A 72,089-nucleotide genomic window follows, 5' to 3' on the forward strand; every position below is an offset into this window, starting at 1 on the left:
CAGACTCCTTGCTCTAATATGTCTACTAGATCTGGAGCACATCCCAATTTCAAGTTATTGCTATTAGCAGTTGATCATATAGTTACACTTTTACATTTACTGCATTCTATCATATGAAGGACTTCTCTACACACAAAATAAAAGCATAATGCATTTCTGAAAAGCATAATAATAGGAAGAAAAACTTGGGGAAATGCCAAAAAGCATAATAGGCAAATTTTGTAGCATAATAGACTCAAGCCTAGTACTTGGACACCTTCATTGTGTAAGACAAAGTTGGCATGGCCTTATCAGGAGTAGTTATTAGAGGTGTGCACTCCCATATTCTAGCAATAATAGACTACAAAATTCCACTAATATAAAGTGTATTCATTATTTATGTATGTGGCCATATATGGAAATCTTTTGTATACCATAAGCTGTAGTGATTCAGCGACAAGCTGTATGTATTTATAACCATGATTATAATATACTGTAATTAAACTATTATGTTTAATTATTTAATTTCTACACTGATCCAAGCCCAGTTTATAATAATTATGTATAACAGTTTTACACCATTCTTCACAAGATGAGTATAGTAACTGGTATGTTAGCTGCTAAATGTAAGTTATTTTTCCTGAGTTGGATTATACTGTAGATCTTGTCATAATATTTTTATGTATGCAGTTAGGAATTTTAACAAACTGCTTATTCTAATTATCTTGTGCACAAAGGTATACTCCTACTTCTACGTAGATACTCCAACTGGAAGTGTGAAATATTAGACAGAGCATGTTTTCCATTGGGATAGTGCGCAGACTGCCAATATCAATTTAGGCAAATTGACAGATATCATACTGATTATACAGTAACATCCACTTGATGCATAAATATTGCAGTAGGATGGCTGATGTGAAGTTTACAACTGTGTTTTGGTAAAGTCAGAGTGCTTGTTCCTGAACTTAAAATTTTGTAACAAACCATATTTTACTCAGTGCTCTGGCAAGCTTTAAGTTGATATCCATAATGGGCCTTTGATTTTTGTGACAGGCCAATCACATTATGTCCATTATCTATTATTTGTTACATCCATACTCTATACATCGTCAGTCTCATATACATTACTATTATTAGACTGTTGAAAAATGTTTATAATTTTATGGATTAAAAATTTAATGCTAAAATTACCAGTACTTGATGTGTTAATCTTCTAGGAAAACAAAGTGGCCCAGAAGTACAGAGAAAACCTCTCAATATCCAATGTCTCACCATGCATGCAGTCAGAATTATTGCCTTGTGCAAAGTAGCTAGCTATCTAGTTTCTTGTTGACACTAAAGATAGACAGATATGTATACAGCTTACTTAACAGAATATCTTATACAAATCACTATCAACTATTAGTGAGTTCACACAACATAATCTAGTCATGTTTTGTAATAGTGCACTTATTGCAATTGTTTAATCCAGAAGTGTATTGATTGGCATTCAAATTTCAGGGTTTTTTGATTTGTGTCAACATCAATAGTGAAGGGGTGGTAGGCATGATTAGACATGTCATCCCAAACTTGTTTGCCATTGATTCCAACACCCAATTTGTTAGTACCTGATGCAGGATTAGAAAAAGCAATTGTGACTTGCACTAACCAGAGCATCCAGAAAGTGACTAATCTTCTTCATAACTCAAAATTTTTTCAGTGTAATCATTGCCACCAATTGTACTTGGCCAACTGAATTCATTTGCAACACGACCACTATCATACCAGACTGTTTTATATTTCATTTCAATCCCAGATGAGTTTTGAATCTCCATCAGAACATTGTGGGACTTCACCATCTTTGTTTGCTAGCCTCAGATAAAAACACCAACTGAGAGAGAAGGACAATAACATTAATTTTGATAAGTACATGTGGCTAGGTTTCAGCTTTTATCTCCAAAATGCAGGATATGACATCACCACTGATGTTCTTATTCAGATGGTTTAATATGTTTATAGCTACATTGTTAGTTTTTGGCATTACAAAATGAACACAAGCCATCTATGTAGTTACAGTGTGTATGAACTGGATTGTTTTCTGTGCTGTGTTCATCACTATGGCATCTAGTACCTATAGAGATGGACTATGCGAACATCCATGAGGGAGGGCCATTCATTTTTTGTATTGATGGTGTAATTTATTCACACATGCACATTCACGCACATTTGTATAGTACTATAACTATTTTATGTGTCCCGGCTCTGCATGTAGCTTGCAATATGGAGTATTGAGTGTACGTGCATGTACATAATTGGTTAGTTTCTGATATAGCTCATGCTGCCATGAATTAATGACAACACAATTGTATGTGTGTGTTTTACAGCATGTATTATTGGTACCCTCACAGTTGTAACTGAAGTTTTAGTTTTATAAATAGTATTATGCTAGTTCATAAAACAAACTCTTTCTTTGGTATGAGCTATTGGTGTACAGTGTCAGTCACAACTACGTAAACCATAGCATATAGTGACTCAATTTCCCTTAGGCATATTAAACAAAAACAGGAATTATGAAATATGATGATACTTTGTGTAGTGTGTATACCAGAATAATCCCTTTATGCATAGTAGATTATGTACAATTTTTTTTAAAAACATCTTGACAATATGCATATACAGTATCAGTATCATCAGTATGGTACCACAACAATTGACAAGAAATTACAATGAAGGAAACACTTGCACCTAGTGGTAATCCATGTTACATATTATTACCTGTCACATCATTTTATTATCATTTTGTAAAGAAGTGCTTCAAGAAATCTGCTGCATACTGTATCTTATATACATGTTGTTTGCATAACAAATTGCAGTGATAAGAAACAGTGAAACAAGAAGTATGGATGCTGGTAGCTATTACAACAGAGCTATGTAGGAAAATCCATACGTTGTCAAGTTTTTTTTATTAAATGCTATCCCACTAGGGACCTTTAAGAATGTCATCACCATCTGTTCAAAGCCAAAGTAGAAAATTTTCCATATAGCTATGTTGTGATAGCTACTTGTTTTATGACTTTTTATCACTGGAACTTTACTTCATCATTGTTAAATAATACTCTTAAAATTTGTTATTTTTTTAACCTACTGTAGTTGGCTGTGTCTGCTTTATTTGCTCATCTCAAGTAAGCTACGCAAGTGGTGTGGTTGCCATATCTTGTTTTCCGCACCAATTTTTCAACTATATCATTAAAGGATGTAGTTTCCCTTATCTGATCATTTAAGGAAATGGTGATGTGTTCCAACCATTTGGTTGTTTTGTAAGCATTTTATAAGTGTGGCCACAGGTATCTACAGTCGCAGTAGTGTTAGTGCTTCAAATAGATTTGTAACATGATGCTCTCCTCCACAGAATGCCTCAGTATGCGGTATATGGTTTACATGCATGAAGAGTAAATTAATAAGATGATCATGATCAGCATATATAATAAAAGAAAAGACAAAGCACAGAGGGCACTCATTGGGACCCAACAGCACATGCCAGTCATGAGTTCAATAGACTCTACTACAGCATTAAAATGGTGGCTGTATAATGCATCATTTTAATAGTCTTGCAAATGTGGTCAGTGAGTAAACAGGTAGGTTGGCTGGTGAGCAGGGAGGCAGGGAGACCAAAAATTGGGTTTTTAAAATTTAAATAATTTCTGCAGTTTCTGTAAGTTTTCCTTGTTTTGGACACTGGATTTGATACTAGGTACACTGAGACTATAATGTGACTGGGCCTGCAAAAATAGGGCATGTGGGCACAAACTACATCCTGTCACACAACAGGACATATCTCAGTACTGAAATAAAATATTTCCATTCTGCAACTTTTATTATAAAGCCAATTGAGTGCTGAATATCTGCTTTAACGTTCAAAGTCATAGCATAATGGCACAAAAAGTTATGGACAATAAATGTTTGAAAAAGTAGGCAATTTTTATGTGCCCACATGCCCTATTTTTGCAGGCCCAGTCACATATTATTAACACATGTACATTTTTAATATTTCTATAATGAAATTCAATGGCAGCATTTTGGCAGGAGCCATTCATTTTAGGGTGGAACCCTACTAAATACTAATAGTGTACTGTTAGTACAGTGCAAATAAGTGAAATCATCATATGTGACCGGGCATGTGAAAATAGGGCATGTGGGCACAAACTACACCTTGCTACATACCATCTTATATCTCAGTACTGGGATAGAATATGTTCATTCTGTAACTTGTATTTTGATGCCAACTAAATGTTCAGTAAGTGCTGAAAGTATCATCGCAAAGATATAATTGAATACAAGGTTACGACACATCAAAGTTTGGAAAAGTAGGCAATTTTTATGTGCCCACATGCCCTATTTTTGCAGGCACATATGTACAGTGTGTAAATAGTTTGGAAAATCAGTCTTAATGTCACATTTGTTGACTCAATATTTATACCCAAGGCATTTTAAGCTTCCGTGCAGTAATTATAGAATTAGAATTAGTACCTTAATTGAATTACCATAAATTCTGTCAAATATTCCAACAGGTGCATATTGATAAGCAGCATCATTTCCTTAAGGGTAGCACAATGAATTGTGAAATTATATTTCCTACCTGACATTAAGGCCTGATTTTCCAAAACCATGTCTATACATTGCATATGCTATCCTATATTGTCACCAAGAGGAGGCTTCAATCATACTTAAACAAAATCAACCAATAATAATAGGCTATAATATACGGTATTTATAGCCATACAAGTAGTGTAGATATAAAGATGCGCAGTATATGGTTAGCTGAGTTGGTGAAAAATCTGTACACCACTTCAGCTAGTGTAGCTACTGGATTACCAAAAACCTAAATTCTTATAAACTAAATTGAGAGTACCTCAAGTTCACAGTACATGTGGCAAACTTAAACATTTAAATTTAATGCATCTTTCAAATTTTAGCAAAACTGTTTGTATAAAGATGATAATGGCTAGCTGAAGTACAAACTGAAATACCATCATTGATGACATACAGTGCAATTTCATAGGCAGTGGAAATGGTGGGGGTCATGGCCTTTCTTTTTATTGGTCAATTCTATTGTAACAAACATTAATATATTTTAATAGAGCAGTCAACCGCCCTAGTAGAACGGTCACATTTGTTTTTTAACACTTAGTCTATTAGCTATAAGCACACAACAAAAAGATCTAAAATGCTACCCCAGAGCATGACTCCCAGCTGAATGGCATCCATGTCTGTTGCATAGTTCAAACTCTGCTTTTTAACATTTTAATTATTTACAATGTTGTCCCTACCCCACTCCTTGGCCACCTGAAATATCTCATGCAATCATGTAACAACAGTCAAGCTGTATAAAAAGGGTGCATGCAGCCTTCAAAAATCCTGGGTGAAAAGTTGTGAAATCAAAGGTGATGATGTTTATTTTTTATGAATTTTACTGTATAGGTGTTGATATTAATACTGTTGCATGTGCTTAATACAATGTATTATTCAACTGTCTTTATTCAGAAAGATGACAAAAGCAGTCAGCAATTGCAACAATGTCAAAACTACATAACATATTTTATAGTATGTGTAAAACCAGAGAAGCTTTGGTTTGGTTTGTATTTGGTGGAGCTGTCAAATAACAAATAATTGGTGTTTGCTGCTGTGAAGCATTTTCCACATATAGAATTGAAATTTCAGCCAGTAAACTTGTAGTACAGTTGTCATGTTTGCAGAACATATAGTGTCGTACAGATGATACAGTAAGATACAGTGTAGCTGGCACTACTTTATCCATTGGATCAATGCCATTTTTCTTTCATCGCTATCTTGCAATATTTGATAGTCCGGAAGATGTGAAATAGAATTGTATGGTTACATTATTGTACATGTACTTTCATCGCTATCTTGCAATATTTGATCATCCGGAAGATGTGAAATAGAATTGTATGGTTACATTATTGTACATGTATTTTCCTACAGAAATTCCCTGCAAGTAAAAGGTTGTACCATAGTTATTAATTTTATACACAGCTTGTCATGATGCACAGCCAGAATAGTCTTCCATCATCTTCAGCAATTGACAGTTATGCAGCTTCTGTGTCAGTAGAAGAAATCAGAATGACAATAATGCTCTTTCCTCTTCAGCTGTATGCCATCATTATTTATTGCTTGTTATACAATCACCACCACCGTCAATTTTTAGGGAGCTGCACTAAATTTTAATTGTTTGATTATAGGTCATGTGAATGCACTATTTCATGATCAAGTGTTAAGGTAAATGCATTAGCCATGCATAGAAACATAGCAAAAAGGTAACTATTAGGGGTTAGAGTTCCTTAGCAGCTAGAGCATACAAGAGTGTATTTGTGACTGGGCCTGAGAATACAGGGCATGTGGGCACAAACTACATCCCATCACTTTACAGGTCATATCTCAGTACTGGAATGGAATATTTGCATTCTGTAACTTGCATCCTAATGCCAACTAAATGCTTACTAAGAGCTGAACATCGCATTGCCATAGCAATATGGTACAAAAAGTTATGAGTGATGAAAGTTTGAAAAAGTAGGCAAAAATCATGTGCCCACATGCCCGATTTTTGCAGGCCCAGTCACATTTATAGGGGGTATCCTGGGGTTCCGGAAACCCCCACTGAAAATTTAACTTGTAGGCTTGCATCAGAAACACCAAACTGTTTGTATGGCAACACAATATACAGAATAAATGGGAACACAGAGTATTAGCTATACAGTATAATGGGAACTTTTGATTCCTCAAAAGTGGATTAACAGAGAACAAAGGCGTATGTACGGAATTCCTAAAAATTGACATACTCTATAGAGCAGCCAGATTTATTCTACAATAGAGTAGTCAAAACTACTCTAACAGAACATTCACAGGTATTAAAGAAATTGTGTAACTAAGGAAAACTTGAAGATTTAGTACATAGCTAAATCTCAAATTTATTGGATAATTGGATCACTATACAATACCTGACCAGCCTGGTGAGCCATAAACCATAATGACATTTAGGACTTACAGTAAAGCATGCATGTATAAGGTTATCAATGAAATCATGAATCTAGTATAGGCTATAGCTTTGAAGTATTAAGCAGCTTTTAAGACTTCATAAGCATCTATACTAAGGCCAAAATTACCGGCAAAAATCAACAGCAAGACACTACATGAGATAATCAGTATGTGTTGCTTCCCACCAACAAAGAGGATCTGTTCTCACTCCCCAATAGCCGGAATGTTTATGCCCCTCCAGCTACTTACCAGCTCCTGGATCCGCCTCTGTCTACCACCTACCATTTACCTTCTGAGACTCAGGAATCATGCACATGCATGCATCATGGCAATGAGCTTTATCACTAAAGTCCCCCTTCCCATCATTTGCCATGCACTGTTCTCGCTAGACTGCACAGCCCCAGTATTAGCTAGTCAACAATGATGATATCAGTAGCTCTGCTAAAACTGTTGCACAATTGAAACAACTGCACATGCGCTCCGGCACAGTAGTCAATACACACATGCAAATGAGAGAGAAATCCCGTTTACCAGGCTACCTACCGGTTGAAGGGAATTATTACGTTCTGTCGTCAGCTGACTCACACTACGGCTATCATACGTATGAGTATCTATACATAGCTCCCTCCTGTCCCTAGTTAGCGATTCCGGAATTCCGTAAATTTTGCATAAAATTTTCTCCGTGAATCTTCCATTGGAGAGTTGGCACAATCAATTCGCTGCCGTACGAGTGATTGATCAAACAATTGGATCATTTTTAGGGTTTCTGGGGGCAAGGAATACGATGGTGCAGTTAGTTTTCTGCTACAAATATGTCTGTGTGTAGTTTTATGCCAATTATAAGATTATTTTGCAATATAGCCACCATAATGTAATGTTCTCTTTGCAAGAAACGACCTAGCACATGTTAGTTACACCAAAGTGAGCATTTTTGTACATGTAGTTTTCAATATTACTATGCTAAAAGTTAGCAAATTTGCACCACAAATAGCTCATCTCTTTGATGCACCATTTTGGTAGCTGTCAAGGAGCTGTACATTAAGAGAAAAAATAATCATATAAGCAGCTATAAATCAACAGTACACCTCCTTGCTTTGCATGCACATTGTATTTTTGAGTGGAGGTGACTGCTACAGAGTGGTTGAACTTCACCATGTGTATGCTGCTTTGCCTTCCGCAAGATCCTAAATGCATACAACTATTTAGTGGCTTTCTATGGAGGTGACCTTTATTCAGAGGGTCTTACAAGTAAGGTTACACTGTGGTCCATGTATTAAGGTATTGATAACAGAAAACAGAAGTTCAAAATGTTATTGCAAAGCTCAGTTATAAGCATTCATTCAATTGTGCCATTTTTGGGACTATTTTCGATGGAAAGATACGGAGAAAATTTTGCCTATTTTCCAGGACAAAACTGCTTATAACTCCACCATCCTATGATGGATTTTTAAAAACTAAGTGTTTATGAGATCCTTAGGGAGTACTGCACAAGGTTATGCTAAATAAAAACTATTTCCATTAATTTTAAAATTCTTCCGGAATCGCTACCCTAGTTTTATCGTAGTCATTCTGCATAAACCGTAGAGCTCCAATGTCACTAGACTAGTATGCGATTTTCATGATTAAGAATACGGAAACATAACGATAAACCGTTTTGATTGGCTAGAATCCAAGACAGCACGTTGCCAAGTAACAAGCGAAACCTAGAGAAGAGCCTTGCTTTGTTTCGAGCGAAAAGTCAGTGGAAAGTTGTTTCTGTGGTAGTGTACGAATTGGAATACTCTTCCTACTACCTGGAATGCCTGCTCTCAAAGCGTTTGGCATAAAATGGAAAGTTGGAAGCGACGACTTCGTGTTTCCGTACATAGGCTCGGTTATCCTGAGACTGTTTTGGTAAGTATTGTGTTCGCTGCAACTTATGTAATGGTGTTTGTTTTACTCTGTACATTAAGTATGCTTTTGTGTCAAAGAACCAGTGGCTTCGTGAGAGCATTCACTTTTTGTTGAAGACAGCTGGTTGTTGGTGTCACACAGGAGCAAATATTATAAATTAAAGTCCAAAATGTTTTAGGTAATGGTAGAAGTATTTAGATAAGGCCACTCCAATTGGTAATTATGTTTCTGGTCCACCGCCCACATCCTTTTTAGAGAATGTAAAATTTCAGAAAAACATGGGGAAAATGCCCACATCAGCTTTTTGATAAACCTGAATTTCAGAAACAAATATTGGGCTGCAACAAGTATGCTAAATCTAAATATCTAAGTGACATAATTCATATTTTATCAGTGAAAACCTGCAAGAAATGGACATTGTGCATAGAACCATAGAACCATAGATACTGTAATATACGTAAACATGGATTGGAAACACGCATTAAAATATTTCGTCTATCCTTGTTACGGTGTGCTAGTTGTCAAAATGTTGGTAGGCTGTTCACAGGCAGTTATTTAGTAGTGTAGACATTTCTTTTACTTTGTCAGTGTGTTGCGTTATGTACTGAACAAGAATACAGGTGTGCGGGCAGGTGTGTGGTGATGTTGGAGGGAATACCATTGGTGACAGGTGGATAGTGGCAGGTGAGCATTAGTAAATATTTCAGCAGCGTAGCTTTTAGCCAACTTTTTATGGCTTCATTTGCACTACCCATGAAATGCTTGGCACGTTACCACAAAGCTTTAACTACAGTTATACTTTGCGTGGGCAAAATAATTACTAAACTTAGAGCCTATTTTGGCTTAGTTTTATCGAAGTAGTGGAACTATACAGTAAAGTAACAATACCTAAGTAACCTAATAACATTCTACCTGTTACTAGTGGTGCAGGCAACAGATTAGAAACGATGCTGAGGTTACAGTTTCTTCAGCGAAATTACAAAACTGTTCCGAAGCATCATATTCCTCTTAAACAATGAGAATTTTGTATCCCTACTGTTTGCTAGGAGTCAGTGTGTCTAACCAGTCCAACCTCCAGTTAGTATAGGTGGTAATTAATCCAGCTGTAAACAACAGACATTGTGTGGTAGCATACAAGAATGCGAAACGCTCCAGCTGTACTAACCATAATTTTCGCACACCGTAATGGGGATAGGGCACAGTTATTGTATTTATTTCTATGCGCGTTTCCAGTCCACGTTTATGTATATTATCTATGATAGAACAGATCAATATACTCTAATAGAACAGTCAATAGATCATAAAAGTACTCTAATTGAGCAGTCGCTTCATTGTTGCTTTGTTGCTGAATTCCACCCACCCACCCGCTCTTTAACTGATTTTCAAAGTACCAGAAACATAATTACCAATTGGAGTGGCTTAAGTGAATTATTTGGATATCCGAAATACATGCATTCATGCCTACATTGGTCCACAATGTTATAATAAAATAGTATATAAAAGCAAATGATGGCTACCATGTGACATACACCTGTACTCAAAATACTCTAATATTCCAATTTTGATGGATAGAAAATTGGAGATCTACTGTATCTGTTATTAGATGTGTGTAATGACGCTGCCTGTTCACGTCTCGAAACAAACCCAAAGAGTCACTCGCAAGCACTTGTTGCTAACTACCCATGTGATACTATATATTGCATACATACAGTATACTATAGGATACTAAATTATGTACTGGTTAAATGTCTGTTGTTACATGTGCTTAATTAAAACATGTGACAAGAATCCATTCCACAATGCTTGTTTTTGTTTTCATCCAAAATTTCATTGTTAAAGTACCATATGAATTGTTTAAACACCACACCTTACATAGCAGCCACACTGGTTAGCATCAAAATGATTGATTTTAAAACTAAGAGCTTGACATTGTTTTTGAGTGTCGAGTAGTAGCCAATGAATAGTCACCACATTGAACTTTTGAACCGGTTACCCAAGTAATTACAGTATCCTGATGTTATCAAGCCCCATTCCTCCTCCCCCTTGTAATACCTGTGTATTTATTGACATTGCTATATGCCAAGCTAGAAGAGAGTACTGGTATTATACACTTAAAAAACAAATGCTTGAGTACTTAATAGATAACACCACTCTATTGTATCAGCAAGGATGCTGCAAAGTCCAGTACAGTGATCTTGGTGCCTCTGGGCACAGCTGTAGTTTGCTCCCTGCCAGCTAGCAATGTAGAGCACTCAAGGAGTTTCCAAACTTCCAGCAGTAATTTCACATTCACCAATAGCTCCTGCTGAAAAACTCAAAGACTTATTTTAAAGGAGTGCATTTTAAAGGACCCAAGAGTACATACATGTAAGCAGTTGCATGTAAGTGTATTTTGAATTATAAAGATACTTCCAGCTTACTATCAGTACAGAGGACAGTGTGTAAACAGCCCATTATTCCTCAACGAAGGGTAACTACTGTGTACCACATGACATGATATTTTCAAGCGACAAATTTTTATAATGAAGGTATTTTATGTACACATGAAAGGCTCACAGTATATTGGAAGATAAAATTGTTGGAATTTAGTAAAAGCAATGAAGATTTTGTCACTCAGAAAAAAATCTAGCTGTAAGGTTTACAATTTTTATGTCTCTTAAATTTCAGGATGTCTGTGATTTCAATCGCATTGGGAGTGTATGAGAGCAGGAGCATTTGTGATGTGGAACATCTTCTACAAGCTTATCTAATTGTACTGATTGCAGTACACAGTGTGATGATTGCATTGGAACTAGTCATTGCTTTTGTGAGCTCAAGGGGAACAATGTCAAATTCTTCACCACGCAAGTACCTCCATTATCTACTGTATGCTGAGATGCTGTTCTTTGCTTTTGAAGCAGCTTGGGACATGGTTGGAATATTTTGGGCTTTTGATCCTTCGCTGAGCTGTGAATCCACCAACTCTCTTTTGGCCTTAACACGGTTTCTGCTGATCTGGAATTGCATCTTTGCTTTTCTCATCTCGACATACATGATTGTTCAGATTGTTAGTGGAAAATGTTGCAAGCCACCAAAGAGGATGAAAAACGAGGAGGTTAAGCCATCAACTAGTTTTGGTGGAAGAAGGCTTTCCCGTCTTAGTAGCGGATCCCTTACCAGGCATGCGCAAAGAAGAATGTGGCAGTGGCGACTACAATTGGTGTTTTGTTGTATGAAGTTACAAAAGTACCAGAACAGTATATTTACAGAAGTGTCCGTGGCATTGGCTGATGCATGCTCCAACCTCAGAGGCTATGTTCCCACTGATGTGGCTGCAGGTCTTGCTATTATCAGTTTAGAACACAATAGTGGTTTTGATAGGATAGAAGAAGTGAGTATATAGTATACTATATAGTGTAATGTGAATAGTAACATTATATCTGTATACACAGATTGACTCTTGGAATGAATTAAACCAGGCTGAAGCAAGAAAGAAAGTGACCTTTGGATCAGCTGTAAGTTGTATGCTGCCACTACATGATCTCTAATGATTAATACGGTTTTCTGGATCTTTTATTAGAGTATTTTGTTGTTTGTTTGACTGTTCTATTAGAGTAGTTAAATAGAAAATGCATTATACAATCTTTTTATGCTACAGTATGTACCATTCTATCCATCAAATGTAACCTTTTCAGGCTACTAACAATCATATTAAAAAGGTAGTCCACTTCTTCCGCTATGCATTGGCAGCTTATGGCTGGAAGAGCTACTGTTCAGCAGCTGGTTGCTGGAAGGCCTGCTTTGTGTTCGGCAAGAGATGCAAATAGTAATGACTTGTGTAGCTAACTAGACAGTATGTGAACTCTATTATGTTTGTAGTTGCTGCAAAACACCTGATGAGGAAGAGTATCAAGGAGAGGGAGACTATCGTTGTGGATGGAATATGGTTTCTCTGAAAAAGCTGGCAAATCTCTCCAATTCTGACTTTGTGTTTGCCTCATTTAAGCCAGAGGTTTGTTGTATATTATATAATACAGTGCTTCCTTGATTATCCAAACACTTGGTTATCTGAATAGTAGAAATAACCACTCTATTAGAGTTTGTCTAAAATGTATGTTCTATTAGAGTATTTGAACAGGGCCCTGCATACAAAAACTTTACTTATCCGAACTTTTTGATTATCTGAACATGTTTTGGTTCAATGGGGTCGGATAATCTAGGATACTGTACATCAATTATGGCTATACATGTAAATATGGTGGCAAATGCAAAAGATCACTCTAGCACATGTAGTTGTGCTGACCATGATGGCAAAGATAACAAGTATATTCTTAAAATATTAGAATACATGTGGAATTACATCACACTATATTGCTATTTAATTATAAGTACAACATTACATTACACTGCATCTCCTCTACTAAGTACATTACATAGGTTACAGCAATACATTCTACTTACAAAATCTACTGTACAGTTAGTTAATGTCAGGAGAGTAGCATTGAAGAGGCCTCAAAGCCCGCCCACTATGTATGTACACATTCCATCACGTATGGGTGGCACAGATGGATCTGGAGTATGGCGATAGTTATCATAACATAAAGTGTCCTCAGAAAGATCCAGTAAAGAATCTAAATCCATATTTTCATCATTTGGTGAAATAATCAAATGTCGGCAATTACGTCCAAGTGTTCAATACCTGGTAAGATCGGGGTCCTCCTTGGGATACAACCTTGCCTGAGTAGTTGTGATCAGGAATCCAGACCATCATTCCCTCCGTTTAATGGGGTTAAACTGTGAGCTGCATAACGCCTATCAAGTTCTGTTTCTGCATGTGTCTCAGTTGTTCTTCAGATAACTGCAGCTTATGATAGTCTGGAATTTTTGGCTTGAGATCCTGCGGTAAAATTGATAAGGTGGTTCTAATCTTTCTGTTCATGAGTAATTCTGCAGGACTATAGCCAGTGTTGGTAAGTAATTATTGTCCTTGTATTCACCACTGAGTATGTTCTATTAGAGAATTTGTCCATTTTCCTCACTCAACAATTTTTACTTTGAAAGTCACATTTTGTTCTTTATAATAAGTAACCTACTGCCCTGTAGCTACTAGCAGTATCATGACATGATGTGGGTGTTCTATTAGAATGAAGTTCAATTGGAGTACATACAGTGTTTCATAATGTCCAGATATTCTACTGATTAGAAGTGCTTGCCAAAAACTGCAATAATAATTCCAACCTGCCATGTACACCAAGTGTGTATAGTGTACGTACAACACAGTACATGTGAGGAACTTTAAGGGGACATTACGCATGTATCTTTACTCAAATTGTACCGATTCCAACCATGGCCATTACAGATCTGGTATTTACATACTGGTTACTGATGTATTGATGCTCAGCTACATACCTTCACTGATAAACTTAGTCAAAATTCTGTATTCAAAAGGTTCAGGTACCAAAGAGAAAGGTTTCTTCAAAATTCAGTATATTATATAGTTATACAACGGCCACGAGTGCTCTGCCTGATATAAACGCACTAGCATGAGGGCCGTTGGGCCCGAAGGCAAGTGCGTTTATACAGGCAGAGCACGAGTGCACGTTGTATAACTGTTATGTACCACTCACCTAATAGGTGGGGAGAGTCTCACAAGACAGCTGTAACACTTATAAAGGCCAGGTTTCTAACATCGATTGTGGGTAACCAAGCCTGACGTTGCGATGACGTTCCCCCTGCAGTACTGCAGCCACCTGAGATATTGAAAGCTAGTACGCTATGGGTTATATCACAAACCTGCATTCGTTGTTCGACTCTCATCATGTAGTGCTCAGCATGCCAGCGTGATCACTCAATCGCCATATAGACTAAGCGCCAGACTAATCGCCATAGTGATTCTCTCGAGCAAAAAAAAGTAGCTAAATAGACGTTTTAAGTAAACAAAACCTAACTACTAAACGATGCTAGTCTATTTCTTACTATTCACACTGGCTAAACTCGAATCAGGTGGCATGACAAAACTGGTTACCACAATCGAACGTAAAAGTTAGTATTATTTAGAATATATTTGTTTTATTGAGTCATTGTCGAAGTGGACTACAGTTTAATCTGGGCTAAGATGGCACCAGACTAGTAAGGTGTATAAGTACGTTTATATATATGTAGACTAGAGTTGTGGCCACCCGTGTTGGCTTTTTCGATCGCCATTGGCTGCTTGTAAACATTATACGTATTGGTGACGTTATGGCCCACAATCAACCTTTACATGTCAGGCTATAAAAGAATTCGAGTGATCTGTGAAGTGTCTTTCCACCTATTAGGTGAGGTGTCATAGTGGTCTTGGCCACCGGCACTTGTGCTATGCTGCACAAAACCGCAGCCAGTGCAATATCTGTATATTGCACTGCGGTCGGTGCATTATAACTTATAATGCACTCGTTGTGGTCTATAAAACCGCAACCAGTGCGTTATAAGTTACAATGCACTCGCTGCGGTCTGCAGCAGTGCAATATACAAATTATGGCACTGGCGGTGCCTTTGAACTGCCCACGCAGAGTGGTACATATATTTATATATATCAAAAAAAACAAATCGTTCAATAATGGTATTTGAACTTAAGTGTTAGTTCAATTAGAGTAGTTGAGTGGAATTCTAAATGAATATATTGTCTCCTATTACTTGAAGATTTAAGCAGTTCACGCACACTTAAAATCACTACCTCATTGTTTTAGGGTGCGGTGACACAGAGATTATACTGTGTTGTATGGCAGGAGCTCATGACATGTAGACTATTATCTGTACATTCTACAGGTGTACCTTCCAGCCTTTTTTGTGGCATTTGATCACAAAACAAAAGCAGTTGTGATAGCAATCAAAGGATCATCATCATTCTCTGTAAGAAATTTACTGTAAGTATAAAAGATACACATAATGATGCTGTTTCAGGACCTGCTTACTGGATTAGGTGGAGAGCCAGGTATAATCACGTCACATGGAGCAGCCAATATGGAACACATACAGATGTTTGCCCATAAGGTGATATGCATGCGTACATTGTGTAGAACATTATGTGATACTTACTGTGTGTGCTTTCTATACTACAGGGCTTGTCTTTGGCTGCTCGTGCGATACTACTGAAGCTGGGAACTGAAGCAATTCTCTCTAAAGCATTTGCACTGTGTCCAGTAAGCTGTGCAGCAGTGCTCATTTTGCTTATCAGCCCTAGCCTATTTTATTACATAATCACGTGATGCTACCACCTCAGCATTGTAGTGATGCACTTATATACCTTTTTCCTTTTTCACTGTTAATCCAGTACCAATACATTTTAAGGTGAATGGCCTATACCAATCCAATACTGTACACGGGTATTATTCACAACAATCAGTAGGGCTGCGCCATATAATAAAAGTTACAGTACGTCTTTATAAGCCCAATGATCAATGGTATCTCGATAATGGAGTAATGTCATAGCATTATTTTATATGCAGTTTTACATACATCATTAAGTCAGTTGTTTTTATCACTTTGCCAACTAATTTGACACTTTGCCACCATAACAGGGCTGATACCAATACTAATATCAATATGAATGCATACTAGCAGCTTTGTGCATGTAAAGCATCTAAAATACTTATGCAAGCTTCTGTAGTTGCTTTTTATTCCTGCAAAGGTCTGAAGTGTATAACAAAAGTGAAACATTGCTGAGAAGTCATATAGACTAGATTCCTCTGAGTATATAGCCATTTTCAAAGCACAGTATGGGTTCATCACTGTAGGTCTTAAGAATTATGATCAAAAGTTTTCTCATTATTCTATCCGAATTTCTGCAAAACGTTGACATTATTCCCATGATATGTGAAAATGCAGTAGAAATGACTGCTCTTTTAGAGTATTTTGTCTAATTAGAGTATTTGAACAGCGCTTTGTAAATAAATGAGATTATCTGAACATGTTTTGGTCCCAAGGGGGTCAGGTAATCAAGGGAGCAGAGTAAAGAATTATTTTCTAACTATATCAGTGAATGAAATAGTATAGTATGGTGCAGGATAAATAGTATGGGTAGGAGTAATTCAAAGTATATAACATCAAAAATCCATTCTTTTACATACAGTTCTCTGTTCAATTAATAGAACTATGTACTGACAAAATACTCTAATAGAACAGTCAATTTGGCATTCAGTTAATGATGCAATTCTCCACTGTACATTGATCTCAATTCACAAAATGTGACTGTCTCTGGAAAAACTGGTCTTATTGCCCATTTAAAATTATGGAGAAACGTCGGTTTTAAATATTCAGAGTGTTGTAGCTGGTCAATGGTGGTAGCTACGCATGCCAAATTTTCATACGTTTTACAACAATTTCTTACCTTCCAGATAATCCACTGAAGAAGTAGTCAACGGCTACGTTTCTTGCCATTTTAGATAGTTTTTAAACTGAGGTCAACTGTATCAAGCGAGCTCCCAAAAGGGTGGGAGGCAGGGGCCCTGGAAGGTGGGAAAGACGGTGTTCAAAAATTGAAAAGGAACATGTTGGGATGAATTAGGTCAAGTTGTAGGCCATTCAGGGCTCAGAACTGGCTAAAATGAAAGGAAATTCACCACACAGGTCATTGTCCAACACCACGGATCTGTACAGCCACACACAGCCATCTCCTGGTTGGCCAGGGCTCCATCAAGACCCCAGACCACTCGTATGGCTTGCCACTGTGCCTTAAAAAAGCAGCCAGCAAAGCAGACCACTTTACTCTGGTTGACTGTGACAGTGAAATTTGATAGTGCATTCATTAAGCTTTGTATTTGTGTGAAAAAATCAAACTTCCTGTCTTGGGCGATAAGACCGGTTCTCGCAGATCCAGTATTGTTTTACCACATCATTATTACAGTTTACTCAAATTCAGACTGCTATAATACCTCTGTGTATGTGTTTATGTTTGTGTGAATAACTACAGTATGCACATACTATAGTGCTCCAAAGTACTTCTAACTCTATTATCTTGTACCCCACTGCTGTATGTAACTACTTTTATGTGCAGTCATATAAGTTAGTAATCACTGGACATTCATCTGGAGCTGGAGTAGCAGTGATTTTGTCTGTACTAATGAAGAATGCCTACCCCAACATGTACTGCTATGCTTATTCACCACCTGGAGGTCTACTGAAGTGAGTGATCACTGTATGTAGTTTTTGTTCCGTAAATAGGCTTGAGTACATTACACTTTTACTTTTAAATTACCTATTGTTCTTTCTGGAAATTCTTTTTTATTTGCCCCAAAAATATTTCCTGGAACACTTCCTGAAATAGTAGAAGTCACATGGTATTTTTTGTGCAGTTAAAAATAAAAATCACTTGCATGCATAAAAACAATGAATGCATAAAAGATCAATATACCATGATAGAGCAGTCACATAAAAACCTGGGTGACTGCTTTATTAGGGTAAGCAACCGCTCTATTAGAGTATCTCGATCTTTTTTCACGATTTTCAGCAAGCAATATTTGAGGATGTGCCTTTACGAAATACTCTGCAATACTACAAGAAAATACATGAATTATAATTAATCATTCCTGGAGATCATCCTATTACTCCGGAATTATTCCTGATTCTTTTTGCCACATATTATTCCCAAAATTATTCTGGCATAATGTATGCATGCCTAACTGTAAATCTGAAAATGCTCAGAAACTTTCAAAGTTTTTATGTGCTAACCAATCGCATAAGCTTTGTTCTGATAGATCTATTTAAAGCATGTACAGTGGAACCTGTCTATGTTGGTCTCTTGGGACCAAAGTTTCTTTGCCTTAATATTGAGGTGGTTGCTTATACATCTGGGTCTAACCAGGGGATAAAGTTGGTCCTTTTAGAGTGGTGGCCTTTCTATACAGGTGGGTGCTAAGAAAGCACTGCTGGTGATTACAGTAACTTCTACTGGCTGATTCAAATCATGCTTTTCCAGATTTACAGTTAATTATTGATTGGTTTATTTATGCTTTGATGGTCATTTAGTGCTGATGCAGTTGAATTTTCAAGGCCATTTGTCACCTCTGTAGTACTTGGAAATGATATTGTACCAAGGTACGTACACCATTTGCTAGGGTATTACAGTAGCACATGCAATCCTTCCTTTGAACATTTTACAGAATTAGTTTGCAGAACATCGAGGCTGTTAGCCACAAAATCGTCCATCGCATTCGGACTACTGAAAAAGCAAAGGTATGTATGTACATTTATATATCATGTATGTGGTGGGGTATAATATTATATTTTTGATGAAATGATTACAATATAAACCCTATCCACTCTATCATACAGTGGAGGATCTTCTATGATTTTTTCCTCAACTATACTGGCCTAAGGAAAGTACAGTACACAGTCAGTGCAACAAGTGCTAACATGACTACCACTGATTTCTTGTTGGACAATACTGATGACAGTTTCGAGTCATTCGGTGATGAGGATGAAGAAGAGTTGTATGATTCAGTGGAGCAGAGCACACAGAGGGGTTTTGATGCTGTGACCAAGAAGAAGGCAGTTCCACAAGTACTGAGGGAGAATCTCTATCTTCCTGGGAAGATACTGCACATCCAGTACAAGAAAAACATGAACTGGTATGTTTTATGTGAGTGTATGCAGCTATGTTTACTTATAAGTATTGCTTCATTTTAAAAGATGCATTACTTAGACAATATTGGTATTTTAACAGAACAGTCAGTGATTTCTCTATTGCTGTAATGGTGATCTCTTTTTTAGAGATACTCAAATAGAAAGCTTCTCTATTACCTGTGCTCTCTATTTGTGCTAGAGTAAAAGAATCCATACAAATATATGTATATAAGTATATACTGCTGTTATGGTTAAAACATTCTTACCCAGATCTTCTGAAAACAGTAGCAGTGTATTGATGGTATTACGTGATTCACAACATACACTGTATCGCAAACCTCTAATGCCTTACTGTATTTCAATTTACTATTCAAGCAGTGTTGTTCATAATAACACATGTAGCACCATATTAGGCCATACCAATTAAATCTTATGTTTCTCGGATTATTTTACCCTCAAGGGTGACCCGGCAGGTCAAAAAAAAACAGAACGGCACATGCATATTAAAATACGTACATAGATTTATAACAATACTGTGTATTGACTCCCAGCAGAACATATATAGCTGCAATAAATTATACGATCAGTGTGCATCTTAAAATACATGAATTTTTAAAAATCTTTTGCATGTATATATGCCATGTTTGTGCTGTAGGCTATGTACATAATAAGTAGCTGCCACACTATACCTGGATCAGCAAAACCTGCCGTGACCACAGAACTGAAGAGACTGACTTTATACATACCACTGATATATCCTTTCTCACTATTAGATCTCAATTTATATGTTTAAATTCCATTAACATGTATGTTTAGCATGTCGAATCACTAAAGCCAAGTAGCCACTGTACTAGTGAAGCTATATTCCCATTACCTAACTCTGAAATTCTGGAGCGACTTTTCTAATTAGTGACCCAAATGTCTCTTCGCAGGAGCACTTCACTATTGTGTTCTGTTTTTTAACGATGACTACACCTCGTTTCAAAACAACACTCAACGATTCGTGAAGCTGTGGTGTCAGTTTCATCTGCCATGTGAGTTCACGTGAACCAATCACGTGATTTTTATTTTTTTTTCAGAAAAGTGAAATTGTTGACCAGCCGCATCTGAGAAACATAAAATTAATTTGTGATGGCCTTAGTAAAACTCTGAGCAGTTGTGAGAATGGAAAATGATGAAAATATCCTAATAAAACATTTGGGTTACATTGACAACTCTAATAACAGTCGCACAGTTGTGAAATGTGTACTTTAGATCTAGGACTAGTCCAAGTTGAGACCCCCTTTTCAAGAAATTTTTGCTTGTGCTCCTGAAAACAATGGGTTATGAATAGGAATGATATGAAGTTCCATTGCACAAAAGTGTTTTGTTAAAATAGCATGTACAATTGATTTCAGGCTTGTGTTATTTATGCCAACCAGGCATGCACCCAAAGTCAACATGTGGCCAGCTGTGGGCATACACCTGGTTCAAAAATTATGCAGCTTTTAATTTCAATGGAGAGTGTTTCAAATCAAAACCCATATACACCATCTTGTTCATCTGTTTATGAAGAATTCACATACCTGTAGCCTAAAGGCATGCATCATTTACAATGTGGTAAATATAACACATTTCTTCTTATATTTTAATTAGAGGTGTACTGATATAAGAAAACTAAACCGATCCAATACCGATCTGATATGAGATTAATGATTTTGAAACCGATATGATACCGATCCAATATACTGATATAACTAAGTGTAGCTATTTATATTTGAGGAACCACATATGCCATGTTCAACTTTATTTTAACTACTGAAGACAGTCTTAAGATTATTGGCTATGCTTGGTTACCATGGCCTCTATTAACAGCTCAAACTATAAGGCACCCACAATTATTTTAGGACATGCCCCTGCCAAAATTAGTCTGGATTACTCCACATTTTAATGGCTTGCAGAGATGGCTTGTTGTTTTATGCTGTGCTCTTGGTTCATCTTATTGCTGTTTTCCCCAGGCCCACTACTATGAGTGTTTGTTGTATGATTGGTAAGCTTTGTGACAACAAAAGTGATTATGTGTGGACTTAGATGGCTTCACATAGTGTACTGCTTTTAGGCAAGGAAGATAACTACTGTTTCCCACCCTTGTTAGCTAAATATTTTATAATGTGGCTTGATCATTGGACAGTGTCCTCAAGATAGTTCAGTTGCATATCGGTGTATTGTATCTGTTTTTAACAGCAATATCGGCTACCACCGATATAGTAGAAATTTCTATATCGGCCACCGATATGATATGTATCGGTATATCGGTACACCTCTAATTTTAATACATGTATGTGCAAGTTGATATATACAAAACTAAACCTATGGATTTGCGAAAATGGTTGGAAAGGTCACTGTGAAGACAATTTTGGGCTTGTCTGCCTAACCAATACTGCCCAGCTCCGTCACGAAGGAAAAGTGAGGGTAGTTTATGGGTGATATTTATGGGTAAGAAAGCCCAAACTTCTGCTATACAGTACTTATGATGTTCATAGGATATAACTGTATGTTCTGTCAGATTTCTTGAACATTGCTGGATTACTCACTTGTTTATATTTATATGTATTTGTTAATAAAGAAAACATTTGTAGCATTTGAACATCCTCACCACCACTACAATGTCAATGGCAGGTGGTCTGTGTAACAATAAGAAAAACAGACTTGATACAATGCTACTTCTAATGGCCAGGCACCCAGTTAATACTACCCTTGAATTACACAAATTCTTTGGCAAGCCTTATAGCTACTTTAACTTTTTGTTCACATACAAAGGGAAGACGAACCCTTTCAACTTGAAAAATATGCTATTCCTGCTAATTGTTTTTTGGTTGTTAAATGCCTGTTACAACACATACACAAGCCTCCAGTAAGCAGTTTCACATCGTTTCAGTGACCGACCGCACATCCTTTATGAAAACAGAGAACTACAATTTAACCATCAACACAGCATGTAAAAAGCCTTCAATTCTTAGCTCATGTGGGTGTGTAGCCAGACATGCAGACTCACGGTTTTCCCAAATCAATACAGTACAGGAACCAGGGCCCATCCAGCTGTAGGTACACATCTGGTGTAAATTTGATTTCAAGATTTGTTGGAGTAACTGAAGAGAATATAAATGACTGTACTATGTAGTTACATGTACATAAAAAATGGAATTTTCAACTAGAGTAGGGACCATAGCACATCGATAAAAAGTACTGAAACAAGCTGGAGTAGTGCGCGATAGTAATATTGTGCACTACTCCAGCTTGTTTCAGTACTTTTTATTGATGTGTTGTGGTCCCCACTCTCAGTCAGTAGAAAATTGAGTTTTATAATTTTTTTAAATTTCATAGCAACTTGTTTAAAGCTTTTTGGGTCGATCTGAAGGCTTGTTTGGGCTTAGTTTTACTTAACAAATACTGCTTCGTTGTTTTCAGGAAAAAGTGAGGCTAGTTTTGGGTGATGTTTATCATGGATCATGCCAGGGGCTTATGAGCTTCCAAGGGCGGCGAAGGAGCATGAAACTCGGTGCCATCACAATCCAAATTACGTCGTCACATCATTTAAAATAAATTGGATACGACACGCGTGAATATTATGTAATTGGCTTGTGTCATTCCACGTGTAGTAATGAACGCTCCAGCTGCCATAGTTGAGGTGGAAGTGAAGACCAGTTCGCCACCGTCCCAAAAGAGGAAGACCCAGCTGAAGAAAAGAAAGGCTAAGCTTCACCGTCACCATGGGTCACTGCCAGTCGCCTTCCTGTACTTCTTTTGTGATGCCTTGGTATTCCCTCATTGTCGAAGCATACACGCTTTGGCAACGGTTCAGTCATGTGCTTAGGCCTCCTCGACAATGAACACAACCCGCTATGGCTGAGCTCGGGATGCTACCGCCCCTTGATATTTTGTCACGCGCAATTCCGTATACGGCTTCCAATAATGAGACTTTAGTTTCCTTATAAGGAAACTAATCGGCAAACAATTTTGATTGTGATGGCACCTGGCAGGCAGCGTAAGTTTCATGCTCCTTCGGCGGCTCATAAGCTCCTGGTCACGCCCACACCTTTGTGGTCCCTACTATACAGTACTATATGATAAAATTATCTGAATCATTTACAATCAATGGTGTTTGTATAACTGAAGAACCACTACACTCTGAGAATAATGTTACTTAAAACTGATATTTAAATGCACTTCTAATTGTCTTAAATGTAGGTGCTCTTGTAAACATGAGCTTTACGCACACTGGGCACCACCATCAGATTTCTCAGAAATCTTGATGCAGAAGAATATGTTTAATCATCACTCACCTGGTGCACTGGATAAAGCATTCCAACAACTACTGAAGCAAGAAAAATTGATCTGATTGAATTATTGCAATACTATATCATTAACGACATGTCTCTGTTTTAACCTATTGTACAAACATAACCTTTAAAAGCTCTGTTAATTATAATAATCTAATGTACTGTGTTGATGTATTTTCATGTATATATTATTCAAATTTACCCTTAGTTTGTGAATTCAACACATTATACTGTACGTATGTAACTTTAATGACCCCCTACATATATTTCTCAAAGGGTCAAAGGGACAATAAAGCAAATAAGAACATGTTTAATAATACATAAAGTATAGCTTACTATTGAAGCCTCATATTGCAACAGTTACCATGCATATACCGTAGATTTTCTGTCTACTAAAAGAGTATTCAAAATCTTGCTAAACATTATGATTACAAAGGAATAATTGGGGAATAAGTCATTTGATAATGAAGTATAATTTCAAATGGGTAAATTTGAAATAAAATAATGATAAAAAAATTGAACATGATTTGCTGAAGCCGTTATTATTATTGTAAATGTATGTCGGAAATGAGTATTGAGATAATAATAATGGTGTAGCATTTGAGTGTAAATGCAAGTTATTTTCACTTGAATTAAAGCTATGTACTATAGCTAGCTATTAGTGATATGACTGAAACTGTGATATAGCTACATGTATATAACCAGAAATGAATGATGGAGTGATAAAAGTCGTTGCAAAATTACATACAATTAGAATAGACAGCATAGCCTACTAAAGTAATTTTCAATCCCATGCCACGTAAGTGTAGAGTACATGTGCGATGTGTAGCTGTAGACATGTCAATGTTAAGTGTTGCTATAATATAAAATTAAGCTAGGCTAGTTGAGCCAAACAGTATTCCCATGCACATCAAAAGTGAGTTTGAGAATACATTTGTGACTGGGCCTGCAAAAATTGGACATGTGGGCACATGATTTTTGCCTACCTTTTCAAACTTTCACCACTCACACCTTTTTGTACCATTATGCTATGGCAATGCAATTTTCACTCTTTGAAAGCATTTAATTGGCACCATAATGCAAGTTACAGAATGCAAATATTCTGTTCCAATACTGAGATATGACCAGTAGTGTGATGAGATGTAGTTTGTGCCCACAAAGGGGCGGACCCAGGAGCTAGCAAGGGCAGGGGCACAAACAGGCTAAATTGTAGGGGGCCAGATTCTCTTGTTAGTTTGTGCATTTTTGTTAGTGTAGTAGCAGCAAATAATCACCTCTTAGTATAGTGTCTCGAGCTCACTGTTGATTTTGCCATTTTGGCCTTTGAAGATGGTTGTGAGGTCTTAAAAGTTGTTTAAAGGCTATAGTGTCTTGAATGTATGCTTGAACAACAGCAATACAATAAATATTTTAGAGGTACTTAGTATGCATGAAGGTGCTGGGTGACGATTTAATAGCTAGTTTGACTTTGGTTTGCTTCGGTTTCAGGTGAACTGTAATAATATTATAATGTGCATGTTTTCATGAGTTTTATCTTGGCCTTTAGTATATATTTTAATCAAAAGAAGTACATAGTAAATTCAAATGGATCAATTCAACCTCCAGGGGTTACAAACTTTTTTGTTAAAATGACCATCTAAAAGTGGTTATAACTAGGGTAGGCTTTTGGACTAAATCAGTCAAAATAACTAGGGTAGGTCAATATAACTGTTCATTAGGATGTCGAAACAACATATCAGGGTAATTTCAGTGTGGATGGTCAAGTCTACTATAGCACAGATTAGATGACCAGCTACGTGGTTAAATTTACAGTACACTGGCCGTTATAACATTTGTGTTGCATCCCACAATCAAAAGTGAATATGGAGAACATAGGTTTTATATACAATTTGAAAACTCTATAAGATCAGGTATGTTTAAAGTATTAAGATGCAGTATGTAACAATTATTGTGAATATGTCATAGATAGATTTATGCATGTTATTACTAGTGATGACTGACTTGTTAATTAATGTAAACAAACAAACAAAAAAATAAACATATTTTGTGACGTGAGTTAATTTTACCACAGATGGTTAAAATAGATGGCAAGGTTATTTCAAACACTTGGCTAGAGGTTGAAGAGACCTCAGGGCATCTGGGTAATAGGACTATATCTTACAAAGTTAAAATAACCAAGTACATCCTTGGATCATTACTACCAAAAAATTGGTCATTTGAATTGCAGGTAAAACAACCAAAAATTTGGGTCATTTGTACCCAAATTTTTGGTTGGGGATCAAAGAAATAAAAAGGGATCAAAGGAGGTTGCCTGTACCTTAAAATGTACTAGACTACATAAGTGGACATTTAATCCCTACTTCAGTCTATATCCATAGGGATTAAATATCCACTAGTAGTATCTTCTGAATCAGTTACAAGTGACCTCCCTTGTTTCACTGCTTTTTATTTCTTTGATGCCTAATTGAACTTAAAATTTGAATTCCTAATTTTCCTTGTACTTGTTAAAATAACTCAGGGATAATATCAAAACTAGTGGCTGACCAAGGAAGGGAATTTATGGAAATTTCAACAAACCCTTAACATTAAAAATAGGTCATGCTCTTTCAAGAAAATTTGAGCTCAGAAGTTGCATTTTAGACTACTTTCAGTGTACTGCATGTGATTTTAAAGTGCATTTAAATAAACAATAAACTAGAAGACGTGAAAATAGAATAGATTAGCACTTTGAATTCATCTTTCATACAATGTATGACTCTTCTATTAGAGCATCTGACTGTTCTAGTAAAATATTTGGACCTCAGTGTTTCTATAAAAGGATTATAGTTGTTAACTAAATAGCATAGTATTTTGGAATTAGAAATGAGATACAACAAAAATATTATTTTATGGTATTGCCCTATTACGTATTTCAAAAACATAAAAAGCTCTTATGGAATTTCTTCTATCTGGATTAAATGGAAATAGTGTTTTTCCTTTCCAGCATGTGAGCCGCCAGGGAACACATTGTTTTGTCTCAGTCACTGATTGCATTGAGTATGGAAGACAAAATTGTTAATCAGAGGCATATAGTAACCAAGAAACTTGATAATTGCAAATTGTACCATATGTGACCGGATTTGCGAAAAGGGGTCTTCCACACACATCCAATTTACGAACTTTGACAATTCATAACTTGAGGTTGGAAAGTGTTATTCACTTGAAATTTGATCATAGGTGAGCACCAACATCGGTTAATGAATGGAGAAAATTTTAGGTTTGCATCTTTCTTGAACACTAAGTTATGGTCTTCTAAATTCATAGAATTGGATGTGTGTGGAAGACCCCTTTTCGCAAATCCGGTCACATATGTGTGAAGTACAGCAGTACACTCAGTATGCAAAGCATGCTTAAACAGTGTAAAATTGAATTGGAAAATTCTTATGGATGTGAGGTCCTCTATAAAGAGTATTATTACATTATTTTTTGTAGCTCAATGTAGACAGTTATGTACTGTACATGTACCACAATAATTATACGTTAACTATGGGTGAATAAAAATGCTGGTATAATTAGTTCTTATTAGTACTTGTAGCTAATAGGTATACATATAACTTGTACCATTGGTGTCTCAGGAGTACTGCAGAACTGTCGGAGTTTACCAGCTAAACTTTTTTCATGGTTTATTAAATTTTGGCACTGTCGAAAGAAGAAGCAATGGTTCATCTCAATTACTCAACTTGGTTACAATTTCCTGCAGATGTCATTATATAGTACAGTACCAAGTAATTATAGTAAGTTAGGGCTTCTTTGTGATATACCAATAGTAAAACAATGAATCACTCTGACATTACTACAGTCTGCTGTACAGGTGACTTCACTCTCCACCAAACTGAGGGAAATGACGATGAGCACTGAAGTTCTTGAGGAAGAAGTTGACACTCTTAAGATGGCAAACAGTGAGCTGTCTAAAAAGGTTATTGATTTAAAGTAGAAGGCTGAAAATCTTGAAAAAGAAAATGATGGTCTGAAAATAGAGATCTCAAAGCTAAAAATTGAAAACCAACAATTTAAGGTACAGTATGTGGGTAGTTACTAAATTAAGGAGATGTTACAAAGCATTATGTGGACTGCATGTTTTTCATCCATGACAGCACTTTTGATTTTCTCACTACAAACAAATTGCTTTATGAATATCACACTCTCCAAATCAGCAGGGATTGATTATGAATAGTCTGCTTTTGTTGGCTGCTTCTCTCAAGCCTAGTGGTAAGCTGTATGGGAAGTCTAGGCCCTTGATGGAACTGTGGTCAACCTGGAGATGGCTGAATGTAGCTGTACAGTTCCGTGGTGTTGAGTAAAGGCCTGTGCTGTAAAATTTCCTTTCATTTGAGACCTAAATGATCCATTATTTGACCTTATTTATTCCCATGCACTCCTCTTTCATTTGTAAACAACCTCTTGCCCTCCCCTCTATATACCCCACCACCCCTATTGGAGCTCACTTGATACACGCAACATTGAGTAATACTGTCTAAATAGTGGGAAGTTAGCTGTTGACTATTTGCACAGTACATGAATTGTCTGGAAGGTAAGGTGTTGGTGAAAAATGTGTCAAAATTTGATATACGTATATATTTCAACCATCGGTGAGCTACAACACTAAATACTTAAAACTGGCATTTCTCAATACTTTTCAATGGGCAATAATTAAGACTGGTTTCCCAAAGACAGCTACATATTATTGCACCCCACAGTATTGTAGTTACACAATCACGCACGCACGCACGCACGCACACACGCACGCACGCACGCACGCACGTAGAATTTTACCACTGGCCAATTCATTACAGTAGGTGACCAGGAGAATATCCAGGATTTTTCCAAGGTGGTTTCCAGATTAGGCTTGCGCCAATTATGCTGGCATAGTTTTGGGCATAATAGGTTAGCAAAAGCATCAAGCATTATGCCAGCATAATAGGATGATTTTCAAGATTGCATGTACCAAAAATACAGCAAAACATGAACACACTACACCTTAATATATCAAGAAAATGTACAATGTTATTATAATCTTGATTTTGAAAGCATAATTTTGAGCATAATAGGTTGAATTTTTGAGCACTGCTCTAAAGCATAATAGGCTATTTCAAAGCATAATTGGCTCAAGCATACTCCAGATATGGTGGTGAGCTGTAGGTACAAAGGTCTGCATGACATGCAGCCCGACATATTATGATCATTAAAATGCTTTAAAATTTACTATATAGGTTCATGTTTTCATGGATAGTGTAAGCTATTTTCAATGCATGCTTTGTTCTGTTTATGTCATAAATATCAATTTTGGTTTATGGCTGGTCAGATATTGTAGTGACCTAAATAATTATACATAATAAAAACTTATGTTAACTTATTCCTGTTAGTCTTATACTTATATTATACACCACTTTGACATCTCAGATCAAAGCAAAACACAAGGCTATAATTATAATTAATTTTCATGTGAGGGTTAACAGGCTATCGCCCTAACCACAGGGTGATATCATGATATCACTCTGCGGTTAGGGCGATATCATGATAATATTATAGCCCTGACCACAACTGCCTTTGATGCTGAGGCAGTTGCAAAGCATCAGTTCCCTTCGATTATTTATATATGGCTGCTTAAAGTTTTACATTGTGGGTTTGAATTTAACATGTTGGTTTAGTTAGGCTAGGCATTTGTTGATGGAAAAATAATTGAGTGAGTCAGCATTGCATACAGTAGTTCAGTTACAAGACATCATGCCCTAAATAATAGGTTTTATAGTGTGAGGATCATTTTCTACATAGCGCATTTCAACCATATGACAAGATGGCTCAAACATTCTCAAACCTATATGCCTAAGTATTTATTTTAGCACCTTAGGTTACTTTAGACATCCACAAAGTGGTTATTTAGTAAAAATGACCAGTGAAACCCACAATCATTTCTTTATGTGCCCACAATTTAAACCCACAATTGATGTTTGCTGACCTCTGTTTAAAAGTAATGTGGTGAATGCAGATTTGTCTTCCTTCACCTATTGGGTTACATAAATATTGATGCATATAAACGATAATTTATTAAGTTATACTATATATTATGATCAGTATATTAGGGAATTTTGTGTGACAAATATGTATTAACTGTGAACATAATCTGTTGTTATTGGTGCTGTTGTTAGAATGAAGGTCTCCTGAAGGAGTCCCCCATATCACTGCCAATTGGACTAGTAGAAATCAAGTGGAGATTGGCAGCTCCTGCACCAGTGGGTTATGCTTACCTCACTGCTGTGTTTCATCAAGGGCTGATCTACATTGGAGGTGGTTATGAGACTGGAGGGATGGCATCATACAGGTTAGATGTCTATAACCCAGCTAACAACTTACATATGGAGCCCTTCACCTTATTACACTTCTTATTGTCGGTTTGCTTTGACCACTCTCAACAACCAGCTGATGAGGTAAAGATACACATGTCACCAACAAGATATTCATGGTGATGACTTCACTGAATATACCAAGATGACCACACCAAGATGCTGTGCCACAACAGCCAGTCTTCAGGGAAAAATAATAATAGTCGGAGGTCATGCTGACAATCACAAACTATTAGCCTCTACTGAACTGCTAGATAGTACCACTGGACAGTGGTATGCCACTGATGATCTGCCAACCCCACATTCTATGCTGAAGTCTGTGATAATGGATGGTGTTCTTTTCTTGTTAGGAGGAGACAATCAAGGTGGCATGTCACCAGCAGTGTTTTCTGCTCCACTAGACATCCTGTCTGGTCACCAAGTTAAATGGAAGTGTTGTCAAGATACACGTTGGTGTTATTCTTCTCCTATCAATGTAAAATGTAAACACCTATTAGTTGCAGGAGTATGGAATAAGACCAAAAATGTACGTTCCAACAACATTTTTATGCTCAACAAGATTAGCCAGAGCTGGGAAATCATAGGAAAAATCCCATCATCGACGTACACTTCAGCTACAGTTAGCTTGCCTGATAACACGGGTACAAGGACAAAAGACAGTATAGTAATCGATTATGGATTGGCTTATGCGAGTCTCAGTAACTTTACATATCCTTACCATATTTTTCACTTAGCTACATTTAAAATATTTAATGCAAATGGATAGTGTTGAGTAATTATGTGCTTTATGAATTGGTTGTATATCCATGTATGTGTGTGTGTGTGCATGTGTGTGTGTGTGTGTGTGCATGTATGTGTGTGTGTGTGTGTGTGTGTGTGTGTGCGCACACACGCGCATGTCTGTACGTGCATATATGCATGCAGTTTTACTGACAGAATGTACCTTTTGTTACAGACGTAAGTAACACAAATAAAATACAGTATGTACACTCAATGAAATAGTCAAAAATTCATATTTTGGTCAATTTAAACCTTAGCTACCATTTACTGTATGTTTCATATTGTTAGGATTGACAAATACATAGATAAATGATATTGATGGCTATATATGTATTGAGCTTATTATTATTGGTATGGACATTTGCAGCATGATGAATTAATTTGCAAGTGAAAAACTGCATATAATTAATATAAGTATCACCACATGTCATATTGAGTACCATATTATAGTTGCAAATATAGAAACTTACAAGTACTATAAAGGCAATTATACTACACTGCAACATCAGAGAGTGAGCGATAATTATGTGCATCAGTAAATTAAACACAAAAAGCAAAAGACCTGCAAGCTCTGTAGCGCATTATCATACATGTATTTCCTTGTAATTATGATATCTTTACATTACATGAATGACTTTTTCATTACTACAACAGTAGTTATAGATATATGTGTATAGATGTAGCACAAAGACGTTAATATTAATGCAAAAACTCATAAAGTCACTCTCAAATGTTTGCAAATAAATTGATTTCATGTGTGTAGTTATATATACATATGCATGAGTGGTACACCTGTTCCTTCATAATTATTAAGATCTGTTTGAGTCAAATTTTTATCAGCGTTTTTTGTATAATTTTAAAATAGCTATAGTGTCAATAGCCTCAGACAAATTAATAGCCAGTAGTAGTTAGCAACAGCCAACTGTAACAGTAGCCAGCTAGCAGCAGCAACTATGTACAGGACGTTTGTGAAGATGTGTTGGAGTTGGGCCACAATTATTTAATGAATAGGAAGTGAGATTGGTTTTTGAGTGGGACATTAGAAGAGATGCCGGAGGGCCTGTATAATGAGAATAAGGATTATCAAGATGCAGTTTTAGACTTGTGTAAGAATCAAGATTTGATTATTTCCAAGATGCAAAACATTTTGGAGAGGGAGGCCCTTAACAATGTGGAAAGGGAATTAGTAATAATGAAGTGGTGGGAGGATATTGTGAATAAGAGTGGATTTAGTGTGGGGAAAGTAATAGAATGAGGAGATGAAGGGGCAGCGAAGTAGTGGTCAATGTTTAGTGTTTATGGTGCGTGGAACAAATTTAGTGAAGAAGTATAGGGTATAGCGAGAGTGTGTTTAAAATAGCCAGAGAGGAGTGTATAGCTAAGTATGTGCAAAAGGGAAAAGGAAGTTATAGTTATCGGTTCCTCTCTTCCTAATATGGGTGAGGAAGTAGAAGCAAGGGTTTATGAGTCAGATGCGGTTAGGTGGCAATTGAAGTTCCAATATTAAGGGTTATTAACAAAACTAAGAAATTTGATTTTAGAATTCTTTAATTTTGGGAAGTGAAAATGCGGGGCATATTAAACAACAGCAGGCCCATCCCTAATGCAGCAACATAACGGTGACTGTACAATTACACGCATATAGTACCAGTGTTTATTCTAGGGCTGTTAGGAGTTCCCCCCCCCTAAAACCTCAGACTCACCCCCTAAAATTGTGAGTGACTACTACACTGCACTTAGGTTAAACTTGTTTTATAAATAGGACACGCAACTATCAAAAGTGCCTTCAGATTCTATCTCAGAATGTTCAAGATGTAAAATTTTCCCAGGTTAAAAATTGCAGACACATGAATCTTACAATGTTCTCAGACTCAGTATCAGATCGTTTAATTTTTAATAATCTCCTAGGTAGCTACATGTACGACTAACAAAAGTTCCTATGTGATGGCTACTCAATAACTATCTGAGAGTTTAAGTGTACCCAGAGATGTTATCTAAATGGCTTAACTTTCAAAACTGAATTCAGAAAGTGTAATTTTTTAAGCTGCATGCACAGTCACCAATACCCCCAGATTTAACCTGAATATTCAATTTCAAAAAGCCCAAGTTTTAAATCATTTCTTGTAAGACATTTACCCAGGACTTTAATTTGCTAGTATCCCGTGCTATGATACAATTGCAGCCAATTCAATGTCACACAGAACCGATTCAACAGATACCGGCAACATGCACAATGTACTACTAATTGTATATAAGGTACACAATGTTAAGTTGTCCTAAATATACACCATTGTCACTCATGACGTAGCAAGCTAATTTCCCTGCTTAAAATAAAGCTCTACTGATCTGGCTTCACCCGATCACAAAAATGAAAATCAACACTCATGACAAGCCTTAAATGACTAAATAGTTTGGCAACTGTTTTACATACTTGTGAACTTAGACATGTACTTAACTAGCTTTCACCTGGTCACCCCCCCCCCCCCCCCCCCCCAAATTCCTGATTCCCCCCAAAGGTGAAATCCTTGAATAAACACTGTATAGTACCCTCCAAAGGCCATAGAATTTATGCAACGGACGTGTAGCTAAGTCTTTATGGATTCCAGCGTTGCTACTGACCTAATTCTCTATGATGTGAAACCAACAGGAAAGGAAATAGGTCGCGGAGCTTATGGGAGAGTCTTTGAGGTCAACTACCAAGGAACACTCTGCGCCGCTAAAGAAATACACGCACTGTTATTGAAATACTCCGAAGGTGATGCATTTCGCAAGATCACAACCGATTTTCTTAACGAGTGCAAAATTTGGAGTACCATTCGACACCCAGGCATTGTTCAAGTCTTAGGTAGCTAAATCATTTCGTGATAATTATTAGGTCTACTGTTACAGTATTTGATTATCCCATAGGAATGTACTATCCTGACAATGACCAGTACAGACTGCCTGTTATGGTAATGGAGAAGATGGAAAGCAGCCTGAGGGGTCTGGTGGAGACATACTCAGACATACCATTAAATGTCAAGTTATCCATATTGGATGAAGTGTGCCTGGGCCTGAGGTACCTTCATAGTAGGAGCCCTCCTATTGTTCATCGTGACCTCACTCCAAATAACATATTAATGGGAAGTCGTCTTGAAGCCAAGATTAGTGATCTAGGTGTTGCTAAAGTAATGCAGGCTGACAAGACATCTTCGATGACTAAAATCCCAGGAACACCAGATTATATGTCTCCAGAAGCAGTTACCAAAAAGCCTGTCTATGGTCCTCCATTAGATGTATTTTCTTATGGGGGAGTAGTCCTATATGTTATTACCCAGCAGTGGCCTGGGCCAGCTGATGCTATACAATTTAATCCTGAAACTGGTCGAAGAGAGGTAGTATCTGAGGTGACAAGACGTCAAATGTATCTGGACAAGATGACCAGGAGTGCTGTCAATATAAAGCCATTGGTGATCTCTTGTTTAGACGATGATCCTAATAATCGTCCCCTTGTGGCACAAGTCTCTACAGAAATTAAAAAGTTTAAAGAGTTGTCTAGTCGTCTTACCAGTCATGATGGGGTGAGTCCTATTGTATGGTGGGCTGAAATATGTGGCCAGTCATCACCACACGTACAACAGGAGCAGGTTAGTTGTTAGCGTGTGTGTGTGTGTATGTATGTAGTGTGTGTACTGTAATTGTGTTTGTGTGTGTGTGTGTATGTGGCTGTGCTACACGTTAAACAAATCCAGTGTGCTCTATACAGTACATTATATCCTAAGGCTGCAGCAAAAGTTTCTGTCAGACTTTCAGTGCTGGTTACTGTAAAGCTTTGAAGGAAAAAGGCATTACTCATTATTTCACAAATGTATGAGAAGATAACAAGGCTTGCTGTGATGCTATATATAGGTATTTACCAATGCAATTCTCAACTGTGTTATAGAGTAGTACATGTGGCAATAAAATCAGGACAGACAGTAATATCCCATAACTACACTTCACTAATGTCATACTGTTTTACCACTGTTATGATAACTTAAACACATGGCTCAGGGTTAGTCATTGTCAGTCACGTAGCTTTCAATGGTATCAGAGGGAAAAGGTGTATTCATGATTTGGTATAGTTTATTCATTGCATGTACAGCAATTGTAGAAACCTTATTATGTAACTCCAGTAAGTAGCTTCCCATATTATCCAATGTGCAATACTAAAGGCAGAAATAGGTTTCCTATACAGGCAGCAGCTCTAGCCTTTCCACAGATCCCTATAGTACGTAAGATGATGGTTGTGATAAGCAGCAACACCCCAAATCTGAAAATTACAATACGCTAGTAATAGTACCTCTGATTTTTGTTAAGTGACAGATAATCTACTCAGGCATGCTTGCTTTGTGTAATCCACTGATCAGTTAAATTCCTGAATACATAACTATAAAGTATTTTGTTGCAATAAGTGTCAGATGCAATGTGATGCATTGCGCTACATAGCGTAAGCGACCTATTATCGGCATGTACTTATTATCGGCAGTTCATGCCTTGTTATGGGCACTGAAGTTTTACGTGAGTTAACGGAGAAATCCTGTTTCACTATTGAGCAAGAAGTGTGTGTTTAGTTTAATCGCAACACTGTGTAAACAGAGTTATTAACCTTCATTCACCACACTACCCCGTCCTTGTAAGTCATGTATTTACACAACTACACCACTATTATAATCGTATTGACGTGTGGGGTTCATTTTAGTACAATGCCATGTGGGAGACCCAAGAAGAAGGTATCTTCAAGAAAGAAGCGATCGTCATCTGCGCCTCCGGTTATGCAGTCGCCAAAAAAAAAAATGTTTGAAATGGAGCAATGAGTCTATGGAGGCAGCTATCCAGGCAATGAAAGACGGACGATGCAAGATAAAAGAAGCTGCCAGAATATGACGTGCCGAGAACCACACTTCAAGACTGCATAAGTGGAAGAGTTGTTCACAGAATAAAGCCAGGACCTAAGCCTTACTTGAATAAGGCTGAAGAAAGTGAGTTAGCAGAATTTCTTGAGGTCACATCCTCCGTGGGGTATGGTAAGACCCGAAAAGAAGTAATGGGCATAGTTGAAGCAACTGCTCAAGAGAAAGGATTACTGAGAAAAAAGAAAATCAGCCAAGGGTGGTTTCGTCGCTTTATTGAATACCAACCACAGCTTGCCTTAAGAAAGGGTGACCGTACAGCATTTGTCTGTATGGATGCAATGAAAAAAAAGAATTGGATAATTATTGCATCACCCTGAAAAGTGTATTGGTTGATAATAATTTATTGGATAAGCCTGAGTGCATCTACAATGTTGATGAGTCTGGTGTGCCCTTGGAGCATCGTTCACCCTTAGTGATAGCTAAAAGGGGACAATGTAAAGTACGATACTGCACATCTGGAAATAAATCACAAGTTACAGTTGTTGCTTGTATAAAAGCCACTGGTCAATGTATGCTGCTTTTTATCATTTTTGATGCAAAAAATCTAAACATAGACTGGACCAGAGATGAAGTGCGTGGTACTACATAAGGCTTAAGCGACAATGGCTGGATAGACATGACATTGTTTAGAGAACGGTTCTTTCATCATTTTTTGAGGCATGCTGGATCAGCACGACCATTGTTATTGCTATTAGATGGTCATAGATCACACTATAATATGGATGTCATCACCATGGCATGAGACAATGATGTCATTATTTTTACACTGGTGCCCCACACTACACACGAAATGCAGCCATTGGATACTGCTGTTGTTGGACCTTTTAAAACCAAGTGGCAAGAGGCTTGTCATCGCTACATCCAAAAACATCCTGGAAGGATCATTACCAAGTACACTTTCAATACAATATTTTCTGAAGCTTGGTTAAAGAGCCTTGTTCCTGCAAACATAGTGAGTGGCTTCAAAACATGTGGGGTATATCCCTTCAATCCCAAAGCTGTACTAGATCATGACCCATGTGAGGCAAATAACTGCAATTCACAATCCTGTGGGATAAGTTCATCGAATGGCAATTCATCCAATGCCAGCAGCAGTAATCATAGAGAATTTGCTGATGAGGAAGAGTCTCGCTTTGCAAGAAGGTATAGGGAAGGATATGATCTAACTGATCCTAGATACTCTGCATGGCTTGAAGTAAACCATCCGACAGAACCATGTCAAGAACTGAGTCAATGCTTTTCAGATGTTTTACCTCTAGAGCCGATAGATATGAGTGCCATGGACTCAACTTCCTCTGAATGTGAGAATACTGATCTCCAAGCAACCGTAATTGAGTTCACTCCTGGTTTGACCCCAAATCGTGTTGTTAACCATTCTGTTGATTACCCAATATCAACTGAACAGTCAACTGTAACTGAGGTCACTCCTGTGACTCCTACTGTTGGCGGCCATCCAATGTCAACTGTTGCACGACCAGTAGATCCTTCTCAAAGCTCTGACAATGATACACCAATAGTAAGTAATGCATCAACACCACCATCAACAACTGCTACACCCTCTAGCACAATCCTTACATCTTCTCTATCAAAATATTTGGTGCTGTATGTTGCACCGTTACCTGAAAAGAGAGCTGCAACAAGTGCAAGGGTAACTGGGGCAAGGGTACTGACAAGTTCTGAAGGATATGAAATTTTACGTAAAAAAGAAGAAAGAAAAGGAAGAAAAAGAAAGAAAAAAGAAAGAAAACCTTGAAAAGAAGAAAGAAATAGATGAAGTAGCTAAGAAGAAAGCTGAAGAAAGGTCAAAGAAAGCTGTAAGGCCACAAAGGAAGCCAAAAAGGCCCACTAGAGAAACTACATGTAGTTTAAGAGCGACAGAGGATACACCATCGCATTCCCCAATCACAACTGTGAGTACATCATCATCTGTTGGCAACGCAAATGATGCAGTAGTGAATGAGACTCATTCTACAGATACAATAGTGGCAGCTACTGGAGCAAGTGAAAATGACAATGTGTGTTGTGAATGCTACATGACTTTTGAAGAGGACATTGCAATGGGAAATCAGGCAGAGTGGACCCGTTGTGGCTGTAGTAGGTGGATGCATGTTTACTGTATTAGTGAAACTGTTGTACACAGTGATGGCAGCCACAGAATGTGTTCAAATTGTGTTTTATAACTTTACAACATTTTATGTAGCTAAAACGCTTTGTTTATTATGTTTGGTTAATGATTTTTAACGAAGGGTGCGTGCCACTTTAGGGTAAATTAACATTTGGCATAGTTGCTTGGGTGCTTAGGCAGTGTCTCTGTAAACTTGTTGCATCAGCCAAAATTTTTGCAAGGGCTATAGGGAAGCAAGTGTGGCGAGGGTGCCGATAATCAGTCTATGGAAAATATATGTGATGACGATAATATGTACACGGTGACGATAAATGGCAAGTTACATGGTCTTGGCCTATCGCACAGCATAATTCATACACAAATACTGACTGTATTTATTCCGTCTATGTTTAGGTGTTTGAACTAATAGTCCAAAAATTCTACCTTGACTCAAACAAAAACAGGCCACAGCCCCTAATAGTTAATAACATTAGAGTCATTTATAGATTTGAGGTTCGTTTTGTCTCATTATAGGGAGTTTTTAAAAATAGTTGTTCCAATACTGAATAAAGACGGGGTTAGAATAGGTAGTATTGGAACACTATTTTTGCTGTGTCGATTGTAGCGAAGTGATCTGAGCTAGTTGATCATTGAGCTTTGGCTTTCCATTGCTTCAGTGAATTTGACATTTAGTGGTGAAAATGTGGAGTTCTTAGCGTATTCGCTTTAAAAGTTACACTGATGTGGAAAAGTTAGTGCTGATAATTGGCAGCTTACGCTACTCTGTCTTGGGTCAGAGGAGGCTGGACATGCTTATAGTGCCACCTAATATTATTACTTTTATTTGCTATTTCTTGTGACCCTCAATAGTCGCAATACAAAATAAGCAAACAGTAAGATAGACCGAGGTAGACTTATTATTCAGATCACTCTTCATATAAGCTTCAAGGAGATATACTTTGTTTTGCAAAAGTGCTTAGAATTTTGGGTGAAAATATCAAACCACTTTTTTGTGTGTATAACTTCATTGACTAATCGTGTATGTAATTATAAACAGAAATGACGATGTATTGCTGCTTTATATTGACACTACTGTTCACTCCACTCCATAAAATACACCTTCATATAATTTATGTATTTTAGTAGCACTTAAAACATGTCCGGCAACCTCCTCTGGTTTAAGCTATAGCCAGGTGTCTCCATTTTTCAATTACGTACTGTATTGCAACCATGTAAATGAATAGTGTCTTATGACTTTGGTGGTATAAGACACTACGTCTATGGACTGTAACATACGTACGCATAGGTGCTAGCAATCTATCCAAATCCAATCAATGCCTCTGTAATGATTTTAATCCCAGTATTACAGAATGAACAAATGAAATGAAAATACATATGCTCTTTAAATATCATACGTATTAGATATGTATAATACATGTAATCCTACTGTATATAGTGTATGCTTATACCACCTACAATATGTGTTGTACTGTAAATAAAGACCGGGAGCAACAGTCACATGCCAACACCTATTAAGTCCTGCATAAATAATAATAATAATGCTATTATATATATAAAACCATGCTAGGCTTTGAGATATTGTTTGATATGCAGGTAGCTACGCTAACATCTCAAGTGAAAAAAATGACAATTGGTACAAAAGTGTTGAGAGATATGGTTGCCAGCCACAAGAATGAAAGTGATGCTCTTAAAATGGAGAACAAAAATCTTAGGGAGGAGGTTAAAGATCTGAGGGAGAAGGTTGATAGTTTTGAAGCAGAAATTGATAAAGTAAAAATGGAAAACAAACAACTTCAGATTAAGAATCAGCAATTGAAGGTTAGCTGAGTTACTATTACAACCATGGTGACTTGTCATGCTACAACTGGTCCCCCCAAAACCGGTCCCTCCGGACCAATTGCAGCAACCATACTTGATCCCCCTGGAATACTTGCAGCACTGCAACTTGTCCCCCCCGAACAACTTATGCTGCCACAGTTGGTCCCCCTCTGCCTTAAGTGGTCCCACACTAACTTTATAATTATCATAGACTAGATCACAGGTCTTTGAGAAGGCCTAGGGCTAGACACAAAGTGCCCCACTGTGCCCACCTGGCTTCTTTTATGACCTTCCACTGTGGCCTTACTAGTATGTGTACGTGTTATACAAGATCGAGATACTCTAATACAGCAGTCAGTCATTACTCTAATAGAACAGTCACCTAACATCTGCCAGTGGCATAGCAACCATTGAGGCAACCGAGGCAGCTGCCTTGGTAAAAATGCTCAACAATTCAGGCTGAACAGGCCTGAGTTTTGGCACCCCGATTTTTCTATTCAAACGTTACTAGACAGCATTTAATACTGTACCACACAGATAGAATCTATGGTTGTAGACTGTAGTACTAAGCAGGGCTGGAGCCTTGCACAATCTGGACCACTTTTCAGCTACTTGAATTTGTATGAAAAAGATCGAGATACTAGATCTAATAGAGCAGTCATCGTAATATACTCTAATAGAGCATTCAGTATAGATTATAGCCACTGTTCTCATTACACTGCATGCTTGGTCTAAATCATTTTTCAAAAGTTCCAGTGAGTCAACTGCATGGCATTGCATTGAGCTAATTGATCATGCATATCATGCATTAGCGGTTACAATAAAAAATAGCCATTTAAAAGTATTTATTTTCAAAATTTTCCTTGAAAGAGCTCCCAGACTCCCTAGCTTGATATGCTTATCACATGCAGTTGAACATTACATGAAAGAGATAATCTCTGACTTAAACATCATATCAGATCAATAAAAGTATAGTGTGCACAACCACTCAAAATATCTCCGTAGTAATTCAATTGTTTGTAGTTAAACTAGTCTAATAATTGAAGCAACTGCATGGTATACATTATATAGCACTAACTAAGCTGGAGCATTACTTATGACATGTAAAAAAATGCTCAGAGTTTTCTAAAACAGTTTCTTCCATGCAATTAACCCTGTAATGCTGTACCACCCATGCTTGAAAGTGTTTGGGAATCAGTTGAATCAGACTCTCTCAATTAGGTCAATGTATAAACTTTGCCTCAGTAAAAATTTTTTCCTGGCTACGCCACTGTCTGCAGTTGCATTGGTACATTTAGCCTGCTAAGGATATCTTGCAGATGAAATGCATGCGATCGCATGTATCATGCCATTCTTTAGGTCTATAATAATAATATAATAATAATGTACACTGCATTCGAATTTTTATCCATCCTGATCTTCCATTTCCAAAGGCCATGGTTCAACAATATGGTGCAACAAATGCTTTATACTGCAGCAAACAAATGTATATCAGCTTCACAGAGAATATTTATGGCCCAGAAATACAGAGAGTGGTTTTCTCCAGACCTGAATTGATTCAAACTGTATTTATTAGTGTATTTTTATATTTCACACCTTGCCATGCCCACACCAGTGTTTATTTAACACTTCTCTGTGGTCGCATGTGACCGAGGATACATTCATGTTACTGTTGTATGCATAATATATGTACATTCTCTCATTATTTCAGTGATGGTATCAATCCAATAATAATTATAGCTAAACTGCTCGTGACTGGCACTTTAATGTCCCTATACAACTCTTGATCAATGTAGTCCACATAAAAGTAGTATGATTTAAACCACTCTACATCATAAATGTTAGTCCTGCAGAAACCTTTAGCTTCTGGGGGGCACAGATCCCTATTCCATAATTATACTGGGGCACTCCCTTTGCCAAACTCTAGATCAGCCGCTGTAAACAGTAGGATAAAAACACTATAACTAGCTAATATGTACAAGCAATGTGGCTTTATGCCGACAAGATAAAGTACACATAATAACAAAACTTTAGCTGATACCACTATTAGTAGCTAACTATTAGTGTTCATAGTATTGAAGTTGATTGGTGCAATTCACTGGCAGAGCAAGAAGCCACTGGAGATTTATAGGCTGTGATACCTGACCATATATAATGTACCCACATCCACACATTACAGCTACAGTGCTATCTGAATGATGATGAAAGTATAATGGCTTAATACATAATACGTAAATACAATTATAAGAAGTTCTTGGAAAGGTTATCCTACACCGTTGACATGAAGCACAATTAAATTAGGAGCCAGATTTCCCTACAAGTAAAGTAACACCTTCATTGATCTCTTGCTATAATGTGTTGATATTGTAGTCATAAAGTCACCGGGGAGGTCAATACCATCCAAATCAATATGTAGCAGTTGTAAACTGGAACTGCAAATTAACAATAGTAATTTCACCTGCTATAACTAAAGTACTTGAGCTCTTTACAGCTACTGACCATATCCTGCACAGCCAAGGAGTATAATGCAAAAGAAGAGAATGCCATATACCAAGTACTATACAGGATTCAAGAAATGTAAAGCATGGAAGTATGTAGCACTGACTCATCATCACAATAGTTTGAAACAGAAAATTCCAATACCACCTTTTCGTCACAAAAATATCTTGTACTACTCAATCAGCTTGTCTTATATCAGTGACCTCAACTAGCTCCACACACACAAGTCTGCTGACAACTGCTAAGTAACATTACTGAGTATACAGTATCTGCTGTAATTGTACCTGATTTTCTACATAAGTATAAGTCCTAAAATGTTAATCCTTAATTGCTGGTTGTCACAATCAGTATTGAAAAGCACATCAAAGAATTAAAGTGAATAACAGATTCTGGAGAATCCACATAAATGAACAAATGATTTCTTATTTTCAACCACAGCCACGTCATGTTCAGTTGGTGAGTTACGATTCATACCAGCATGCATGCTGCTTAGGCTCATTGCCATAAAGACATTTAATACCTGGTTCCCAATCACTGCCCAAGCCTAAATCTGAAGTGAATTAATGGTTTTCACTATTGGTAGAACAGCTGTCTAACCATGTTTTATTATAATATAGAACTGAGAAAACTAGCTCAACTGCAGCTGTTCAGTGGTGAGTTAAGATTCATACCAGCATTGGCACAATTTGCATTATTTTAGTGGATTCTGTATACTGTTTTACCTATAAATGTGTGAAAGCATCATGCAGTGTTATGACTAACTGTTACAGTAGGTTAGAATGATTACTGATCAAGTTAAATAATTGCCAAATTTGAAAGCTCTACTTGATGTCCATGCAGCTATTAAAGTACTGCACCATTTTGCACAGGGTCGTGGGTGTCACATGATTATATAAGAAAGGTTTCATCATATTCACAACACTTCACAAAAACACTGACACACAATTCATCTTGAAGATTGTACTGGCCACTCAAAGTCGCAAGACTCTAAGTTAAGTGTAAGTATGTTAAGTAAGTTAGTTATTGATCTCATTAATAGAGAGTTTTGAAATCTTATATGCTCTCTAATTTAACATTTAATCGGGCATGCAGGCTGATCCATAATCTAGTGGTGGCCAGAAAGTATTTATGAACATTTAATAATAAAAATTCTTGAAAATGATATCTGGTATCTCGAGCATGCTGGTAAGTGGAGGTGGTAAATTGACCAATAGAAATTACACCGAAGTGATGAAGGTTCCCAGAAGCTTTATTTGTAGCCTCTTACAGAGATGCATCTTATAGTATTATCCTGTCACATATGTACTGCTGGCAACTGCATGTGGATGACTACATGACACTAAGATATGTCATCGCTCTTCGAATCGCAGTCCATCAATATATTAGTAATTACTTTTTTTATGGCTGGCAGCCAGGTTGCTGCCATACCATCAGCATACACTAACATTTGTATCTTCTTTCTTCCCATCACTATGCCTTTGTATACTGTATGCTGTAAAGTCTAACAATAACAATAATCAAATATTGATCTTACCTACTCCTAGGGTCGCTTGGAGTCTAGTGGCCTTGTTTGATTGCTGGTCTTTCCAGCTGCCCAGCACTTTCACACCTAGTGCTGCATGGAGGTGGTGGCAAGGGCAGTCCATCTATCCCGGGAAAAAAGTGGTGACTGTTCTATTAAAGTATTTGATTGTCTGCTGCTTTGTTTGTATTTTTTTTAATGAAAAGGACACGTGCCCACAACGCGTTGCACGAGGAATGAGGTGCAAAACAATGCAATGTTCAGAATTATATTTTAATAATATAGGTCATGCATTACTTAAATTTACCTTCAGGACTTGTATTTCGTGGAGGGCAGTGAGTTTTGATCAAGATGTTGAACTGGGAAGTTGATAGTGGAGATTTCATTGGGGGACCAGTTGCAGCAGGGCGGACCGTGTGCAGCAACTTTACATGGTCCGGCCAGACTACTTGAGGCACGGTAGTTGGTCCAGCCGTACCACTTGTGGCGGGGACCACCTACAGCGTGACAGACCTCCTTCATTTCAATACTGTTTATGCCAATCAACAATCACTATAAATCTATAATAACCCTGAGAGAATAGTGGCAACAATACATATTGGAATACAAATTCACAACTAGCTTTAGTTTTAGCTGCATTCAGTCTATCACACAACTTTATTTTGTATGAATAACAGGTCATGAAGAGCATCTACAATCATTCTGCCATGTGCTTCAATTGCAAATGATAAATTGTGCAAATATGATAGATTCAAAGCAATTGATGTATTACAGTACCTGAGATAAGGAAATTTTTTATTACCTGATATACTGTATACTTGCATTGCATATCTGGCTTTGCACACAACCAGCATATAGACTGCATGAGTCAGAGGGTAGAAGAGAGTGAGAGTGGGTTTGAAAAAATATTTTTGCTGTATGATGAAGTGGCTAATAAGAAATACTTTATAGAACAATCACTGAATGTGCCTTATTACAATACCACCAACTGTAAGTTGTGTATACATTAATTATTGAGTGATTATTACCCAAACATGTTCAGATTAAAACTAATCTAAGACTACATCTTGTACGTGACCTAAATAACTGATACCAAACGTTAGGTATGTCAGTGATATACCTACCCAGTTCCATCTTCCTTGCCTCCTGAAGTGTTCTTAGATTGCATGCATTATTTTATTTCACTATGAGATACAGTACATACAACTATGTGTTCTAGTCATCTTTATCATTACTAGTAAATATATAGTAGTACAACTGAGCACTATTAATGTACAGTGACATTATGTATACTGACTTGTGTAGCACACATTCTTTGCACCAAAGCTGGAGAAGTGTGAATCACCACCAGTTCCACCTCGCTTCAAAAAGCATATAACATCCGCATGTCACAACAAAGACACGAACAAGTCAGGGGTAAGTATAAAGCATTTGCATACTATAATATTATTTTTTACATGTAATTATAATTATTGTGTGTGCATATATCCCAGCGCATGGGAGAATCATGCATTGTGTCAAGTAACTTATCCCAGTGGCAATCACCGTATGATACTTGAAACCAATTAGTAGGGAGAGGCAGACTGGGTAAAAGGGGCATATTTTATGTTTAGTAACTTACTGTAGAGTGGCCATGATACACATTATTTAGCTTGTCTTGGATTCAGATTAGTAGTAATAATCTTAGTTATCACTCGGCTGGTCTCGGTTTCACTTGATAATTATAATATTGCCCTTATACTGGTACTTAACTACCATGTAATATAGTGTGCAGTGCTTGTAGAACAAATTGCAGTGGATAATAAGATAATTATTAGATAAATAAATCTTTGATGTAGAGTAAATGTTTATACTATAACTTCTTATGTTTGTTTCAATTGTTGTTTAGGAGCTAAAAGGTGTAAAAGATGCTCCCACAACAGATGGACCAGTGAACATCAAGTGGCATGAGGCTGCTCCTGCACCAGTAGGTTATGCTCATCACACTGCCGTGTTTCATGATGGGAAAGTCTACATTGGTGGTGGCTATGAGACTGGAGGTAAAACATCATACAGGATAGATATCTACAGTCCATCTAGCAACTCATGGAGTCCTTCACCAATTATTGCTCCTTATTGTCAGTTTTCCATGACCACCCTTAACAACCAACTGATCATTGCGGGAGGGAAAGATAAAGATACTAGAGTGACCAACAAGATATTCCAATTACATTGTAATCAGTTTAGGGAGTACACTGAGATGGATACACCAAGATGTTGTGCCACAGTTGTTGGTTATCGAGATGCATTGATAGTAGCTGGAGGTCGAGGGGACCATCAGGAACTTTTAACATTTACTGAACTGTTTGATAGTACGACTGGACAGTGGTATGATACTGACAAATTGCCACTTCCACATTCTCAGCTTAAGGCGATTGTAATAAAGAATACACTTTTCTTTTTGGGAGGTGACAATCCAGATGGCATGTCACCAGCAGTATTTTCTACTCCATTAGGCACTTACCAAGTTAAATGGAGCTGTCTTCAGGATACACCATGGGGCTATTCATCTCCTATCAATGTACAAGACAAACACCTTCTTGTGATTGGAGGATGGAAGAAGACAGATAATGTACGTACTAATGACATTTATTTCTTCAATACAGTCAGCCAAAACTGGGAAGCTTTGGGAAAAATTCCGTCAGCAACTTATGCATCAGCTGCAGTTAATATAATTGATGACATCATAATTTTAGTAGGAGGATACAAAGACAAAAGACAGTATACTAACAGAGTATGGATTGGATTGTGTAAATGATAGTAGCTGCACACACATAAAAAAAATACTGACTTTTTTTTGTTATACTAATGCATACTTTTTGTTGTACATAATAGGAATGAAGCTTGGTAAAATTTAACTGCACGCCGTTCTATGATTGCTGTAACATGTAATGGTCTAAAATAATTAGAGCAAAATAATTGTTTTTGGCAATCCTAAAAATACTGTGGAAGTATAGTCAAGGTGTTACAATATAAATACTGTAGACCTAAGGTATCCATGCAACATTCCAACACTGCGGTATATATTGCAGAGTGATACTCAAGGGGACTACTGCAGTAATTGGGTAAGTTTGTTAGACAGTCTGTGCAAGTATGTACCAATCTCTGTCAAAAAATGGTAAGAATCAAAGTACACAAGTATAACGAGCTACTCAGTATTCCTGATATTTGATTTTTTATACTATTACTGAGAAATTATGACTATAAAAACAATATTTTCATTTTTAATGTGAAAGTACAGTGATGATATGTACTGTGTTTGTAATTTTGCCTTCATTTTCACTGAGGTATTTCTATTAAGATCATTGCTAGTACTTTCATAGAATGCTTGACGTTTTAGGATGTGAATATGTGTTCCTGGCTGCATAATCAGCCTAAGGCTTTAGTACACCATCCTTTTTAAAAGAGATACAATAGACTAACCATAGTATAAATACTTTAAGTGATTCTAATTAGGAATTCTGCATCTTCTGTATGATAGTATTACTACTGCTAAAGATGACGATGATGTTTACTTTCTTTCAAAGCAAACTTGCAAAGTAACTCACAATACATTATTATGAAATTCAATCAAGATCGTAACTTAATCTCACAGCACTCCAAAGGCTAAACTTCCAAATTTTCTTTTGGGGCATTCCATCAGACCCCTACAGTTATAGCATAGTCCACATGCTGCAGCTGGTTTCATCTGTACTAGTTAATTTATAGTATCAGCCTTTTTTGAGAAATGCTAAAAAGCACAAGGTTGAAAAAACACACACAATAGGCTGAGATGATGGGACCTAGACATGATCCACACATCTACATGTGCAAGAATACATACGTTGTCCATTAAAGTAGTTGACTGCTCTATTTGATCTTCAAAAGTGCAAGGGCTAAACCAACTCCATAGGAATGGTTGTAACTCACTCAGTCCCTTGTTTCTGTAATGCTTTTAAGCATAATTTTAAAGAGTATACTGTACAAAGTAGTTATGTGTGGAGCTATGTTAGAATAATGTGAGGTAGCAGGAGGCCTGCGGGTCCACAAACATTGTTACAGTAATATGATCTTAGCTCTAGATCATGTTGTTTTCAACTTGATTGCAAGCATCAACATTAATGCTAAAGCTGCTATATAGGGCTGGGTAGTATTGATAGTGATGTATCAAGTAGAAAAACCTTCTTTAGCCAAAAGAGTTATTATCACAATGATCTTTAAGATGCCAATATAGAACTGATATTTATTGTTCAGTTAAAAAATGTAAAATATTATACAACTTCAACTTTGTATGGCAGGATGGTCAGCACTATAAAGAGATAGTAGTACACTGAAGGTCAAGAAGAGGTTTGATTTCAGCTCATGCACTCACGACCATCTTTGATTAAATTAGGTACTAATGAAATCATTTTGGATGTTCTGTTAGAGTAGTTCAATGTTCTATTAATAATTATTTCCATTTTAAGCCGATAAAATTAACATAAGCCTTACCCATAAATAATACTTTTGAGACCTTTCATTGATTAGCTACGTAGGAGAAATTAGCCCAATTTTCTTTTGCAATCTTTTTGTTGCCTATGTTTAAAGTGTAATTGTACCGGTAGCTTCCTAAGCAGCACGTTATAGTAATTTTGAAACATGAAAGCACCCCTTTTAATTTCTACTTTATGAAACTAAGTATTATTTGATGTGTCTTATACTTGACCATATCATTACATAATAAGTAGATAGCATGATTACCATTATGTAAGAGTATACGGCTATACAACATTAACCAAGCACATAGTTACACATATAGCACAGCCTTCAGCTGCCACATGTACAGTCACACCTATGAACCCAGTGGCCTCAGTCAATACCCCTGGACAGGAGGCTGCACTGTGAGTAGTATTACTTCAACTGTTCTATTAGAGTACATCAACATGTTCACTTTGATTTTGAATGGCTGACTAGTTTACAAAAACTTTCCCCACCCCTCCCAGAACTGCAGTATACTCACAGGTTCTAAGTGATCGGTCAATGCTAAACATATTATGTCACTGAAATTAATTTGTTTACATCTACAATGGTTGAAGATCAGTACCATACAAAAAACTTTCTATATGCCAGTGCTCGAAACTATCATTTTCCTGAAGTAATCTGTAATCACCAACTGAAAATAACTTTCTATGTGGAAACGTCTTCTTTACTGCGGCTCTGATATCTTTTGCATGAACCCTCACATTTTGTTCATTGTATACATGTTGACGTGTAACAATGATCAGTGTCAACAGACCAGGTGAGTTTGTAATGAGACTGATAATTCCCTCAGCAGTCACTGAGCATACATACATGACCACACGTACCAGTCTACCATGAGCTGATATTGTATTCATGATGATGGTAGGGATGTCTGTGCGCACTGAATTAATGCACAACTGCTCTAACTTGGAATAACAAAGAGATGTGAACAACGGTTGCTTCCAGGCTTCACAATACAAACAGACGAGCTCCTTGCAGGCTATGGCGATGTCTTGAATAGCATTTGGATCTTCACTGAACAATCTACAATATTTCAGTACAGAGAAATTGGATAATAATGACCAATCAACCTCACATATCTTGCAGAATGCACAGAGATAATTAAGATAATCAGCATGAGATTCATACTTATAACTGGCATCTATTTGCAAAGCTTGTAAACTTTTAGTCAACGGTTGCTCAGATGTAATGCTATACTTACAAAATTCAAAAATACAAATCTCCACACACAAACATGTCAAACTCATACTGCTAAGTATTTCCCATAATTCTCTAACGCTCCCAATTTTATTAAGTGGTATGAGCATCAAGTTTAGTCTATGCAGATTTTTACAATGTTGAGCAATTGTTCTAAGCCCTTGCAGATTATGTAGACACTCTGAACGACCAGCTAAATCAAGGTGTTCAAGATTAGGACAAGCAAAAGCTAACTGTTCTAAGTGTCCAGGATATAATGGATCGGCATACCCAAACCAAAATTCTGTTACAAATTTAAGGGTTTTAACAGAATTGTTTATCATTTCATCAGGAACATTGTCCAGTATAGTGACTTCTGCTTTGCAAAGTGCTTTTCCATCCTTAACATACTCAGTTAATAGTAGTACATCTTTGTTTAACCCCAAAATACCATAGCTACTAGCTTTAATAAATGGACAAGTGGTAGATTGACCAAATTCTAACCGAATTGCTGGTATAGCTGAGAATAAGTTCAGTGGTACTTGACCATCATAATGCAACGTGAAACAGCACAGACAATCTTTTGGTGGAATAGACGTGTTTGTTAACAATGTTGACAGAAAATCCATCCGTCTTATCCCCAGATGTTTGGTTATCAGAACAAGGTTGGGTGGCATATAACCCATACTCATCCACTCTTCCACACATTCTGCACACAACAAATAATCCTTCTCTATGACATGAATTGTGAGTTCCTTCAATCCTCCAATAAGAAGTAATGGTTCAATATAACAACTGTTTAACCGAACTTCTAACTTCTCCAAGCTTGTCATGTGTTTTACCACCCCCTTCAATTTATCCAAGTCTAGCTCAGTCACAGCCGGTAAAGTAAGATGTGTTACATTTCTACAACGATTTATCATCTCCAATAGTTTAGACTGTTCCACGTGATTAGGAAAGATCAATAGTTTTATGTACTCTCCAAAATCTTTCAAAACGTTCATTACAGAACGTTCCTCTCTTGGGTCATACAGTGGCCATACAAACTCACTCCATAGTGATGGTGTTTCTGCTGCTGCTCGTAATCTTCTAGAAACATATCGCAGTTTCAGTAGATCACGTGCTACACGTAAAAATGACATGATGTAAACTAACAGCTCCACTGGAAGACTTAAGAGATTCACGGACTCTTTGGACTCTTGGTAGTCAGCTTTCTCCATGTAGTTGTTGCTATCGGTAACGCTCTCCATTGGGTATATTTAGAAAGTTTCGATTGTGGTCTGGCGGGTGGGCGGGTGGAGTGCTCTTATTATCACGTAAGTTTCTATTATTCGCCTTGAAAAAAATCTCACAGAGCAATGCTTTCAGATAATTAGAGCAAGACGTATAAGTCAGCTGTGTCGTTGTTTGAATGACACTGCGCCCTGCATGGCGTAGCTAAATTGAACTGTTTTCCATCCTGATGTTTTAAACCTTCCTTTCTTGCCTCATCCGTCAAGGAATCTGCTAAGCTATCTTATATTCTGGCTGTTGAATGCTCTGTTGACCCAATTATTGTTGAATTGCGGAATTCTCTCTTGTCTAATGTCTTTCAGGATGCACCAGATGTTGTTTTTGATGCTCTTTCTGCTGCTAAATCTTCAGTTTCTAATATCCATTCCTCTACTTTTAAAAGCAAGGCTCGTACCAGTTTATGGTCCTCTCATGTTCGCTATTGGAATTCCACTCTTGAACCATTGACTGTACAGAATAAATTTCTGGATATAGTTGCCCTAGAAAAAATTGTCCCTTGTGGAAGAGATTAATGTATGGTTTACCTGAAAAACAACTTTCTTTCTTATTGCGTGCCGGTTGTGACACCTTACCAACACCTATGAATCTGGCTCGCTGTAATATAATCACTAGTCCAGTTTGTACCCTTTGTCACTGTACTCAACCAACAACTAACCATATTTTAACTGGTTGTTCCATTGCATCCATTGCACTTGATCAAGGAAGATACACTTGGCGTCATGACTCTGTTCTGCAGGTTCTTGTTCGCAACTTTAAGAAAGATTTACCACCATGTTATGAGATTTATGCAGATCTTCCTGGCCACCAGGCAAGTGTTAGTCCCCCAAGTACTATTCCGCCTCATATTACATCTACCTTGAGCAGACCTGATCTTGTGGTAGTTTCCACAGATTCCATCACATTATTAGAACTATCTGTAGTTACTAATACTGAACATCACCGTTTAGCTGCAAGGAACCGTAAAGGAGATCGCTATGGTTCATTACTGACTGACCTTCAACAGGCTGGATGTTCAGTTAATCTTGTGACAATTGAGGTTGGCTGTTTGGGCCATTTCATGCCACAGACTGTCTCTAAACTAAGCGATGTATCACCGACAGTATGCCATCTACCAAAGAATACTATTCGTTGTATTCTTCAGCAAGCAGCTCGTGTTGCAATCTCCTGTTCATACAGGATCTTTAATTCCCGTGCTTCCACTACTTGGGATGTAGTTAATCTGTTTACCTGTTGAGAAGCCATGTATAATTGTTTAGTTTTGTATGTAGTTTTTTTTTTGGTCTTGCCAGGGCTCCATACTTTTTAGTAATAACTTGGTAACCCTGAGACTGGACTCCTGACCCTTTGTTCATGTAATTTTAAATTATTATGACGTTTATCTCTCTCTCTAAAATTAGTCACCTTTGAGTATATTGTAGCCGCTACAAATCATATAAAAAATCGGTGGGCAATGATTGCAAATTTTGTGGAAGGTTTGGTGTCAACCACAAAGGGTGGTCCTAGCTATGGCCGGCACTAGATGAAACTGTCCTACATACCTGACTCTATCTAGTAGCTATATATTTATTTATTGATTTGTTTCAGTTTATTACTGATCTGTTTTATCCAAAGAGGAAGGGGTGGCACCAAAAGGCTATGCCTACACAAGGGTGCTTCCCAGGGGCAGAGAACAGTACTCAAAAGTGGGGGGCAAGTCATGTGGGTTGGCTGTAAGTTACAAAGTGTTTTAAAATCATTAATTGTACCTAGTGTGCTTTGCACTCAAGCATGCAAAGCATGCCAATACTAATAAGGGGGTCTGGGGGCATAAGGGGGACTGAGGGCATGGCTCCACAGGAAAATTTTGAGATTTGGATGCTTTGAGATTGAATCTGAGAGCATTTTCAGTGGAACATGTGTAGTTGAACAGGATACTCCTATGCAATGACTATCATTGAGACACCGTGCAATTAGTAAATGAAGGCATTTCAGAGACTCATGCTGTTGATTATATACATATGGATATAAGTGTTATAGTGAAGACATATTGAATTAATTGCATATGGCAGGACAAACTTATGATGATTCCTCTGAATGCTCTATTAGAGTAGTTAGGTGACTGCTCTATTAGAGTAGTTAGGTGACTGCTCTATTAGAGTATATCGATCTCTTGCACTCCCAGCACCGATTCGTGCAGTGTTTCATGCTTGCATAACCTCTAGCACAAATCCCAGTAAATAAAGGCAAAGTAAGTTGGCTAATGACTAAAATAGTTGCTTTACTTTGGCAACTGGGCTTTGGAAAAACTGAGGGGGCACTGCTCCTCCACTTGTAAAAGTGGGGGGGCAGTTGCCCCTTCTGCCCCCCTATTTCTCCGCCCCTGGTGCTTCCCCATAAACCTTACATATAAATATATACATACAAAACACAAAACTGCCTAGCAACATAGCTACAAAAAAAAAAAAAAACACAAGCAATACACAGAAAACATACTTACCACAAAAATATAAAAAATACGACATGAAAACAAAATACACACAAAATATTACATGGCACCAAAAAAGAATTCTTAACAGCATGACGAAAAGCATCACGATTAGATAAAGATAGAATGTTAAATGGGATCTTGTTCCAAATAAATGGTGTGTTACCAAAAAAAGAGAAACAGAATCAATTGATGGTAGCTAACTAGTCTGTAGCAAAACATTACAGAATGAATGGTATCTGGTACATGAAGATACAAAGGAGCAAAAGTCATTAAATTTAACAGCGATTTTATTATGAATAATATCATAAAGAAGAGTGACTGAAAGGTAATCACAACATGACTTTAATGATGGCCAACCCAACTCCTCTAAACATTAATCAGATGACTTGGTCCAAGCAGGAACAGATGGATCCCACCTGCTACCACATACCCAACGAGCAGAACGATGCTGGATCTTTTCCAGTAGCTGACTTTTCTTGTGAGTGAAAGGGTTCCAAGTAAAGGGCACACAACACATCAATATGCAATAGATTTAACAACTGGAGTGGCACCCCATAAAGTGTGACATAAATAGCCAGTTCAAACATCAGTTTGGTGGCCTTAGCAGAAATGATTTTACAATGATTAGTCCAGCACAAGTTAGCAGTAATAGTCAGCCCCAAATAGCACACTGAAGTGTCCCATTAAAGTGGTATATTATTCACACAACAGGTGGCAGAGATATAGGTAAGCGCTTATTAGTGATTGACAAAGCCTCACATTTAGGTGGACGAAGCTGTAGTTGCCAGCATTCTGACCAAAATCCAACGTTATTTAAATCCTATTGTAAAAGATCACAGTCACTACTTCAACATGTCTTTTTAAACAGTACAACATCATCCGCAAAAACACTGAGCTCAGAATGAGAAACAACATCACGTAAATCATTAAATATACAACAAAAACAGTAGAGGTCCAAGTACAGAGCCCTGGGGCATTTCAGAGTAAACTGGTAGCCATTCAGAGTAGCAGCCATTGACGACAACCCTCTGAAGACGATCAGTCAGAAAACCTCTTAGCCATAGTAGCTGCATGCAATAAACACTAAAGCATGCCAGCATGGGAAGCATGGTAAATTTAGATAGTATGCAATTCAATGTCAGGATATTGAATTTTGACAGGGGAATTTCAGCAGTTAAAATGTAAGAATTTAGAAGGTATGGGAGGCATGTCCCACAGGGAAAGTAATACTTTGGCTGTTCTATTAAGGTATCCTGATCAGTTTGTGGTACTTCAGAATCCCTCTATGTAAATCTGTCCTGCAGCATGCAGTTCACATGACAACTACTCTTTACAATGTATCTTCATAATTGAATTCAGTATGCACAAGACTATCATACTCATAAAATTGAACATTATGCTTTTGCGCAGAGCTCAAAACCACCTGTTATGCTTATGAGAAATAAAAATTATGCCACTGTCTTTAGCCAATATGCACCTTTTACATTGATTTTTCTTCAAATAGTTTTCTGGTAGTTCTTTATTAATTTTGTGTTTTTCATTATGTAAAGGTGCCTTGCTCGTTATTTTATCTGACTGCTGTATTAGAGTATTATATCTATTATTATATGACTGCTCTATTAGAATTCAAAATGCTCTATATTCTCACACAATCCCATAATAATGCTGGAATAATTGTCACATCCCTAAATAACCCCCACTTATAGATGATTTTAATTTTAATGAAGATGACAACCAACAAGCACATTAGTGGAAAGTAAACCAACTTGATAGTTGGACATTAATGGTGTACTCCTTCACAACATAATGTAACGGTATATACCTTCAACATGTTGTGACTATACACAACCTTATACTGTGCTAAAGTGTTCTGTGGACACCAATATGATCTAATATACAGACACCACTGGTGTTTTTTTGGGGTCCTGTGAACACTTCAGTTTTTTAATTTATTTATTAAGGCTTTACAGCACAAGTGCTGAAGGTCTATTTTCATTGGCTTTGAAGCTGTAGATTCTTTTCTGCAAAATTATAATAATTTTTTTGTATACAACAAATGTTTTACTGACTAGTAGAGTCTAGGGTCAGTTGGTTTCTTGCTGAATATATACATGTCATCCTCTCACAAGTTGCTATTAAGCAAAAACTGTCTTTAATACAAATACTTACTTGGGTGAAGCACAATTGCATTTCTTTGTTAAATGGCACAGAGCTACTGCAAAATAGATCTATCGAGTTATTATTATCTAAAGGTGTTGCTATATGCACTCACTTGACAACAGAAAATGCCACAAAAGTCTACACTCAAATAGGGACAAATGTCTGATTCCATTTCAAAGTGCTTTTACACCAATTCACTGCTTGTAAAACTGAGCCATACTGTGAAGTTGTAGTTTGTAGGCATACAAAAGGTCTAATCATTATTCTAGACAAGTGTTCCAGGATTGGACTAGAACAAAATGTGACCAGATTTGCAAAAAGGATCTCACACACACATTCAATTACCAACTTAGACAACTCATAATAACTTCAGACTGGAAATTGCTATTGACTGGTCAGTAGTGAGCACCGGCATAGCTCAGTTGTTTCAGGTCAATATCATTATTTTTTTGATTACTGAATTATGATCTTCCAAGTTCATTGATTTGGATGTGTAAGGAAGACCCCTTTTATGCAAATCTGGTCACAAATATGACATCTCAATTTATAGTATTGTATTGTATGTGCAAGAGTCTTTGACCCCAGCCCTTTGATTGACCTTTGAATCGAGACAAATAATTATTTGACTGGATCTGCAAAAAGGGGCCTTTCCAAATTTCCAAGTTTGATGAGTGATTATACATCATGTGTTTAATCTATTGTCTTAAAATTACATCCAGAAATAGTGTGCTATATGTTAGGAGTGGAAAGTGACAAAATTTCAGGCTGGTAATAAAACTCCAGTTGTCATGTGTTTAATCTATTGTCTTAAAATTACATCCATTAGGAGTGGAAAGTGACAAAATTTCAGGCTGGTACCATACTCATAAGTCAAGTTCTAAGTACATACAATTGGAAAGGCTATAAGAACCCTTCTCACAAATCCAGTCACATAAAATGTGTTGATCTTGCCAGTATTGATGCTTTGATAGAGTGAGTGGAAGAAATTTGACAAAAATAACAAATTTTTTTTGCTTTTTTCAACTTATTTTTCTTCCAGCAGTCTTTTATTCTGCTCAGAGTATACTTATCTATTACAATAATTTCTGTGCATTATATAATTTATTGTAATACCTCAAGTTTTCAAAAGTATGTGTGTCATTGTGTGACTGCACTGTTAGAATATTTCATTACATGATTGTGATATAGTAGCTGACCATTCCAATTATGTTGATCTAACACAGTCTATGTGACTGTTCTATTATTTTTCTTACAAAAAAAAATCTTTACCACTGTATTTATCCATTTTTTTTTGAAAGTTAGACTAAAAGCTACTGATATTATGCTATTAAATAATATAACTGGAAAAACTACAGTAAAGCAGCTTAACAACTTTGTAAACTAAGAACTTTTAAGCAGTGAAGGAAATTCAAAAAAATCAAACTCCCAATATGGATTTTTCTTTGACTACTCTAATAAAACAGCCATATATTTGTAATTCACTTATGAACTACTCTAATAGAACAGTCACCCTATATGTATCAGATTTAAAGATAAGCACAGGCACACATTTTAATAAAAATCCAGTTGTGAGGTGATACAATAGAACCTCTAATAAAATGAAACTCCATAGCCATAGGTCTATGCCATCTTGGATAAAGCAACAAAGTGAACCGAGTCTTACAGTGTCTGGTAATGAAAAGTTCCACTGTACAGATAAAGAGTAGTAGTATATTGAACAAAGTATAGTACGACTTATACAAGAGTTCATATATTTTTTGATCATAAACTACAACTTATAATTTGTTTGTTTGTCACTTTAAAAGCTAATTTACCTGATCAGATACTGCATTATCTGGTGGTTAAGTATACATAAATATGACTGCTGTTACAGTATTAGAGATTCTTTAGCAGTTTCTACATAAACAAGGAATTGGGTGCCCTATTAAACAAATAAGCTGTTTTGTTTATTGTAAATATACTATTATTATGACTGTTTTATTTGAGTATTTCATTATGAATATATTATTGCGATTTCTAAACTATACCTCACCAAAGGTGGCTACTTTATGCAGTAGGGTAATTATTAGATTATATTGTTCCAACAGGATTATTAGTATTATGACAATAAAGGTTATTAACTGCTCTATTATAAAGTTATTAGAATTTTTGCAACTAACTACGTACTACAACAGACTAAGTGCACTTATATAAGTAGAAATTAACCTATTCTCTAGTGATTGCTTTAATATAAACCTTTTACTCCCTATAATCTACCAATATGAACTGAGTGATTTAATATTTTCATAAAATCCTAAAAACTCCCTACCCCCACTTTGACATTAACAATTACATATCAATGGAAAGCATCAGTATCCACAAGATTATCATCATCAGGCAAGTTAGCAACCAACTCAAATCGTCATTAATTTTTTTATTTTTGCTGGCTATCAAAATTATGGAATTCTCTACCCTCGACTGACTTGAATCTACAGATATGTGACAATATAAAAGCAACTCAACCAATTTCTATGGCATCACTTTTAAAATGATTTTAATTCCAATAATACTTGTATGTTTCATTTTGTTGTCCCTGTTCTTTCTGTACAAACAACACACATGCTACCCCTTTTTACTCTATAAGTAATTAAGTAGTATATTTTATTTAGGTAGTTAGTATTTTTGTAATTAGTTACTGGCAGTTTGTGCCTTTAGCTATCAGCCACCCTATTCTAATCACCAATCATCGATATCATTGTCAGTCTTGTAATGAACTATATTTGTATGTGTATGGTGTTTGTAAAAGTAATAAATAAAATAATAACAACTTACACAAGCTTGTATAATTTTTATTCTCAACATAATTGTATAAAGCTTGTAGTTATTTAATTCTGTTAAATTGGTAAGGCTGTTACCAGCTAGTGTAGAGATTTTAGCTTCATTAAAAGTATAATCAGTTGAGCTACAAACAATTCCAAGTTACCCTTTAGGGAGTTCTGTTGCAAGTTACCCTCCAAACAAGTCACCCTGTAGAGAGTTTAGCCACAAACTAGTCTGTTACTATTGGTTACCTAGAACAGTAATAACATGGGCTGAATTAACCAACTACATTATCACTTGATTGTGTAGTTGACCACCCTATGGTTGACTTGTAGCATAGCTGAACTGTACAGGCTGAATTTTTTTTATAGTTGAACAAGGTTAGTAATCAAGTGTATTGGTAAGCAATTATATGTAGGTGTATTGTAATCAGTAATTTGTATGCATGAACATCTTCTCTGGCTGTGGGCACATGTTGCCCATGACCATTAATACAGGCTTTACTGCATTAAAAAATAAAAATAAAATTAAGTCACCCTATGGAAGAAAAGATCAGCTACAATTAACTCACCATAATAGAGGGTTCAGCCACAGACAAGTCTGTTACCCTGTATAAAGATAAGCTATACAATCAAATCACCATGTAGAGACAAGTGACAGCAAGTCACCCCATAGAGAGTTCAGCTATACACCATACAGAACTTAACCACAAAAAAGCAACCCTGTAATAATCTCTGCTATGGACAAGTCACCCTGTAGAGAGCTTAGCTACAAACAAATCACCCTGTAGACTAGACTTTGGTTTCATATACATATATAGGCCTGAGTCAAATATGCTCAAACTTTTTCCCAAAATGCTTTCAGGAATTTCCCAAATTTTCACCTATCATGCTCTTCAGTGTTCCCATTATGCTTGCATTCCTAAGTTAGCAACATTTCTTGTAATTTTCTTGGACCATTTTTAATCAGTGAGCACTCTATTAGACTATTTCACTACAAAGTGACTGTTCTATTAGTAAATATCAATCAATTTTCATGGAATTGAACTCCATAGTTTGAAATATCCACCTAATTTTTATGTTAGTATTATGCTCGCATAGCAGTAGCACTCCAGCCTATTATGCGAGTATTATGTTGGCATACTGTATTTGACACAGGCCTTGCTTTCAAATTAACAATAATTCTTTTCTGACAATTCCTGTCGTAAAGAATAACACAGTTAAAAGGTAGCTGGCCTTTCGGGCTTCCAACTAAATGAATCTATACCATCTCCGCACCATAGCATGCAGATTATCACTGCCAGGGTGGACTGGGTATAATCAAGTGGCCACAGTCTTGTACTAGGTGCTTATTGCACTCAGGTGGGTCTTTTCTGGATGATTGAGTTCTGTTTGTATGTAGGACAGTAGCTCATGATCTACAGGATAGTCACAGCCTGGCATGGTTTTAAACCATACAGTGGTGACTGACCTGTGAGCAAACTGGGTATTGATAGTGAAGAAGATGATCAAGAGTTGCTTCTAGTGGCAAACCATTGTTCTCTAGCATATAACCATTGTTCTCTAGCAAATAAAACCACTTTGACATGAGCTAAAAAGGAACTATAATTGTGGAAGTCAGACTAGAATAGCACCACAGAAAAGTATAACTTACATGTGTTGTACATATTAGCACTTCTTGTACAGTTTATTGCAAACACTTCAAGATCAATCTTGAGATAGCCATTTTCAAAAGTTTTCCATTTGTAATCCACTAAAATTGCCTTACAGTTCAACTTATATATATATATATATATATAGTTATGGTTTTTCAACAGTCCACAAAATAATTAATAGTTAAAGATTTAGTTGAACTTTTACTATTTTTATGCTTGTTTGCTATTTCCTAGTTCCAGATCTCAGACATTTCTCTCTAATTGCTTCCAAATTCAATCTTGTCACAGTTATTATTTTCAAAATTTATGTCTGGGTAAGTGACCACCCTAGCAAGAAATCCCTTCAATCACTGACACTTTGCTACACAACAATCATGACAATGTAGAGCACAAAACACATACTTTATATACAAAATCAAATTTTGACCCCACCCCTGGTCTCAGGTTAAGTCTAGTTATAAATAATAGTTTTTAAGCCACTGCTTTGACAGGACATGAGAGTCTATTAAAAGGTGCAAAGTTTTGTAATGTGCTGTGGAATCTACTTTGAAAATTACATAATACATTCAAATTCAAAATTTTGTTAATGATTTTAGAGTAAAGGACCCCTCAAGTGCAATGAACTGTCATCATTCCCACAAACAAGTCACAATCATGCCCAAGTACTTTCAGAAGGATAAATCCATTCGGGAATGATTGGATCAGTGATTAGGAATCCTGGTTTGGGAGTTCACAGACACAGACAATACAACACAGGGTCAGAGCCAAGAGATTTGGAGTGGTCCAGCCGCCATGCACACTACTCAGATTTTATTGATCTAATGATTGATCTTTATAGAGATAATCTGCTTTCATGTGATAGCTACTCAACTACATGTGCTAAGCATGTGCAGCATGCCAAACTGGGGGGTGGAGGGTGGGGCATGCTCCAGCTCCAAGGGAAATTTTTGCTGTAGCACAAAATTAATACTATTGAGGTTAACAAAAAGAAGAAAGAGAATTTGAATGTAAAAATAGCCTCCAGATTCCATTTCAGAGCATATGGATGCTAGATTCTTTGTAGTAGCATAAAAAGAAAGAATATACTGTACAGAGTATTAGTCATGTGCAGAGTTTGTTAAGTACCAACCCAGGCATCAAAATTAGTGCTATAATATATGGCTGGGCAGAATTGATAAGCAAGTTGAAAACCTACATAATCAAAAGAACTTCATTTTCACAATAATCTTTCAGGATGCCAGAATTGAGTTTTATTGTTCAACAAAAAAATGTAAAATGTATTCAATTTCAGCTTTGCATGGCTGGATGGTCAGCATTATAAAGTGATATATAATAGTTATACGGGCACAATGTGGAGTCTATGAAATTTATAAACCCGAAGGCCCGGGCTGTAGCGCACGAGCGAAGCGAGGGCGCTACTAAGGGCCTGAGGGTTTATAAATTTCATAGACTCCACATTGTGCCCGTATAACTGCTTTAGACTCTATTTCACATTACACTCAGATCACTTATCTCATCCATGGCTGTTTCTGCTGTAGGCTCGGCAAAAGCGGCTGGTTTTCTTACGATAATACTAGCGCCATGGCAACTATGCGTCCTCACGTGACTAAATAATCGCGCTCGTTAAATCACTGCACGTGAACAACGCATAGCGATTGGACAAATCCGATTTTGAGCATATGTCATATTGTGCTTAAAGGCGTGGAGTATATTAGAAAACAAGGTGGAGTATATGAGATTTATTACCCACCCAAAACAGCCTAAATAGAGTCTAAATAGTAGTAATTCTATTATACAGAATATTTTGATTTCAAGCCGATAAAATTAATGTAAGCCTTATCATAAATAATTATTACTTTGAGATCTTTAATTTATTTCTAGGAGAATGTGCCCTTCTTAATATGTTTCCTGTGTTTTATTAATGTAATTTCACCTGTATAAGTGACTGGGCCTGCAAAAACAGTACATGTGAGCACATAAAAATTGTCTACTTTTTCAAATTTTGATGTGGTATAACTTTGTATTCCATTATTGCTTGATCATGAAATTTTCTACACTTGTTCAAAGTTTAGTTGGCTTTAAAATACAAGTTACATAATGAAACTATTCTATCCCAATACTGAGATATGAGATGTTATGCATATAGTAGAGCATATTATAGTTTGTGCCACATGCCCTATTTTCACAGGACCGATCACATATAGCTTCCCAGACAGCACATTATTATAGTAATTTTAAGCACCACTTATAATTACTTAATGCTTAATAATTAGAAACTAAGTGTTTGATGTGTCTTATTTAAATATGATCATATCTAGGGCTGAAACAAACACTAATACTTGACGAGTACTCGTTAAGGAGTTTGGTACTCAAATAGTAAAATTTATACTTGAGTACTCACTATGATCACGTGACCCAACTCACATGATATATTTGTTATCAGGGAGTGACACAATGAAGGCTGTATAGAGTTTGATAGATTGGCGTAAGTTTTTGTCAGGGATGCTAACATCAGTACTTTAATAACAGTGTACGTATGTATCATTGTTGTTACTTGAAAAGCTGTAAACCTTTTAAGGTTGGTACAAAACATGTTAAATGGATATGACTACATACAAATAGTATTCGTGAGTACTCTATTGTTAACTTTAGAGAGTACTTGAATACTAAAAAACCATGATCATTCTGGCCCTAAGCCCCTAATCATATCATTGTATAATAAGTAGAATATTATTATTATTATGGTTATTGCATTTATGCAGTAATACAACCAAGCACATATACATGCACAGCCTTCAGTTGCCACATGTACACAGTCACACCAACCTGGTGGCCACAGGTACAATCACTTAGCATGGGTAAATACTCCCGGGGGAAAAACTAGTACCCACAGGAGACTGCACTCTTGAGTAGCATTACTCCAACTGTTTTTTAAGCACATAATATTATTATTATTAAATATGTTTATTACGATTTCAAAGTGGTTTACAAAAGCTGGTCTCCCCTCCCCCCCCAACTCGCAGAACTGCCATATACAGGAATATCACAGGTTTTAAATAATCAGTTAACACTAAACATACATCACTGAAATTTGGTTGTTTACATCTAAAATTCCTGAAGATCAGTATCATACAAAAAACTTTCTATACACCAGGGCTCAAAACTATCATTTTCCTGAAGTAATCTGTAATCACCAACTGAAAATAACTTTCTATGTGGAAATGTCTTCTTTACTGTGGCTCTGATATCCTTTGCATGGACCCTCACATTTTGTTCATTGTATACATGTTGATGTGTAACAATGATCAGTGTCAACAGACCAGGTGAGTTTGCAATGAGATTAATAACTCCCTCAGCAGTCACTGAGTGTACATACATGACCACATGTACCAGTTTACCATGAACCGATAATGTATCCATGACGATGGTAGGGATGTTGGTGTGCACTGAATTAATGCACAACTGCTCTAACTTGGAATGACAAAGAGATGTGAACAACAGTTGCTTCCAGGCTTCACAATACAAACAGACAAGCTCCTTGCAGGCTATGGTGATATCTTGAATAGCATTTGGATCTTCACTGAACAATCTACAATATTTCAGTACAGAGAAATTGGATAACAATGACCAATCAACCTCACATATCTTGCAGAATGCACAGAGATAATTAAGATAATCAGCACGAGATTCATACATACAACTGGCATCTATTTGCAAAGCTTGTAAACTTTTGGTTAACTGTTGCTCAGATGTAATGCTATACTTACAAAACTCAAAAATACAAATCTCCACACACAGACATGTCAAACTCATACTGCTAAGTATTTCCCATAATTCTCTAACTCTCCCCATTTTATTAAGTGGTATGAGCATCAAGTTTAGTCTATGCAGATTTTTACAATGTTGAGCAATTGTTCTAAGCCCTTGTAGATTATGTAGACATTCTGAACGACCAGCTAAATTAAGGTGTTCAAGATTAGGACAAGCAAAAGCTAACTGCTCTAAATGTCCAGGATATAATGGATCAGCAGGCCCAAACCAAAATTCAGTTACAAATTTAAGGGTATTAACAGAATTGTTTATCAAGTCATCACCAACATTGTCCACTGTAGTGACTTCTGCTTTGCAAAGTGCTTTTCCATCCTTAACATACTCAGTTAATAGTAACACATCTCTGTCTAATCCCAAAATACCATAGCTACTAGCCTTAACAAATGGGGAAGCAGCAGATTGACCAAACTCTAGCCGAATTGCTGCTATAGCTGGGAATAAGTTTAGTGGTACTTTACCATCATAATGCAACGTGAAACGGCACAGACAATCTTTTGGTGAGGCAAACCTGTTTGTTAACAATGATGACAGAAATCCCATCTGTTTTAATCCCAGGTGTTTGGTTATCAGAACAAGGTTGGGTGGCATATAACCCATTCTCATCCATTCTTCTACACATGCTTCACACAACAAATGATCCCTCTCTATCACATGAATTGTGAGTTCCTTCAATCCTCCAATAAGAAGTAATGGTTCAATATAATAGGTGCTTAGTCGAACTTCCAATTTCTCTAAGTTTGTCATGTATTTAACCACCCGCTTCAGTTTGTCCAAGTCTAGTTCAGTCACAGCTGGTAAAGTAAGATGTGTTATATTTCTACAACGATTTATCATCTCCAATAGTTTAGACTGTGCCACGTGATTAGGAAATATCAGTAGTTTTACGTATTCTCCAAAATCTTTCAACACGTTCATTACAGAACGCTCCTCTCTTGGGTCATACAGTGGCCATACAAACTCACTCCATAGTGATGGTGTTTCGGTTGCTGCTCGTAGTCTTCTGGAAACATATCGCAGTTTCACTAGATCACGTGCTGCGCGTAAAAATGACATGATGTAAACTAACAGCTCCACTGGAAGACTTAAGAGATTCACGGACTCTTTGGACGATTCTTGGTAGTCAGCTTTCTCCATGTAGTTGTTGCTATCGGTAACGTTCTCTATTAGGTATATTTAGAAAGTTTCGATTGTGGTCTGGAGGTGGTGTCTTCTTGTCATGTGATCTTCTTTGGAAGCATCTCACAAAGCAGTGCTTTTCTGATGATTAGATAGTCTCGTTGTCATTGATCAGTATCTCATCCAAGACATATATAAGTGGTATGCTCACTTCTCTGAGGTGCTCGTCACGCCCTGCATGGCCATATAGCTCTGAATTGTTCCATTATTCCGTATGCTTCCATTATTTTCCGGTTATCCTTGCATTCTGACAGACTCAGCGAAAGCTATCTTGAAACGGTGTCAGCTCACGTGCCAGCAGTGTTATCACGTCTTCACATTTGTGCTATTTTGCAACTTAAAAAGGTAGGAACAAGCTAAAGCATGCTTTTATGCAGCTTTTTATGGTTTTGCTAGGAAAATAATGGCTTGAAAAGCTGCCAATATTATAATGAAATAATGGAAATGGACCGCCCGCCCGCATGCAAATATGCCTGAGTCCAGGACGGGAACAGAGAATTTATTTGGAGTGGCCTAATGGCTTAGCCAATCCAAAGAGGGACCTTTGCAGTCATAAGTCTGCAAGCGTTCGAACGTTAATCGGATGCGAGATTGGATCGAGGCTGCCCAGGTCATATGTCATGGATTTTTTCTCCTTTCTCCACCTTTTTAAACATACTTTATGTAGGACCGGGTGTCCTACAGATCTTCAGCACTTGTGCTATAAAGCCTTAAAAAAAGTCAATGGGCAATGGTTACAAATCTTTGAGGTCAGCCACAAAGCGCTGTCTCCCGGATGAAACTGCCCTACAGTGAAAGCTTAGACTACACCTATACTGGAAATATAGTTAATGGTTGACAAGCAGACATTTGGTATGACCATAGATAATATCTATGACTCCTGAGTCAACTCAATGTACCATGCCTATCTCTTGCAGGTTTTCGCTAATAAAATTGAGGTTACTTAGTAATCAATATTATAGTAACTTGTTATAGTTTTATGAAGTGTAGTTTTTACCTCAAAAATGTTGCATATACAGATCCTACTAAAGAAATTATACATGTCAGACAGACACCACAGCATAATAGAAAAACTTTGGAGCCATGAAAGAATTATTTGGTAAATTTGATGAATAGTAATGATTTACCAAATAAAACCCTCCAACTTCATGATATTAAGGAGGCCTATTATAAAGTTTCACAATTTTGTCAAACCTTTTCCTTTGCACAAAATTAAAGTTCATGTTGTTATCATAACTGCATTGATATACACGTACCTCAGTAACAATCTTCAGCAATGAAGAGTATTGATACTTCTGTTTAATTTCCTGAATGTTATGCCTTCAACTGTATGTACATTACAACTTGGCCACATTATTCTGACAAGATTCCATGCTAATTAATTGTATAGTGCTCATAATGCCTCATGTATGTAGTGTGGGGCCACCTGCCCCTTTGCAAAAAGTAAGGGTTTGGTGAAATACAGATACTACATCATTTCTACCACTCAGATTCTGGAGTAGCCATGCCAGTGATGTTCCCACACAAATCACCATGACAGTTCTTTGCTTTGTTCAAATTGAAGGGCAATCATGATCAGCAGTTATGTATGCTGTCTAATATGAAGTCCTTTTGAAATGATATGGTATCTGCATTTCACCAGACCCTTACTTTTTGCGAAGGGGCAGGAAGCACCAGACCAAGATGCATGTCAATGTAGCATTAAACATCGGTAAATACGTATGTATATAGCCACAATTTGTGATCTGCTTGCCATCCCAAGTTCAAACTTCATAATTATAATGAACTAAATATCACTTTAAAGAGAATTTAATAAGCATTCCGAAAAGTACTGCAGATTCTGTGACAATCATTGATAAAGTGATAGACATTTTATTAAACCAGTGTATAAGCTGAAAAATTTTTTTTCTCCTGAACCCCTTGAAACCCCCTCCCTATGCCCCCGATATTTTCAGTGTATATACTGAAGACATTATGGCTTTTCCATCTTAATTTAATCTCCCTAACTGGTCGTGCACATGAATGGCATTCTTAAGGCTACATGTAAACACTGTTCCAAGATAGACCAGAGTTTCACCAATGGATGAACAGAAACAGCTATAGGCACAAGTGATCATGACCATATCAAGTTAAACAGTTATAGCATCATGGCAGTGAAGACTTTCCTGCCACTTTAAATTACAGGAACTGAATTCTTGGGAAATTTTTGAATATTCTCAGATATTTCTAGATGAGGTGTAATTGAAACTAATATTTGCCACTTGTAACAGTAATTCCTTAAATCTCTAGGCTCACAATTGTGTTGATGTACAATGTTGTCTAGTAATTATATCCAGCAATTTTAGTATAATTGAAGTATTCACTGTATTGACGCATTTGTGCTTGTGCTTGAGGAAGTGACACAAAGGAGGACACAGGTAAGTCCATGAAGTATGCATTGTACGTACTGCAGTATGCTATAAAAGGCACCAGTAGGGTTAAAACAATGTCGAACAGCAAAAAAATCAATCCCATAGCCTTAGCTGTTATGAGCCATTACGCTTGTCTGAAGGAATCAATGGGGCAGTCAGTCAGTAGAAATTCCAATTAAGAAAAACTTCATAGCAACTTTTTGGAAGCATTTCAGGTTACACTGAAGGCACTTTCTGGCTTGCTTTAACTTCACCAATTCTACCAAGGCACCATGAAGGTATTGTGAGGCTGGTTTAGGGTGATATTCCTGGCCAGAAAAACCTAGCTATGTCTTCATGATCCCTAATACACAGTACTACCATACTGTAGCGTATAATATATAAATGTCACCCTGTCATGCCACACTACCAAACACCACGTCCACATATTTAACATAGCTATATACTGCATATACTGCACAATAGATCTATCAAGTTGCTATTATCTAAAGGTGTATACGTAGCTACAATCGCCTGACAAGAATATCACAGACATCATCAGAACTGGAATATTCTATGACATGGACAATGTTGGATTGAGATATATTTATTTTGAAGCACTCCATTAACTTAAACCAATTAAATGCTTATAAAGCTGAAGTAGCAGCAGCCATAAGCAAACTACTGTACTTCTGTAGGGTCAAATCATTCTAGACAAGTGAAATGGGCTAGACATCACACCAGTTTATACTGTACATGCAAGAGTTTTTGACTCCAGCCCTCTGATTGACTTCTGAATTGAGACTAAAATGTGCAGGTCTTGCCTGTATTGATTAGATTAGTAAGACAGGGTTTTAAGTAGCACTACTTTCCTTTTTTCCACCCATTTTTCTTCCAGCAGTCCCCTACCCATTTTGATGATTTTGCTTTAATTGTAGTATCTCAAGTCAAAAGCATGAACGACTGTTTGGTCAGAATATTAATCTTATAACACAGTGACTGCTTTATTATAGCATTTCTCCAATAATTCACTGTGAATGTGACTGTTCTATTGTCTGATTTTTTCTTGCAAAAAAATGTCTTAATTACTTTTACCAGTGTTTTTTTAAAATCAGTGCATCCCCTAGTTAAAAGACCCAGTAACTAACTTCTGCAATTACAACTCTTCTAGTGATTTAAAGAATAATCAGATTTTTTTATTATTCTAGTAAAAAAGCCACTTAAAACAGTCATCGTTTTTTGTAATTCACATGTGAGCTACTCTAATAGAACAGTCACTTCTATGAATCAGTTTAAATACCGGATTGGCACATGCAGTCACACTTTAATAAAAAAGCCAGTTGTGGGGTGATACAGTAGAACCTGTTATAAGGGCTCTCCAAATTAAACCTACAATTAAAAGAAATTCCGCAGCTCTATACCTTTTTACATCTTGGATGAAAACCAGCAAAGTGAACTGAGTCTCAAAGTGTCTAATATTGAGAAGTTCCACTGTACATAAAGAGCAGTTATTACTGCACACTTACTGTACTATACTCTAATAGAAGAGTCATTACATTTTTTGAAGTTATTCCATATAAACTACACATTTTAAGTAATTTCATTTTAAATTTGCTTGTCACACATTAATACTTCACCTGCATAAAGCATATTAGGTCATGCATGACTAAGTATACTTACGACTGCTATAATTAGAGATTTTATACACATGTAGTAGTTTCTACATAAAGGGCAGCAATTGGTTTCCCTAATAAGTTGTATTAGGCCACATAATCTTAATTATTAGTTTCTCATCCCTGCCTGCATCGCCATTTTTCTCAGGATTTTTTTGTACCACTGGTGGCTGAGTGCAACCATCTAGCACCTTTTAAAGTTGGTACCTTGATCTGCATTCTGAGTCATTTTAGCTAGCTAATTCAGCTATCTAGTTAGTAAAATAATAAGATAAAATCCACCCTCCTGTACTGCTATTTTGAGTGCAGGAGGATGAGAAACTAATAATTAATTAAGGCCTTGTGACTGTTTAATTAGAGTAGTCATATTTAGCAATATTTCCAAAGTGGCTCACCATAGGTGGCTGCTTTAGTGAATATTAGATGATATTCTTGCTTGCCATAGTTTGAAATAGTAGAGTTGTTCGTGGGTTTTCTCTAGTGACTGACAATGGACTATTGGTTGTGGGACTTAGTAAACATATTCCATATATCCCTAGGACTTGTCTGTTCATATCAACAAATGTAGGAGCAATGCTACCTGCTGCGACCCATCATTGAAGTCACAAGGTATATGTCTATGAAATGAATTCAGTGGGTGGACACATACTTACTGAGGGGTGACCATGTAGAGTGTTCAGCCAACGCTGTGAAAATTCCAGCTACAAACAAGTCAACCTATAGAGAGATCAGCTGCAATCAAATGACCATGTAGAGAGTTTAATTAATTAATTTTACTTTTAAATTATGCAAAACTTGACGCTCAAGTTGAGTGTATATGTCAACACTCAAGTTGAGTGTAAATGTCAACACTCAAGTTGAGTGTAAATGTCAACACTCAAGTTGAGTGTATATGTCAACACTCAAGTTGAGTGTAAATGTCAACACTCAAGTTGAGTGTAAATGTCAACACTCAAGTTGAGTGTAAATGCATATCAAATCTATAACTAAAAGTACTTAAGTCAGTTAGGGTTACAATTCTCTGGCAATGAGTTCCATAGATGGATGGCTGTAGGTAAAAAAGAATGGTAGAAGATGTTAATCCTTGTAGAGATGTTAAAAATTTCGATTTATGGTCTCTTGTCCTTGTTGTTGATCTTTGAAGATAGTTTTCAAAGTTTAAATTTATTAATAAGCTTGTAATTGTGACAGTGGCTTTAGTTCGTCTTTGTTTCAGAGTTTCCCAATTTAGCTGGTACAATCTATATCAATTGTATCTGTATATATGTACGCTATACTCAATTCTGAGTCTGTATAATTATTATAAATAAATAAATATAATGCATTTGTCACGCTAGAGTATCTTGAATAGTGATTAAAAAACAAATCTGGTGGCTTTACACTGAACCATTTCTAACTTATCCTGATTGGATTTGGTATGTAGTGACCATACAACAAAAGCATATTCAAGTATATATTGGCCTAACATGAGTGAAATATGCCACCAAAGATTTGACAGTGCTGTCTAAGGTTTATTTGTAGGAGTGCACGAACAGAGTTAGCTTTACAATGTGCCTAGACCAAGATAAGGACTTATAATATTTAGTGTAAGTAACTTTGCTAATAGCACTGTTATTGATCTTATAAGTAGTGTTTAGAGGAATTCTTATTGGTAATAGTCAAATGTTCACACTTTTTAAGATTAAATGACATTAACCAAGTTTCAGCCCATTCAGATAATTTCACTAAGTCCTCTTGCAATTTCAAACCGTCGTCATTTGATTTGATCACTCTGTAAATTATCACATCATCAGCATACAATCTAATTGTTGAAGATGTGTTATTAGGTAGGCCGTTAATGTAAATAGAAACAATTATAGTGAACCCAGGACAGAGCCCTAGGAAACACCTGATAAAACATCACAAAATGTACTAGTACCAGTGCCCAGGAAAACTCATTGATGACAAATGATCAGAAAATCACTAATCCAATTGTGAAATTGACCGTTAATTCTGTAGTAAGACAGTTTGCTTGAAAAACCTTTATGAGACACAGTATCAAATGCTATACAGAAGTCTAAAAGTAGAAAAATAGTTCGTATACCAGCATAAAGATTAGAACTAAAATCATAATAGCTTCTAATAATTGGGTTTTACAAGAATGATGCTTCCGGAAACCGTGCTGCTCCTTGCATATAATATTATGATGATTGAGATGATCTATTATGACAGAGTTCAGCAACAATAATAATTAAGTCACCCTGTAAAAAGTTCAGATACAAACAATTCACTCTGTAGAGAGTTCAGCTGCAAAAGTCACCATGTAAAAATATATCATCTCTGGACAAGTCACTCTGTAGAGAGCTTAGCTACAAGTCACCCTGTAGACTAGAGAGTTCACAGCTGCAAAAAAAAGACATTTCCATAGAAATTTAGACACCCCTGTAGAGTTCAGCTATGACACAGGTCACCATGTAAAGAGATTAAGTAACCATGTGGAGAGTTCAGAAGTCACCCTAGCATCGATATATGTAGTGCATAAAGTGTTCAGCCATGAAAAAATCATCCTGTAGCTACGTATATACACACAACACCCTTTACAGGGTTCAGCTGCCAAACAGCTACATGATAAGGGGGCATCTCCAAACTGATTTTGGTACGCTTAACGTCATAGTGATGCTAACTTCAGACCCCCCCCCCTTAGCGTCACACTATGAAAACAATGCATTGGCAATAGAAGCACACCAAACGTTATATTCTTTACCTGAAAACATAGCCTGCAAACAGTATTGCTGCTTAATCACGTACATCACTTTCTCTGTTCCTAACTGTTTATAACTGCTTTAATAAAAAAATATAAAGTCACGGGCTGAACCCCCCAAGCGTACCAAAATCAGTTTGGAGATGCCCCCTAATCTTTTTTAAAAAATCTACACAATAGACACACAATTTTACAAAAATATTAGTCTTTTTCTTGCTAGAAAAGTCCTGTAGAAACAAAAAAAGCAAGTTAAAAGAAAGCCTCAAAGCCAATCATATATAGGCTATAGCTATAGGCTGGCTTTGAGCTTGCAAATGCCAAAACAACCAAAC

The 72,089-nt window shown here is 36.8% G+C and overlaps 4 protein-coding genes across 4 annotated transcripts; all 4 read left to right on the forward strand.

Moving 5' to 3' along the window:
• Nucleotides 1-8,692: 8,692 nt before the first annotated feature.
• Nucleotides 8,693-23,997, forward strand: LOC136258118 (diacylglycerol lipase-beta-like). The gene is made up of 13 exons (XM_066051417.1): nucleotides 8,693-8,901; nucleotides 11,569-12,271; nucleotides 12,333-12,395; nucleotides 12,576-12,706; nucleotides 12,760-12,892; nucleotides 15,688-15,771; nucleotides 15,823-15,912; nucleotides 15,981-16,061; nucleotides 17,915-18,042; nucleotides 18,886-18,954; nucleotides 19,020-19,092; nucleotides 19,192-19,487; nucleotides 23,710-23,997. Exons 1-13 carry the CDS (start codon nucleotides 8,807-8,809, stop codon nucleotides 23,858-23,860), a joined length of 2,097 nt encoding a protein of 698 aa, XP_065907489.1. The 5' UTR covers nucleotides 8,693-8,806; the 3' UTR covers nucleotides 23,861-23,997.
• A 6,329-nt stretch (nucleotides 23,998-30,326) lies between these two features.
• LOC136259376 (uncharacterized) lies at nucleotides 30,327-30,947 on the forward strand. Its single transcript, XM_066052870.1, has one exon. The coding sequence runs from the start codon at nucleotides 30,327-30,329 to the stop codon at nucleotides 30,945-30,947; it is 621 nt and encodes a 206-aa protein (XP_065908942.1).
• A 2,530-nt stretch (nucleotides 30,948-33,477) lies between these two features.
• On the forward strand, nucleotides 33,478-46,740 carry LOC136258325 (serine/threonine-protein kinase WNK-like). Its single transcript, XM_066051649.1, has 5 exons — nucleotides 33,478-33,806; nucleotides 33,869-34,587; nucleotides 39,614-39,838; nucleotides 45,165-45,275; nucleotides 45,748-46,740. Exons 1-5 carry the CDS (start codon nucleotides 33,557-33,559, stop codon nucleotides 46,654-46,656), a joined length of 2,214 nt encoding a protein of 737 aa, XP_065907721.1. The 5' UTR covers nucleotides 33,478-33,556; the 3' UTR covers nucleotides 46,657-46,740.
• Nucleotides 46,741-51,378: 4,638 nt separating this feature from the next.
• LOC136259377 (uncharacterized) lies at nucleotides 51,379-52,101 on the forward strand. The gene has a single exon (XM_066052871.1). It carries the CDS (start codon nucleotides 51,379-51,381, stop codon nucleotides 52,099-52,101), a length of 723 nt encoding a protein of 240 aa, XP_065908943.1.
• The last annotated feature ends 19,988 nt before the right edge of the window (nucleotides 52,102-72,089 follow it).

This window comes from Dysidea avara, chromosome 6 (genome assembly GCF_963678975.1).
Source record: "Dysidea avara chromosome 6, odDysAvar1.4, whole genome shotgun sequence".
NCBI lineage: Eukaryota > Metazoa > Porifera > Demospongiae > Dictyoceratida > Dysideidae > Dysidea > Dysidea avara.

Coding starts and splice junctions, on each gene's coding strand:
- LOC136258118 (XM_066051417.1), top strand. CDS start 8,807: ATGCCTGCTCTCAAAGCGTTTGGCATAAAATGGAAAGTTGGAAGCGAC. Junction 8,902..11,568: donor GTTATCCTGAGACTGTTTTG/GTAAGTATTGTG, acceptor CTTAAATTTCAG/GATGTCTGTGATTTCAATCG. Junction 12,272..12,332: donor GTTTTGATAGGATAGAAGAA/GTGAGTATATAG, acceptor CTGTATACACAG/ATTGACTCTTGGAATGAATT.
- LOC136259376 (XM_066052870.1), top strand. CDS start 30,327: ATGACCACACCAAGATGCTGTGCCACAACAGCCAGTCTTCAGGGAAAA.
- LOC136258325 (XM_066051649.1), top strand. CDS start 33,557: ATGGATTCCAGCGTTGCTACTGACCTAATTCTCTATGATGTGAAACCA. Junction 33,807..33,868: donor AGGCATTGTTCAAGTCTTAG/GTAGCTAAATCA, acceptor ATTATCCCATAG/GAATGTACTATCCTGACAAT. Junction 45,276..45,747: donor AAGACACGAACAAGTCAGGG/GTAAGTATAAAG, acceptor ATTGTTGTTTAG/GAGCTAAAAGGTGTAAAAGA.
- LOC136259377 (XM_066052871.1), top strand. CDS start 51,379: ATGTATGGTTTACCTGAAAAACAACTTTCTTTCTTATTGCGTGCCGGT.